At 42.4% G+C, this 72,089-nt stretch overlaps 2 protein-coding genes across 4 annotated transcripts; one reads left to right on the top strand and one right to left on the bottom strand.

Moving 5' to 3' along the window:
• The first annotated feature begins 23,910 nt into the window (after positions 1-23,910).
• On the top strand, positions 23,911-54,780 carry LOC109894715 (phospholipid-transporting ATPase IA). 3 transcript variants are annotated; one of them, XM_020488406.2, is made up of 34 exons: positions 23,911-24,252; positions 25,973-26,087; positions 26,246-26,345; positions 26,581-26,679; positions 26,917-26,962; positions 27,123-27,163; positions 30,229-30,302; positions 30,796-30,865; positions 31,006-31,133; positions 31,382-31,659; positions 32,715-32,842; positions 33,203-33,369; positions 36,343-36,415; positions 36,510-36,615; positions 38,375-38,457; positions 38,619-38,668; positions 38,782-38,851; positions 42,157-42,241; positions 42,515-42,654; positions 43,020-43,158; positions 43,296-43,360; positions 44,056-44,228; positions 44,753-44,936; positions 45,176-45,286; positions 45,579-45,653; positions 45,760-45,882; positions 46,168-46,246; positions 46,332-46,393; positions 46,617-46,673; positions 46,778-46,885; positions 47,019-47,107; positions 47,219-47,311; positions 48,370-48,449; positions 53,346-54,780. In XM_020488406.2, exons 1-34 carry the CDS (start codon positions 24,207-24,209, stop codon positions 53,447-53,449), a joined length of 3,441 nt encoding a protein of 1,146 aa, XP_020343995.1. In that variant the 5' UTR covers positions 23,911-24,206; the 3' UTR covers positions 53,450-54,780. The 3 variants fall into 3 exon arrangements, with proteins under 3 accessions (XP_020343995.1, XP_020343996.1, XP_031685095.1); XM_020488407.2 differs by lacking the exon at positions 30,229-30,302 and adding an exon at positions 29,804-29,877 and having other exon boundaries at positions 23,921-24,252; XM_031829235.1 differs by having other exon boundaries at positions 23,922-24,252; positions 26,606-26,679.
• A 6,488-nt stretch (positions 54,781-61,268) lies between these two features.
• Positions 61,269-67,640, bottom strand: LOC109894714 (GTPase IMAP family member 7). The gene is made up of 3 exons (XM_020488404.2): positions 67,499-67,640; positions 65,697-65,735; positions 61,269-63,822 (listed from the first exon to the last, which is right to left on the bottom strand). Exons 1-3 carry the CDS (start codon positions 67,524-67,526, stop codon positions 62,900-62,902), a joined length of 990 nt encoding a protein of 329 aa, XP_020343993.1. The 5' UTR covers positions 67,527-67,640; the 3' UTR covers positions 61,269-62,899.
• Between the last annotated feature and the right edge of the window lie 4,449 nt (positions 67,641-72,089).

Here is a 72,089-nt window from a genome sequence, read left to right as displayed (position 1 = left end):
TTGGGAGCAAGACATCGTGGTCCGCGACGGGGCTGGTTTTCTTTTTGTAGTCCGTAATTGACTGTAGACCCTGACACATACCTCTCGTGTTTGAGCCGTTGAATTGCGACTCTACTTTGTCTCTATACTGACGCTTAGGTTGTTTGATTGTTTGCGAAGGGAATAGCTACACTGTTAGTATTCGGTCATGTTTCCGGTCGCCTATCCCTGATTAAAATCAGTGCTTAGCGCTTTCAGTTTTGCACGAATGCTGCCATCAATCCACGGTTTCTGGTTGGGAAGGTTTTAATATTCGCAGTGGGTACAACATCACTGATGCACTTGCTAATAAACTCGCTCACCGGATCAGCATATACATCAATGTTGTTGTTCGATGCTATCCGGAACATATCCCAGTCCACATGATTGAAGCAATCTTGAAGTGTGAAATCAGATTGGTCGGGCCAACATTGAACAGACCTGAGCACAGGCATTTCCTGTTTTAGTTTCTGTCTATAGAACCCGATTGGCGCAGCGGTCTAAGACACTGCATCTCAGTAATAGAGGTGTCACTACAGACCCTGGTTCAATTCCAGGCTGTATCACAACCTGCTGTAATTGGAAGTCCCATAGGGCGGCGCACAAATGGCCCAGTGTCATTAGGGTTTGGCTGGGGTAGGCTGTCATTGTAAATAAGACTTTGTTCTTAACTGACTTCCCTAGTAAAATAAAATACATATTTTCTTAAATCTAAAATGTGCCTAAATAATCTACAAGATCAGGATATTTTGAAATCTGACAGTTGATGCTGAAATGGAGCTGGATGTGCATACATAGTATTTAGATGGCTTTCTTTCATTTATCCCAATATTCTGAAACTGTTCTCTCCATATATTCTATTGAGTCTGTCGACAAAATTCTAATTAAAGGTGCATCGTATTTAAAGGGATGACTTAAGATAAATGTTCTGAAAACCAAATTGAATGAAAACTCCATGAGAAAATTTGTTGGCCAGCAAGTGGGAGGTTTTTAGCTGTTGAGTGAAATTTATTCAGAGTTCACAAGGTACCTTGTACACCTACAGAGTGCGTTATGCAACTGAATGAGATAAGTCTGAATACCAAATACGGAGAAGTGCGTTTGAATGACGTTCGTAGAAAAGGCATACATTCCTAAATCAGGATCAGCCCCGTCTTGAATATATTGCCATACTCTGAGTTGCAGTGGCATTTATGCAGGGGATAGCCTTTCATGCCAACTGACTTGAACATTTTAAACAGGTAACCAGTATGTTGTTGGTGTTTTTCAGTAGACCTATTTTGTGTGTGTGTGTGTGTGTGTGTGTGTGTGTGTGTGTGTGTGTGTGTGTGTGTGTGTGTGTGTGTGTGTGTGTGTGTGTGTGTGTGTGTGTGTGTGTGTGTGTGTGTGTCAATCTGTGAATGCTGTCATGTTCATGTAACACTCACAACACCCATGTTAAAACTCCTTCCCTCCCTATATTCCCTCCTTCTTACTCCAACTGATAAACTCTCAGCAGTTCAGTTCAGGTACAGAAAACTCAAAGTTAATCTGTGAGGGCTACACAAGCAAAACCCCAGTTCTGCCCACTGTTCTACTGGGGACTGCTGCTTATTTCACAATCTCACTTTTCATCTCCACTTCTTGGCCGTAAGCAAAAGAACATCAGCATTGGGACGGTGGGCAGTATCAGAGCTAGCCTGGTTAAACCTGACTGAATATTTCACTCACCATTGTTTCACTGGTGAGCACAGTGTTCATTCTGTTTTAACCAGGCTACATGAGAACAGCCCACGTGATGAGGACAGATAGTTGGAGTCGTAGCTAAAAGCAAGCAGAGCGGAGATTGAATGACCGCCTTCCCCACGGAGGGGAGTAATGAACAACATCTACTTCATAGCAGTGCTGCCGTGTGCTTCCATTTCTTGAAAGTTTACCGATGGAGTGATGGAGTGATGAAAAAGAGGGCGAGCGATAGACCCTTTCCTAAAATCGTGGGGGTTGGGAAGCGCACCACTTAGAATCTTTGACTTGTGTGGGTATTGTGGGTAATGTGAGTATTTACTGTAATATAAAACTCACATTATTACTGTTTTAACAGCACTTATAATGTTCCATGGGGTTTATGTGTAAGATATGAGTGATGTACGGCAATATGCAATATGCTGAATGGTGTGTTCTGTTGGCTCCAAGTGTTTTTATGGAGAGTCACTTCTGATGGGCATATTTGACTGCATCACTTCCTTTTTTATATATATATATATATATATATATAAGAAACATTAATGTGTTGAAAATTCCACATTTTCCGCATACACACAGCTCTGACACACACACACTTACTCCACTAGACATGCCACCAGGGGTCTTTTCACAGTACTCCAAATCCAGAACAATTTCAAGAAAGTGTACAGTGTTATATAGAGCCTTTATTGCATGGAACTGGCATCTCATATTGCTCAAATGAACAGAAAACTTGGTTTCAAAAAACAGATAAAGCAACAGCTCACGCGGCACAACGCCTCTCCCTTATTGGACACAGAGAGTTTGTGTCTATGCATTGATATGTAGGCTACGTGTTTTTATTTATGTAGATCTATCCTTGAGCTGATCTTGTCTATTAATGTTCTGTACTGTGTGATGTGTCGTGTGGACCCCAGGAAGAGTAGCTGCTGCTTTCACAACAGCTACTGGGGATGCTAATAAAATGCCAAATTTCAATGTTCTTGCCTGACCATGCAATAAAAAAAGTACTTACTTAATGGTTAAGACTGTATCGACTGACTATTGCACACCTAGCTTTAAGACCAGCATTACTTAATGGTTAAGACTGTATCGACTGACTATTGCACACCTAGCTTTAAGACCAGCATTACTTAATGGTTAAGACTGTATCGACTGACTATTGCACACCTAGCTTTAAGACCAGCATTACTTAATGGTTAAGACTATATCGACTGACTATTGCACACCTAGCTTTAAGACCAGCATTACTTAATGGTTAAGACTGTATCGACTGACTATTGCACACCTAGCTTTAAGACCAGCATTACTTAATGGTTAAGACTATATCGACTGACTATTGCACACCTAGCTTTAAGACCAGCATTACTTAATGGTTAAGACTGTATCGACTGACTATTGCACACCTAGCTTTAAGACCAGCATTACTTAATGGATAGCAGTTCTTTACCAGGGCAGTGAACGAAGCCAGACACTTTTGGTTGGCCATGAACCAGACACTGAACATCTTTACAACAAAAAAACACAGGATGTCCAATGATAAGAACCCACCCTGAAATCGAGAAGAGACATTCCGATGTCAGTGAAAAACAAGCACACGAGACAACACTGCCATTCAGGGGAACAGACAATGCTTCATTCATCAACTATGGCACTCCCCTGTGTGTGTTGTTACAGGTGAGTCTAGGGCTTCTAAGCAAGCCAGGGCCAAGGCCCAGCCAGAAGCTATTTAGACATCTCTCTCCAGGTGATTGTTTATTGACACAGGAAGAAGTGAGAACGTGTAGGCTGTTCCTCCATGATACAAATTATTCCAAAGAAGAAGACCAGTCGGGGCTCCTCAGAGGTGGAAGTGGAGGACCATCCTCCTCAGAGGTGGAAGTGGAGGACCATCCTCCTCAGAGGTGGAAGTGGAGGACCATCCTCCTCAGAGGTGGAAGTGGAGGACCATCCTCCTCAGAGGTGGAAGTGGAGGACCATCCTCCTCAGAGGTGGAAGTGGAGGACCATCCTCCTCAGTGAATTTCATTTTTTTTAAATACTGATTTTAAAACATTTAATAAGTTATCCTTTTTAGATAAAACTATACTAAATATATTCACATGAAACAAAATAATTGATTAATTAAAACACTTTTTTACAATGAAAGGGGGAATAGATCAAATGTGGGCTGTTCCTGCATGTTAAAAATGATTCCAAAGAAGAAGACATCCCTCAGGTTAAACTGTTGACTCGTTTCCGACAAGGAACTGATACCTCAACATTTCCTCGCTTTATTCTTAATTTTTTTTTTACAATTGTAACCTAAACTCTGAGGCATAACGTTACTCTATACTGGATATAGAAAACGAAATAAACTTGACTTTTGTTTTGAACAAAATAGCATTTCACTTACATGTCACTACAAATCCAATACATATTCACTACATATTCACTACATATTCACTACATATTCACCAGATATTTAATACATATTTACTACATATTCACTAAATATTTATGACATGTTCACTACATATTCACAATGTCATGACGTTGCCCTCTTTGGGTACAGCAAGCCCCATCCCCCTCTCCCTGTCTCCTACACCCAGGCTGCTGTGGTCAGAGAGAGGTCGTAAATTCCTGGAGGAGATTAACTCCTCATGGCCACAGTATAGAGACAGAGTGAATTTTCACAGAAGAGAACAAAGGAATTTCTTCCACCTCACAGAACTTGAGGTCCGAACAACATTTCTGTTCTGGAGAAGGTCTAAAAGATTGGTGAAGAATCCAGCTACGAACTGGTCCATTTGTTACAATTTTGTGAAACTCATGGGAGACAATACGACCACATTACCATAACGCTGTTTATATAATAGCCTCAGATATGAGGTTTACATCTAATTGTTGTATAAGATGAATGAGTGAAGATGATACTGTTTGTAAAATTGTGTAATGTAATTTTGGACTGTTTAATGAAAAAACTCCAATTCCCTTTTGAGTTTAACTAAATCAGAGGACCGCCCATGAGCCCAGTTCGGACCAGGCGTCATGAGACAGCCTTTTTCTGCTCTCCCGAATAAAACCACTACTTTGAGAATTTCTCAACAGACCATGTTTCCCTCAATTATGAGAGGACAAAGGTTGCAGACCAGCTTACCTCGATAACGAGAGGGCCAAGGTTTGAGTAGATGGCTGAATCTTTTAACCATACCACGTGGTTAAGACAATTGATGTATGTATGACTCATAGTGAAGACTGGGTTCGTGCAGATAACCAACAATTCACAACGTTTGGAATGAGACTAACGTGAGGTAAAATAAATAATTCATTAATTCAGAAGACTAGTGATCAGATACGAAAATATCTGAAAAGTTATATTCGGAAAATTATAACTTTGTAATCTGAATATTTTCCTTGGTGCCCCGACTTCCTAGTTAATAACAGTTACATGATTAATCAGTTTAATCGCGTAATACTAATTACACAGAATCTTTGATAAAAACTAAAAGTCTTCATTTAATGACAGTAAAGACACGACAACTACATATTTACTACATGTTCACTACATGTTCACAACATGTTTACCACATTCTTAATACATATTCACTACATTCTTATGACATGTTCACTACATGTTCACTACATGTCCACTACATGTCCACTACATGTTCACTACATGTCCACTACATGTCCACTACATGTCCACTACATGTCCACTACATGTTCACTACATGTTCACTACATATTCACTACATGTTCACTACATGTCCACTACATGTTCACTACATGTCCACTACATGTTCACTACATGTCCACTACATGTCCACTACATGTTCACTACATGTCCACTACATGTTCACTACATGTCCACTACATGTTCACTACATATTCACTACATGTTCACTACATATTCACTACATATTCAGTACATGTTCACTACATGTTCACTACATATTCACTACATATTCAGTACATGTTCACTACATGTTCACTACATATTCACTACATATTCAGTACATGTTCACTACATGTTCACTACATTCTTACTACATATTTACTACATATTCAGTACATGTTCACTACATGTTCACTACATGTTCACTACATATTCACTACATATTCAGTACATGTTCACTACATGTTCAGTACATTCTTACTACATATTTACTACATATTCAGTACATGTTCACTACATGTTCACTACATATTCACTACATATTCAGTACATGTTCACTACATGTTCACTACATATTCACTACATATTCAGTACATATTCACTACATGTTCACTACATATTCACTACATATTCAGTACATGTTCACTACATGTTCACTACATATTCACTACATATTCAGTACATATTCACTACATGTTCACTACATGTTCACTACATGTTCACTACATTCTTACTACATATTTGCTACATATTTATGACATGTTCACTACATTTTTTTTAACATATTCACTAAATATTTATGCCATATTCACCACATATTTACTACATGTTCACTACATGTTCACTACATATTTATGGCATGTTCATTACATGTTCACTACATTCTTACTACATATTTACTACATATTCACTACATTCACCACATATTTATGACATGTTCACTACATGTTCACTACATATTTATGGCATGTTCACTACATGTTCACTACATTCTTACTACATATTTGCTACATATTTATGAAATATTCACCACATATTTACTACACGTTTACTACATATTCACTTGTAACTGCACTTTAAATCATCTATTCCAGAACAGAATATGGACTGTTTAATTAGTTGTTAAATTAAACAAAGCAATGGATTGAAACCTTTTACCTCTACAATTCCAATCATGTACAAATCTGTGATTATTCCAGGAAAGACGTAAGGATCCATTCACATTTAAATACTAGTCATGTAGCGGAAGCTCTTATCCAGATTGACTTAGAAAGTACAAACCAGGTTATTGGGTGATTTCAAACGTCAAGTTGTTGATACAGGTAAAGTACCTTCAATAACATATTGTCTCAACCCTGAGACTTCTATGGAGATAAACTACCACTTTAATAAGGGAGAGTTGGCGAAGCACAGCTACACTTGCCAATTGGCATCACAGTCTAGAGAACATGGGGATATGCCAACTAATCAGCTTCTTACCCTTATGGCAAAGAGGACTATGGAGATCCTACAGCAGCACCCCCTAACACACAGGCACACATACACACTTTTACATGACCATCTGCCAGGGGAACCGACTCAGATTCTCAAAGGGACAACCTTGCTGAAAAACACACACCGCATCCAGATTAAGACTCCTTTGATTTGGATGTGGGCAATTTAACAAGTGCCCCATAAACATGTTATTTTCTTGCCAGGTTGTTTCTTATTCCATGTTTTAATTACTTGGACGGTAATGGTTACTAACACATGCTACCCAGCTGCAACAGATCAGCATTAATTATTACATAAAGGTTTGCTAACCTGGGGTGTATTCATTACGTCTCGCAATGGAGACCATTTACTGTTTAAGAACTTAACAGAAGCAAACAGAGCAAACCTGTATTCGTCCAATAGAAGCTCTTGTTTTCATTGCAAAACGTTTTCGGTTTGGAGTAAACGGTTTCTGTTGCAAAACCCTTTTGGTCTAAACTAAACTAAAGACTAAACATTTTGCAACTGAATCCTAGTGAATACACCCCTGGCAACCTATACTGTAGTACATGTATTAACGCTTTTACATGGCTAAATGCTGAAAGGCATGTTTCATGTTGTAATGTCAAAATATTTCTTGTAAATTTTATCACGTAATTAAAATACAGTACGGTATTGATAAACATTATATATTGGCCTGTTATAGCTTATTCGGGATCTCAAGACCCACCATTGTGATTTTCATATGACCGTAGAACAGGTGCACCGCTCAGCATCACATCAGCCCAACATCAACAAGTTTATAAACATACCCCATATAAAAAATACCTGGGGGGGGAACAAACAAGCAATGCAAACAAACAATGCTGAGACTATGCACCTGATTACCTGAAGCTCCAAAGCTGCAGACCTACTGTGACATTTGTCTTTAAATAAACTTAAATATAATGCCTTTTTATCATTAAAAAATAAAGACGCATCTTCTGTGTATGGTCTACATCTTCAACATCTTCTGTGTATGGTCTACATCTTCAACATCTTCTGTGTATGGTCTACATCTTCAACATCTTCTGTGTATGGTCTACATCTTCAACATCTTCTGTGTATGGTCTACATCTTCAACATCTTCTGTGTATGGTCTACAGCTTCAACATCTTCTGTGTATGGTCTACAGCTTCAACATCTTCTGTGTATGGTCTACATCTTCAACATCTTCTGTGTATGGTCTACAGCTTCAACATCTTCTGTGTATGGTCTACAGCTTCAACATCTTCTGTGTATGGTCTACAGCTTCAACATCTTCTGTGTATGGTCTACAGCTTCAACATCTTCTGTGTATGGTCTACAGCTTCAACATCTTCTGTGTATGGTCTACATCTTCAACATCTTCTGTGTATGGTCTACAGCTTCAACATCTTCTGTGTATGGTCTACAGCTTCAACATCTTCTGTGTATGGTCTACAGCTTCAACATCTTCTGTGTATGGTCTACATCTTCAACATCTTCTGTGTATGGTCTACAGCTTCAACATCTTCTGTGTATGGTCTACAGCTTCAACATCTTCTGTGTATGGTCTACATCTTCAACATCTTCTGTGTATGGTCTACAGCTTCAACATCTTCTGTGTATGGTCTACATCTTCAACATCTTCTGTGTATGGTCTACAGCTTCAACATCTTCTGTGTATGGTCTACAGCTTCAACATCTTCTGTGTATGGTCTACAGCTTCAACATCTTCTGTGTATGGTCTACAGCTTCAACATCTTCTGTGTATGGTCTACATCTTCAACATCTTCTGTGTATGGTCTACAGCTTCAACATCTTCTGTGTATGGTCTACATCTTCAACATCTTCTGTGTATGCTTTGAAATGAACATAGTTGCTTATACAGGAAGTTGGACTGATAGAGGAAGGAGGACTGACACAGGAAGGTGGACTGACACAGGAAGGAGGTCTGGCACAGGAAGGAGGACTGACACAGGAAGGAGGACTGACACAGGAAGGAGGACTGACACAGGAAGGAGGACTGACACAGGAAGGAGGACTGACACAGGAAGTTGGACTGATAGAGGAAGGAGGACTGACACAGGAAGGTGGACTGACACAGGAAGGAGGACTGACACAGGAAGGTGGACTGACACAGGAAGGAGGACTGACACAGGAAGGTGGACTGACACAGGAAGGAGGACTGACACAGGAAGGAGGACTGACACAGGAAGGTGGACTGACACAGGAAGGTGGACTGACACAGGAAGGAGGACTGACACAGGAAGGTGGACTGACACAGGAAGGTGGACTGACACAGGAAGGTGGACTGACACAGGAAGGAGGTCTGACACAGGAAGGAGGACTGACACAGGAAGGAGGACTGACACAGGAAAGAGGACTGATACAGGAAATTGGACTGATACAGGAAGGTAGACTGACACAGGAAGGAGGACTGATACAGGAAGGAGGACTGTTACAGGAAGAATGACTGTTACAGGAAGGAGGACTGGAACAGGAAGGAGGACTGGTACAGGAAGGTAGACTGCAGATGGTGGTCTAAAGCTTCAACATCATGCAACAAGGTAGGCGTGGGGGGGAGAATAAGTTGACATTACATTCACCCCTTTTGATATGGTTGTGTTCGAGAGAAAACATGTTGCATTCCATTTTCTGACGGTGTCCGTGACCTATACACGACAGATGTTGGCACTAAATGCTATTGTTTTAACCTTTGGAGTGTTTATGAATCACCTATAAGCAGTACAGTGTGTGGTTCATGTCATCCAGCTCTTTATTATCCCTGGATTTCTGCCCTAGCGATATTAATAGCCATTTTAATCACAAGAGTGGCATTGCGTTTTCAAAACTGAGACATTTGATCAAGCCAACATATTACTAACAGCGTATTTCTGGTAGGGGGGTAGGGAAAAGTGCCCTAACTTAGCTTTGCATATGTTTTCATTTAATATAATGGAATGATTTTCAAAGATCAAATCAATTTCATGGTTTCCGGTCCAAGCGAAGTCCAAAAACTATAGGAGCAGTCAGCTTTACGCATATCAAGAATAATTTAGAATTTAACCTTTGGCAAACACCAGAGTAGTGATGCTTGGTGCAAAAGATGATGGAAATTGGAACACTCGTCAGAGTCTGGGTCACACTGTCTGCTGTAGTCCTCGAATGTTCCATTCTTAGAATTACCCATTCTAATATCTAGAATTACCCATTCTAATATCTAGAATTACCCATTTTAATATCTAAAATTACCCATTCTAATATCTAGATTTATTCATTCAAATAGAAAAAATTACCCATTCTAATATCTAGAATTATCCATTCATTGTTATATCTAAAAAAGGGATGTGAAACAGAGCACCAGCATGTCATAGCCGTAGGAAGTAGGGGTGCTGAGGGTGTACACCCCCTGATAAATGTGAGTCAGGCCTTTATCATTCCTGTATGAGTGGAGAAAGATACTCCTCAGCACCTCCCCACATCCTTCCGGGGGGCCATGCACCATGTGAGGTACCGATTTCGATTGGAGGTGTCCTGGTAAGAGGACTGATAATGACCAGCTTGTGACAGGGGTACAACTTACTTTACTGCCACACCGAACAGACAGGCACACACACACACACACACACACAGAGAGAGTGCCAACCAGAAGAGGAGACTAGTAGTAGTGTTAGTGGAAGCGTTGTAGTTGTTTTCTGTAGAGCAGAATAAACAGGGAATATACTGTACTACCAGTGTAATAGCAATGTAAGGCTATAGAAAGGGAATGGCAGTCTGCCGCCTCACAGCCCGTTGCAGGTGCACATGAGCAGCGTCCCAGGTCTCCTCCTTGCGCTTAAACCATTCGTCCACTGCAGGAGCTTTGATCTGGCTCTGATTCCAAGGTTCCAGTACCTGCTGATACCCCAGTACGCACTGGAAGGGGGAGAGGTTAGTGGAGGTGTGGAGGAGTGAGTTTTGGGCCATCTCTGCCCAGGGAATGAACGCTGCCCACTCCCCTGGCCGGTCATAAGCAGAAACCTACCCACATCCTGGTTTACTCTCTCCACCTGCCTGTTACTCTCAGGTGAAAACCTGAGGTGAGGCTGACTGAGACCCCCAGACATTCCATGAACGCCCGCCATACTCTGGACGTGAACTGGGGACCCCGATCAGAGACTATGTCCTCAGGCACCCCGTAGTGCTGGAAGACGTGAGTGAACAGGGCCTCCGCAGTCTGTAGGGCCGTAGGGAGACCGGGCAAAGGGAGGAGACGGCAGGACTTAGAAAACCGATCCACAATGACCAGGATCGTGGTGCTGCCCTGTGAGGGAGGAAGATCCATCAGGAAGTCCACTGACAGGTGCGACCACGGCCGTTGTGGAACGGGTAGGGGTTGTAACAGCTGTACCGTAAGTTGCCCTCCGGGCAGGTGCCTGGGAGCTTTGCACTGGGCGCCCACCGAGCAGGAGGAAACATAAACCCTCACGCCTTTGGCCAAGGTGGACCACCAGTACTTCCCACTAAGGCAACGCACCGTCCGCCCGATGCCAGGATGACCAGAGGAGGGTGACGTGTGGGCCCAATAGATCAAACGATTGCGGACAGCAGACGGAGTGTATAGACACCCAGCTGGACACTGGGGAGGAGTGGGCTCTGTGTGTAACGCCCGCTCAATGTCCGCGTCCAACTCCCACACCACCGGTGCCACCAGGAAAGAGGCCAGAAGTATGGGAGTGTGATCCATGGACCACTCCTCTGTGTCATACATCCAGGACAGTGCGTCTGCCTTAGCGATCTGGGAACCTGGTCTGTAGGACAGAGTGAAAACAAAACAGGTAAAGAACATGGCCCATCTTGCCTGGCGAGGGTTCAGTCTCCTCGCCGCCCGGATGTACTCCAGATTGCGGTGGTCAGTCCAGATGAGAAAAGGGTGTTTAGCTCCCTCAAGCCAATGTCTCCACGCCTTCAGAGCCTTGACAACAGCCAACAGCTCCCGTTCCCCTGCATCATAGTTTCGGTCCGCCGGGCTGAGCCTCTTCGAAAAGAAAGCACAGGGGCATAGCTTTGGTGGCGTGCCCAAGTGCTGAGAGAGCGCGGCTCCTATCCCAGCTTCGGACTCGTCCACCTCCACTATGAACGCCAAAGAGGGATCCGGATGAGCCAGCACGGGAGCCCAGGTAAACAGAGCCTTCAGGTTACCAAAAGCCCTGTCCGCCTCAGCCGAACACTGCAGTCGCACCGGTCCCCCCTTCAGCAGTGAGGTAATGGGAGCCGCTACCTGACCAAAACCCAGGATAAACCTCCGGTAGTAGTTGGCAAACTCTAGAAACCGCTACACTTCCTTAACCGTGGTGGGAATCAGCCAATTACGCACGGCTGAAATGCGGCCACTCTCCATCTCCACCCCTGAAGTGGAAATGCGGTACCCTAGGAAGGAGACAGACTGTTGAAAGAACAGGCATTTCTCATCCTTGACGTGCAGGTCATGCTCCAACAGTCTACCAAGCGCCCTGCGCACCAGGGACACATGCTCGGCGCATGTAGCGGAGTATATCAGAATATCGTCGATATACACCACTACACCCTGCCTGTGCAGGTCCCGGAAAATCTCTTCAACAAAGGCCTGGAAGACTGATGGAGCATTCATCAACCCGTACGGCATGACGAGGTATTCATAGTGCCTTGACTCGCACTGGCGATGAGAGGCAGCAGGTATCTGCGGGTATCTGTACCTCACAGTGACCTGATTGATACCCCGATAGTCAATACACGGGCGCAGACCTCCATCCTTCTTCTTCACAAAAAAGAAACTTGAGGAGGCAGGTGAAATGGAGGGCCGGATGTATCCCTGCCCCAGGGATTCGGAGACATATGTTTCCATAGCTACTGTCTCCTCCTGTGACAGAGGATACATGTGACTCCTGGGAAGTGCTGTGTCTACCAGGAGATTTATCGCACAATCCCCCCGTCGATGGGGTGGCAATTGAGTCGCCTTCTTCTTACAGAAGGCGAGAGCCAAATCAGCATATTCTGAGGGGATGCGCACGGTGGAGACCTGATCTTTCCACAATAGTCGCACCGATGGAAACCCCCACACACCTCCCTGAGCACTTTCGTGCCCACCCGTTGAGAGTCCTCTGTTGCCACGAAATATTGGGGTCATGACAGGCCAACCAGGGTAGGCCCAGCACCATGGGGAACACAGGAGAATCAATAAGAAAGAGACTGATTATCTCCTTGCGTAACCATGTCTAGTGGAGCGGTGGCCTCCTTAATCAGCCCTGACCCTTGTGATCGACTATCTAGGGCGTGCACAGGGACGCCACAGGTATCCACAGATATCCACAGGAACAAGGAGATCCCTAAACTATGGGCAAAAGAACGATCAATAAAATTCCCAGCAGCACCTGAATCTACGAGCGCCTTGTGCTGGGAATGCGGGGAAAACTCAGGACATGTAATAAACACATACGTGTGAGCAACAGGGGGCTCTGGGTGAGCCTGGTGCCGACTCACCTGGGGTGATGTGCCCTCTGCTGCCGACCAGCAGTGTGCCCTCTGCGGCCACAGATGGTGCAGGGAATGGCCCCTCATCTGGTCATAGCAAGCGCAGCACCTCCCAGCTCCATGGGCGTCGGAGCGGAGGTGCTGGGGATGGAACTGACAGGCCCCAATCAGGACGTCAGAGAACAGCAGGTAGTCAGCAGGTTGTCCAGCCGGATGGACAGGTCCACCAGGTATCTCGGCAAGCCAACTCCCGATGGACGTACTCGCGCAGACTGCACCGGTAGTGATCGATCAGTGCCCTGTCGTTCCCTCCCGCGCTGACAGCCAGGGTCCGGCAGTCCAATGCGAAATCCTGCACGCTCCTCGTCCCCTGCCTCAGGTGGAACAGATGTTCACACGCCGCTCGACCCTCAGGCGGGTGGTCAAAAACTGCCCAAAATCGACGGGTGAACTCTGCGTAACTGGCTTTGCCTGAGAGGTAGGAGACGAGAGCGGACAGGAGGAGCCGGGTGGACAGTCGCCAGGTATAGTTCCAAACTGGAATAGAAACCCCTGGCATCCAGCAGCCGTCCCATCATACTCCCTAGGGAGCGCGAGCCAAATCCCGCTGGAACTGGGTGAAGGAGGGGTGGACAGTGGGGTTGGCGATAGTGGGGCTGGGTGAGGCGCTGGAAATCCTCCTCCTCTCTCCCAACAATCCATCGTCTGCAGCACGCGATCCATGGCATTGCCCAGGCATTGAAACATGGTTGCGTGCTGCTGGACGCGCTTCACTATCACCAGAGAGTGGGTGTCTGCTCCTGCTGAATCCATTCGTGGGTGAGTGATTCTGTAATCGGCCTGTGTGTAGCTGGTGTGGAGGAGTCAGGTGCAGGACTGCAGATATGAGTAATGAACGTACTTTACTCAAGACTATCAAATATATACAACACAATAAACTAGTCCACAATAACGAACCGTATACATACAAACAATCACTCCCAAAAAAACATGGGGGAACAGAAGGTTAAATAATGAACAAGTAATTTGGGGATTGAAACCAGGTTTGTAAAACAAAGACAAAACAAATGTGAAATTAAAAGTGTATTGGCGATGGCTAGAAGGCCGGTGACGTCGACCGCTGCCCGAACAAGGAGAGGGACCGACTTTGGCGGAAGTTGTGACATTTATTGAACTTACAGGCAACAGATGATCTAATCATTATGGTAGGAGACTATAACACAGTGTTAAGTACCTCAATGGACCATAAAGGTAATCACTCTACAAACTATCATCACCACTTAAGGAAATCACACATTTTATGGACACATTAGAAATAGTGGATATTTGGAGACTAAAAAACCCTGACCTAGTGAGATATACATGGAGAAGACTTAATCAAGCTAGTCGTCTTGACTACTTTCTTGTTTCTTTCTCTCTTGCATCAAAGGTTAAACAAGTTTTAATAGGAGACAGAATGCGATTGGATCATCATCTAATTGGCCTTCACATACGTCTTATGGAATTTCCACGTGGATGGGGATATTGGAAATGTAATCAAAGTTTACTGGAGGACAACTTATTTCTAACTGAGACAAAATCATTTATAACTGAATTCTTCCAGTATAATATAGGTTCAGCAAATCCTCTTATTGTTTGGGATACCTTTAAATGTACCTTCAGGGGTCATTCAATTCAATATTCATCAATAATACATTTTAAAAAAGCAGTTTCTGGCTAAAGAGACAAGAGTAACAAGGGAAATCCATGAACTAATAGTACAGGTAGATAGCAATAAAAACAATACTACAGAGATACAAAATAAGTTAGAGGAAAAACAAAAAGAACTTAAGGAACTTTTTCAAGAACGATCTAATGTAATCTATTACAAAAATAAAGCAAACTGGATGGAATATGGAGAAAAATGCACAAAATTCTTCCTGAATCGCCAATACAGGAACGCTAACAAAAATAATTTGCAGAAACTCGTTACTGAAGACGGAGTCATCTATGATTCTCCGAATGATATTTTAAAAGAGGAAGCTAATTATTTTAGATTATGGTAAGGAATTATTTCCAAATAATTAAACAATGGAAAACTAACAAATGTACAGAAAGATCAGTGCGAAGGCCAAATTACAGAAGAAGAACTTGTTGAGGTGATTAAATCCTTTCAGTCTGAAAAAAACCCAGGGCTTGATGACATACCGGTAGAGGTATATCAAGTATGTTTTGCTATACTAAAAGCTTCATTGTTAGATTGTTTAAACTAATCCTATAGAGATGGTAGTCTGTCAGGTACTCAACAGGAAGGTCTGATTTCTCTATTATTAAAACAAGACTCAGATGGAAAATACAGTATAAAGACCCAGTCTATTTAAAAAAAACTGGAGGTCCCTTACACTTCAATGTTGTGATTCAGCAGGGTAGCGGCAGGGTAGCCTAGTGGTTAAAGTGTTAGACTTGTAACCAAAAGGTTGTAAGATCAAATACCTGAGCTGACGAGGAAAACTTCTGTTGTTCTGCCCCTGAACAAGGCAGTTAACCCACTGTTCCTAGGCAGTCATTGATATGAAGAATTTTTTCTTAACCTGTCTAGGACAACCAGTGAAAGTGCAGGGCGCCAAATTCAAAACAACAAAATCTCATAATAAAAATTCCTCAAGCATACAAATATTTTACACCATTTTAAACATACAATTCCTGTTAATCCAGCCACAGTGTCTGATTTCAAAAAGGATTTACAGCAAAGCACCACAAACGATTATTTTAGGTCACCACCAAGCCACAGAAAAAAACTGTCATTTCTCCAGCCAAAGAGAGGACTCACAAAAAGCACAAATAGAGATTAAATTAATCACTAACCTTTGATGATCTTCATCAGATGACACTCATAGGACTTAATGTTACACAATACATGTATGTTTTGTTTGATAAAGTTCATATTTATATAAAAAATCTGAGTTTATATTGGCGCGTTACGTTCAGTAGTTCTAAAACAAGTGGTGATTGTGCAGAGAGCCACATCAAATTACAAAAATACTCATAATAAACATTGATAAAGATACGACTATGGAACTTTAGATAAACTTCTCCTTAATGCAACCGCTGTGTCAGATTTCGAAAAAACTTTACGGAGAAAGCAAACCTATGCAATAATCTAGGTACAGCCTTAAGACAACAAAGCAGACAAAAAGATACCCGCCATATTGGGTAGTCAACATTACTCAGAAATAGCATTTTAAATATTCACTTACCTTTGATGATCTTCATCAGAATGCACTCCCAGGAATCCCAGTTCCACCATAAATGTTTGATTTGTTCGATAATGTCCATCAGTTATGTCCAAATATCTTCTTTTGTTAGGGTGTTTGGTAAACAAATCCAAAAACGCGTTCAGGTCGCGCCGAACGTCGGACGAAAAGTAAAAAAATGTCCGTTACAGCCCGTAGAAACATGCCAAACTAAGTATGGAATCAATCTTTAGGATGTTTTGAACATAAAACTTCTTTAATGTTCCAACCGGACAATTCCTTTGTCTGTACAAATGAAGCGGAACGTAGCTACCTTTCACGTGAGGGCGCCAGACTGAGGCTGTGGCACTCTGCCAGACCACTCATTCAAAGAGCCCTTATGAGCCCCTCCTTTAGAGTAGAATCCTCAAAACAGGTTCTAAATACTGTTGACATCTAGTGGAAGCCTTGGGAAGTGAAACATAACTAATATCCCACTGTATCTTCAATGGGTTGAAACCTGAGTTGAAAAACTACAAACCTCAGATTTCCCACTTCCTGGTTGGATTTTTTCTCAGGTTTTGCCTGCCATATGAGTTCTGTTTTACTCACAGACATCATTCAAACAGTTTTAGAAACTTCAGAGTGTTTTCTATCCAAATGTACTAATTATATGCATATTCTAGCTTTTCCAGCTAGGTAGCAGGCAGCTTAATTTGGGCACGTTTTTCATCCAAGCTACCCAATACTGCCCCCAACCCCAAATAAGTTTTTAACTGACTTGCCTAGTTAATTTAAGGTTTAAAAAATTCTAGTGAAATGCATAGCACTCCGGATTAAAAAGGTTTTACCAGGTATTGGTCATCCTGATCAGACAGGTTTTGTACATTGGAGACAATATACGACAACTACTAGAAATAATACAACATCATGAAACATATACGAAGCCAGGAATGGTATTTATAGGTATTTAAAGGCATTTGATTTTTTTCAATTTCGGTAATTCTCTTATAAAAAGGGGTAAAAATTATGTATAGCAACCCGAGGTGTAAAATAGTCAATAACGGCTAAATCTCAGACAGTTTTGAATTGTCAAGAGGAGTTAAACAAGGGTGTCCGAGGTCACCATATCTATTCGTTATGGCCATCGAAATGCTAGCAACTAAAATCAGATCCAATAACAACATTAGAGGATTAGAAATCCAAGGCTTAAAAACAAAGGTGTCCATGTATACCGATGACTCAAGTTTTATATTAGGGTTAAGTCCACAAGCTAGATCCCTGCAATGTCTCATTGAAGATCTAGATACCTTTTCTGTACTCTCTGGACTAAAATTATTACATAGCATTCTTGCCACCAACAAAATGTTGAATATTTCAGGCATAAAGTCATCTAAGCTCTCCAGATTTTGTTGTGAGGATACAGAATCAATAGACCATTTATTTTGGTATTGCCCTTAGGTAGCCTGTTTCTGGTCTCAGGTTCAGGTTCAGGAATGGCTGAAAATGAATAGCATTGATCTAAAATTGACCCTAGAAGTAGTACTTTTAGGAGATCTGGAGAGACCAGGTCAGTCAAATACTAAAATACTAATACTCTTAGTAAAAGTATTTATCTTCACCTCGCAATCTGTGGATTATTTTCGATTAGATAGACTGAAATAGTTTGTTAAACATCACAGCATAGTTGAAAGATATGTGTTGCGTAGAAACCTGAAGCGGGTGGCCAGCATAGATAGATGGGATGGGCTGAGGGAAACTGAGGGTTGGGATGTGGAATTGGAGACAAGTGGAAGTGGAGTTGCTGTGTGGGAGATGGTCAAATGATGGTCAAAAAGATTTTTAAAAGGTCAAAATAAAACATAATAAAAAGTCAGTTTGAATGACACTGAGTGGCAGTGTTTTTACAACTGAAGCTGGTTTGCCTGAGGCCGATGCCGTGCAGGTGTTTGTACACATGCATATACACACACTCTCATTCAAATCAACACATACAAGAACACACACATATATGTAATAGTGCCAGATATGCACACAAATATATACAGTAGGCATTACTGTCATGATTCCAGTTGTCCTTGATGTTCTTTGTTTTAAATTGATTATTATTATTATTTGTTGCATTGTTGTTGTTTACTGTTTTCTTCTGTCTTTTCCTTTTTTCTCTTTAGTTCATTCTCTTTTTTTTCTTCTTTTTATTTCACCTTCATTTAACCAGGTAGGCTAGTTGAGAACACCTTTATTTAACCAGGTAGGCTAGTTGAGAACACCTTTATTTAACCAGGTAGGCTAGTTGAGAACACCTTTATTTAACCAGGCTAGTTGAGAACAAGTTCTCATTTGCAACTGCGACCTGGCCAAGATAAAGCATAGCAGTGTGAACAGACAACACAGAGTTAAACATGGAGTAAACAATTAACAAGTCAATAACACAGTAGAAAAAAAGAGAGTCTATATACATTGTGTGCAAAAGGCATGAGGAGGTAGGCGAATAATTAAAATTTTGAAGATTAACACTGGAGTGATAAATGTTCAGATGGTCATGTACAGGTAGAGATATTGGTGTGCAAAAAAGCAGAAAAGTAAATAAATATAAACAGTATGGGGATGAGGTAGGTAAAATTGGATGGGCTATTTATAGACTATGTACAGCTGCAGCGATCGTTTAGCTGCTCAGATAGCAGATGTTTGAAGTTGGTGAGGGAGATAAAAGTCTCCAACTTGGCTCTTGGTTGTTGGTGCATTGGGGGGTTCTTGGGGGTGGGAATGGAATTGTATTTTTTATTTTTCTTCCGGGGGGGGGGGGGGGGGGGACTGTGGGAGGGGTCTCAAATGGTTGTGGGACAGCTATTGGAGAACTGTGGGGAAGGGATCTTGTAGGGTTCGGGTTCACGTTTTTTTGGCCAGGTGGTAGATTTGTCAACGTGCCCTTGAGCAGGGCATTGACCCTGGATGCTTCTGTGTGTCGCTCTGAATGGGAATCTGTTGGATGACTGGTATGATGTAGTTGTTAAGCGGTTTCACTGCAAGTATATTGTATTTTTCGGAAAATCGATAAATAAAAAATAAAAAATACACTTTATCCAGTCCTATGAAACATCAGAATAAAGACCCACACTTTATCCTATGAAACATGTTCAGTTGCTGCCCTTTGAAACCTGATAGATGTGTTGGAGCTCTGCTCTTATGCTACACAAGGTGTATATCTTTCTTTTTAGTTCCATTATCCTATTGAGGGGATACATGCACAATGTGATCAAATGCTCTACTTTCATGGTTTTGATATGTTCTATATTTTTCACCATGTTAACAGGCAATTAATAAATGTACAACCTTTTGAGTTTTGTCTATTTTCTGAAGATGCATATGATTATAGTAGACTCTATTTTGTGATATTCTTACTTTATCTGATCATAGGGCAACAGAACATAAGTACTTGCCTATACAATGTTTTACAGACATCTACCATCATTTAAGAGGTACTTAATGGTGTTCAACAGCTCGATAAATTACTTTGCAATGATCCAGTGTCACAAATAGCTTATATTGATTGTGCAGCATACCCTGGGATGGCCTTGGATGTAATATGGCTGGGCACAATGGTAAACTAATGTTAGCTAGCCATGCTGCCTCATGCTAGTTGTGTTAAAACCAGCTCTAGATTTGTTTCATTACTGGTAGCTAGCATGTTTTATCCAACAGTGATCATTGCTTTGGTGATTGATTCTATGGGTTGTCATGGATACAGCCCACTACTGATTACACAGCCAACGATGTGTGTCTCACCATGCAATAATTACTCCAATTGCATCTTCTCATTACGTATTACATACCTTTCAACATCTGTTGGAAACTGGAAAAGGGATTTTTCTCCCTTTCCATTTTACAATAAACAAAGTATTTATTGATGACAAATGTTTCTTATTGTGAAAAAAAGTTGATTGACAGAGGGAGTACTAGTAGTGGGAAAATCGATTTCTATCTATTTAAGCCTAGTACGTTTTGTTTTCGTTTTTTTTGTGTGTGTGTGAATTAACTAACCAGCTAGATATCTACTTGGGACAAGCTAGGTACAGCCAAGAAGAGGATGAAGACCATATGCATGACGTTCATTAGGAAAATTGTCTCGTGCACTCGTCCTAAACAAAGTAATCTCTATAAGCAATTAGATAAGTCAAGTCTACCAAACTTAGTGCACTCTGTTTGATATAGATTCTAGTTTTGGAAAAAGAAAACTGTATGGAGATCAAATGTTTTATTTATGAGAATAATAACAGAATCTCGGCCAAAATCCATCTAGCTCAGTCTTCTCCCACTGCCGGACACTGGGCTTCCTCTCACTACCATATTTGGCAGGGAAAGGAAACTTCAACCGGATGTCTCACATTTATACATCCAGTGCAATATCTGTCTCATATATCTGTGATATTAGCGTCATGGCAGCAACATTCATCCATGTAGCAGCATTAAGACTTATGGTTTTCCGGTTTTGCCTTCAAAATAAAAGTCTGCATTAAAAAGCTATGCGTGTGGTATGAAAAAGAAAACATTTTTGCACCTTAACATAGTTCATTATGCTGAAATTAAATTATTAAATTATAACGGCATCAGGGAAAAACCTAAACTAAAGGGAATTACTACTTTATATAAGATAAATAATATTATCTAACAAATGTATGTATAAAGCCATTTCTACATCAGCAGTTTTCACAAAGTGCTTATACAGAAACCCAGCCTAAAACCCCAAAGAGCAAGCAATACAGATGTAGAAGCACGGTGGCAAGGAAAAACTCCCTAGAAAGGCAGGAACCTAGGAAGAAACCTAGAGAGCAACCAGGCTATGAGGGGTGGCCAGTCCTTTTCTGCCTGTACCGGGTGGAGATTATAAGAGTACATGGCCATTAAGGCCAGATTGTTCTTCAAGATGTTCAAACATTCATAGATGATAATAATAATAATAATCACATTGGTTCTAGAGGGTGCAACATGTCTGCATCTCAGGAGTAAATGTCAGTTGGCTTTTCATAGCCAAGCATTTAGAAGTCGACATAGCACGTGTGGTAGAGAGAGAGAAAGTGTGAGAAAGCGTGAGAGAGGGGGAGAGAGAGGCTCAAAACAAGGTAGCACGACCAGTGAACAGGTCAGGGTTCCGTAGCTGCAGATGTAGCAGTGTGATGTTGTTCCCCTAGATTATGCACCAAGTTGCACACAAGGACCAATTCAAATAGGCCAGGTCAAGAGGGGATGTTAATAATAATAATTTAGTGTGTTTTTTTTATTACAGCTGCATAGCTAATGTTATTCTTTAGTGTACAAACACTTTTTCATATCAATATTGTACATACATGTGATTGTAAAAGTGTTGTATATTTTGGTTTGGCCCATCGCGGGTTCTGTATTTCCATACCCCCTTATTGTTCTCTTTTGCCTGACCTTCGGCATAGCAAGGTATGTTGTCCTTGGCTCCCAAATTGTTCAATATAAAACCGTGGTAATGTTACACAATGTGCTATTATGCAACCATAAGTTTGTTACAATGTGGACAATATAAAGATTGATGTTAACAAGTTTCACCAAGCTCGCTAACTAGGGTATCTATTGTAACTTATGAGTACTTGGGACAGTGTTTGAGTGAGTGTCCATGTGCTTGCGCAGGTACCTGAGAGCTATGACTGCTCCAAGGGCTAACATATTGTGTGTTGTCTCTTCGTGTGCAGGGAAAATTAAAAATAATTCAACCAGCAGACCTCCAGTTGTGACAGTGTCTTAATTCAAAAGTACCCAACGCAGAACGTACCACGCTACACAGACATAACAGCAGAAACTGGATCAGCAGCAAGACCAGGTGGATTGAGGACAGGGACAGCCAGGAGTTGTCAGGCCAGGTAGTCCTGAGGCATGCTCCTAGGGCTCAGGTCCTCCGGGAGGCGAGAGAGAGATGGAAGAATTAGAGGGAGCATACCAAAGATCACACAGGAACCAGATAAGACAGGAGAATTAGATCAGACAGGACAACTACTCTGTCTGAGAAGTAGTTGGTGAACCAGGCGAGGCAGTCATTTGAGAAACCAAGGCTCAAGTGTAGATGAAGGGTAGGAGACAGGTGAAAATAAGATTTTTTTTGCCTTGAGACAATTGAGACATGGATTGTGTATGCCATTCAGAGGAAGATTGGTCAAGACAAAAGATTTAAGTGCCTTTGAACAGGGTATGAAAGTAGGTGCCAGGCTCAACAGTTTGAGTGTGTCAAGAACTGCAACGCTGCTGAGTATTTCACGCTCAGCTGTTTCCCCGTGTGTATCAAGAAAGGTCCAGCACCCATCCAGCCAACTTAACACAACTATGGGAAGCATTGGAGTCAACATGGGTCAGCATCCCTATGGAACATTTTCGACACCTTGTAGAGTCTATGCCCGGACAAATTGAGACTGTTCTGAAGGCAAAAGGGGATGCAACTCAATTCCAGGAAGGTTTTTCCTAATGTTCTGTACACTCAGTGTAGTGTATTGTGACCAAATGAGTGGGTGGAGTAAAATGTGTTGATGGGAATATAGAACTCAGTCCCTCATGAAATAACACCATATATATATTCTATAGACCCTACTGAATCATTTCAATCCCACATTTACTTTGGCACCTAGAATAGTTTTTGCTCTATAATTGTTTTCATTGTAGCTTTATTTTACCAGTTAAGTTGACTGAGAACACATTCTCATTTACAGCAATGACCTCGGGAATAGTTACAGGGGAGAGGAGGGGGATGAATGAGCCACTTGGAAGCTGGGGATGATTAGGAGGTCATGATGGTATTAGAGCCATATTGGGAATTTAGCCAGGACACCGGGGTTAGTACCCCTACTCTTACAATAATTGCCATGGGATCTTTGGTGACCACAGAGAGTCAGAACACCCATTTAACGTCCCATCTGAAAGACATAAGCATTCCATATAAATGGAATCGCATTGTGTCAAATCGAATGGGTGGAGTAAATTATTCACTCCGTATCATTCAGTACCCCATGAAATGACACTATATATACATTTCACAGACCCTACTGAGTATTCCCTACAATACCTTTAATGTGGCACGTAGAATAGTTTTTGCTCTACACGCCAATATGTTTTCCATATACAGTGATGTGCATTGGGGACATTTATTTGACTTTGGAACATTGCAAATGTCACTTATATATGAATACATTTGAATCATTGTTAAATGTTTATACAATTATTTTGCATATACCATGAATAAACACAGGTTATTGAAAGTTTTATACTATTACGTGGGGGGGCTTTTATTTTGAACATTTGCGGGAAGTCCGTGACACGGAAGTACTTTTTGTTGTTGTTGAGCATTGTTGATAAAATGCTGATATGATAATGCATTTTCACAGAACTCTACAAAATGAAGGGAACGTGGGGAAAAAATGATTTAACGGCTCAGGTCGACTTGATATTGTATCGAATGAACTCCTACTAGCTTCATTACCTAAATTCGTAGTGGTAGTTCAGAAAGGAGTGTTTTTGGCGTAGCAGACGTTAACGTTGCTAGCTTGGCTACAGTAAACAAGCCATCTGGCGACCTGTCACTGCTGGTTGTGGTCACTGTCAGGTGCTTTTCACTGTGGTGAGATGCCTATCGAAAGAACTCTCTCGGACCTCCGTTCACGGTTGGGGGGTAGGTGTTCTTCGTCTATCATACTCCATTGATGCACTACTACTCCTAGGTACTGGCTAGCTAGTTTTAGGATATGTTCAATTTTTTTAAAATCTCAATTAACATAATGTTCACTGACTAGCTAACGTTAGTTACCGTTTCTCTAGCTAGATATGATTGTGAATTAGCTAGCTAGGTTGATAGAAAATGTTTTTTCATATCACATCATTGTGAAAAGTAGTATGCATGGTGTTTGCTAGAGAATTGAACAATATACAGCATTTCAACTTGCACTACACTTTCTGTCTAATGTCTAGCCTATTTCTGTCCTGCTTTTCCAACGCACACCTTAAGGGTCGAAGGGCAAAGGCTCCTCCACTACTGATTACACATTAATCTGAAGGATCATGCCCCTAAACCCTGCTGCTCTTCCCTGTGTTTGTCAGAGACGTAGCTAGTCACTGAACCAGTCTGATGAGGAAATGCAGTTCTGACCGTCATCAGTGCGTGTGTCTATATGGACTCTCTCAAGATATTGTATCCTGTTAATGATTTTCTGAACTGAAGCACAAAAACCCTCAGAAGTTATTGGCTGTATTTTATATGGTCATGTTGATGACCGTGATCGTCTATTCAATTCACTCCGTTGTCTCCAAATCTTGCATTCACTAAGAAAGCAAGGGCTGTACCAGCTAATGACAGAGGCCCTTGATTTCTCCCCCAATTTCCTCTTGAAGACAGTGCAGTGACAGAGTAATGCATGAGTAACAGTGGAATCAATTGTCTTTTTCATGGTTATACTGTACTGTATGAGGATTCTGTGTGGGCAAAATCGCTCTTAGTGTCTCATGAGATCACACCATGTTTATGTGGGCATGACCACTGAATTAAGCTCTTTGTTGTCTGTTGACTATTAAATAGGCCTAACTAGGTTTTGAAGGTTCCACAGCCTATGGAGTGAAAGTGTTGTTGGTCTAACTAAAGATTTGAATTAAAATGATTATGATTCAGGTTTGCATTGATGTCAATGGAAGATTTGTGTGTAGTGTAAGCTTCTGTAGCTCCTGCAGATAGTCAGGATTAGGCCCAATGATTTATATATATACACTAGATGACTAATGGGGGTGCTGTTTTGATGCCACCGTGCCTCCATCTTGGCACTCCCCCAAAATGCATTCATTAATGTCTACATTAGTTTTTGCCACATTCTTCTATTGCAAACACCTTAATGCATACTTTTAAATTATATTATATGAGCTAAACATAAAAAATTAAACTTTTTTCTGAGATGACTAATGTTACTGTCCCTGCTACAACAACAAAAATAGTTAAATACTGTACATGTGATTTTTGTCCTTCAAAAGTTTAATTGAAATACAGTATAATTCTATTTATTCCTATGGCAGACTGCTCCTACTAGGGAGGGCCAATATGGCCGACCGTGCGTTCAAATCCTCTCAACGGCCAATACATAGCAAAATGCAATCTAGGGCTTATATACATCATTGATTGTGTCTAAATGAGTTTACACTCTGTAGGAGTGCGAGAAGATGCAATGTTTTCTTAGACACTCTAATCTATTTAGCCTATAGGCCAGTGCCATACAGGGCGGCGATGGTCTTGCAACATGGTTGAATGTGCAGGAGAAAGTAATTGCACACAGAAACCTGGTATGTTAAAAGCCTATCAGTTGTTGTAAAGCCTGATGGGGCAAGATGTCTTTCTTACCGTTATCCCATAGGATATGAGAAGATTGAGGAAGCTACATCGAGGACCTCTATAGCTGACCTTGAGGATGCCAGACTTATATTCATCAATCAGCCTCATCTCACTAAGTTCTGCACCAATCACGTCAGGTAGCCCGAGTGTTTACATTTTATAAGTAAACTAATTTGTAGGCCTGTGTTATTAGTTTGTAATGACCATTTTGCCCAGTCAATTCTGAGTAAACACCTGATAATTTCTCTACCGTGCTGCTGAATATTGTTGTGGGTTTCTCTCTCGCCTTTTCCAGCACAGCCAAATACAATGCACTTACCTTCCTGCCTCGATTCCTATACGCTCAGTTCAGGAGGGCTGCTAACTCATTCTTCCTGTTCATTGCACTACTGCAGGTGGGTCTAAATAATTACACAGTGTATATTGCACATTTCAGCACTGTTTAGCAGACAGAAATGCTCACCTATCAGACACACATCGTGGTTGTTAAATGGATAGTTCACTTTTTTTATTTTTAGGTTTTACCTTATTAAACGACTTAATTGAAAATCGGTTTTGTAAAAAATTGTTTTTTAAAATGGTTAACTATCGCTTTAACACACAGACTAACTGTCTCCATTCTCCTGGTAGCAAATTCCGGATGTTTCTCCCACAGGACGATGGACTACCCTGGTTCCTTTGATCCTCATCCTGTTGGTGGCCGCCCTGAAGGAGATCGTTGAGGATCTGGTGAGGACCATAGAACTAGAATGACATTAAATATATATATCTGTTTCTATAGAGAGGACATCCGTTATGTGTTCTCTGAAAACGTGCCCAAGTGCATGGGCATGTCTGAAAGTCGTTCTTGTACTCGCTGACCGTGTGGTTTCTGATTCCATAAAAAGGTCCTTTGGATGAAGGATGCTTGACATACAAAAAACATTGGACAGAGATGATTTCACTTCTGAATGTTCTTCCCAACAGAAACGTCACAAAGCAGATAGGGTGGTCAACAGGAAGGAGGCCCAAGGTAAGAAACTGTTGAAATTATTGATCTATTACTGCTTTTCAAACAGGTGTAGGTTATTAGACAGATTTTAGTATCAGGATTTGCTAACATAGTTTTCTCTCTGTGTCCCCCCCCTCTCTTCTTCCTGTTTCCCTATTTCTGCCTTCTCTCTCTTTGTCAGTTCTGAGAAATGGAGCATGGGAGATTGTTCACTGGGAGAAGGTATGTCACTCAATATCAGGCCAGAGTCAGGTATTTTCTGCTTACGTTCCTCTGCCTTCAGATGGGCTAAACCCTAATTGTTGTTTGATGTCTAGTGATTCAATGGTTAAGTTGAGCAACAGTCTGTCACTGAATAGGGTGCACATTTTAAGTTGTCATATTTTACATTGCCTAGTAGTTTATTCTTCATTAGGGGGAGAGACTTAGGATTTAGACCTAGCTAATGATTTAAACACATGTAAACTCAGGGGAAAAAAGAAACGTCCTCTCACTGTCAACTGCGTTTATTTTCAGCAAACATAACATGTGTAAATATTTGTGTGAACATAACATGATTTAAGAACTGAGACCTAAACTGAACAAGTTCCACAGACATGTGTCTAGCAGAAATGGAATAATGTGTCCCTGAACAAAGGGGGGGTCACCAGCTGCATTAAGTACTGCAGTGCATTGCCTCCTCATGGACTGCATCAGATTTGCCAGTTCTTGCTGTGAGATGTTACCCCACTCTTCCACCAAGGCACCTGCAAGTTCCCAGACATTTCTGGTGGGAGTGGCCCTGGCCCTCACCCTCTGATCCAACAGGTCCCAGATGTGCTCAACGGGATTGAGATCCAGGCTCTTCGTTGGCCATGGCAGAACACTGACATTCCTGTCATGCAGGAAATCACGCACAGAATGAGCAGTATGGCTGGTGGCATTGTCATGCTGGAGGGTCATGTCAGGATGCGCCTGCAGGAAGGGTACCACATGAGGGAGGAGGATGTCTTCCCTGTAACGCACAGCGTTGTCATGCTGGAGGGTCATGTCAGGATGCGCCTGCAGGAAGGGTACCACATGAAGGAGGAGGATGTCTTCCCTGTAACGCACAGCGTTGTCATGCTGGAGGGTCATGTCAGGATGCGCCTACAGGAAGGGTAACACATGAGGGAGGAGGATGTCTTCCCTGTAACGCACAGCGTTGTCATGCTGGAGGGTCATGTCAGGATGCGCCTGCAGGAAGGGTACCACATGAGGGAGGAGGATGTCTTCCCTGTAACGCACAGCGCTGTCATGCTGGAGGGTCATGTCAGGGTGCGCCTGCAGGAAGGGTACCACATGAGGGAGGAGGATGTCAGGATGCGCCTGCAGGAAGGGTACCACATGAGGGAGGAGGATGTCTTCCCGGTAACGCACAGCGTTGTCATGCTGGAGGGTCATGTCAGGATGAGCCTGCAGGAAGGGTACCACATGAGGGAGGAGGATGTCAGGATGCGCCTGCAGGAAGGGTACCACATAAGGGAGGAGGATGTCTTCCCGGTAACGCACAGCGTTGTCATGCTGGAGGGTCATGTCAGGATGCGCCTACAGGAAGGGTAACACATGAGGGAGGAGGATGTCTTCCCTGTAACGCACAGCGTTGTCATGCTGGAGGGTCATGTCAGGATGCGCCTGCAGGAAGGGTACCACATGAGGGAGGAGGATGTCTTCCCTGTAATGTACAGCGTTGTCATGCTGGAGGGTCATGTCAGGATGCGCCTGCAGGAAGGGTAACACATGAGGGAGGAGGATGTCTTCCCTGTAACGCACAGCGTTGTCATGCTGGAGGGTCATGTCAGGATGAGCCTGCAGGAAGGGTACCACATGAGGGAGGAGGATGTCTTCCCGGTAATGCACAGCGTTGACATTGCCTGCAATGACAACAAGCTCAGTCCGATGATGCTGTGACACTCCGGCCCAGACCATGAGGGACCCTCTACCTCCAAATCGATCCCGCCCCAGAGTACAGGCCTCGGTGTAACGCTCATTCCTTTGACGATAACGCGAATCCGACCATCACCCCTGGTGAGACAAAACCGCGACTCGTCAGTGAAGAGCACTTTATGCCAGTCCTGTCTGGTCCAGCGACGGTGGGTTTATGCCCATAGGCGACATTGTTGCCTGTGATGTTTGGTGAGGACCTGCCTTACTACAGGCCTACAAGCCCTCAGTCCATCCTCTCTCAGCCTATTGTGGACAGTCTAAGCACTGATGGTGGATTGTGCGTTCCTGGTGTAACTCTGGCAGATGTTGTTTCCATCCTGTACCTGTCCCGCAGGTGTGATGTTCGGATGTACCGATCCTGTGCAGGTGTTGTTACACGTGGTCTGCCACTGCGAGGACGATCAGCTGTCCCGTCTGTCCCAGCTGTCCTGTCCCATCTCCCTGTAGCGCTGTCTTAGGCGTCTCACAGTATGGACATTGCAATTTATTTCCCTGGCCACCTCTGCAGTCCTCATGCCTCCTTGCAGCATGCCTAAGGCACATTCACGCAGATGAGCAGGGACCCTGGGCATCTTTCCTTTGGTGTTTTTCAGAGTCAGTATAAAGGCCTCTTTAGTGTCCTAAGTTTTCATAACTGTGACCTTAATTGCATACCGTCTGTAAGCTGTTAGTGTCTTAATGACCTTTCCACAGGTGCATGTTCATTAATTGTTTATGTTTCATTGAACAAGCATAGGAAACAGTGTTTAAACCCTTTACAATGAAGATCTGTGAAGTTATTTGAATTGTTAGGAATCATCTTTGAACGACAGGGTCCTGAAAAGGGGACGTTTCATTTTTTGCTGAGTGTGTGTTTATCTACATAATGTCTAGTAACTGCTGTAGTGTTCTTTGCAGGTAGAGGTGGGAGATGTAGTCACATTAAATGGGAGAGAATACATCCCTGCAGACTCTATCGTGCTGTCCTCCAGGTAGTGCTAGAATCACAGACGGTAGATTGGTAGTTTGTTGTGGTTATGCCTCTCTGCTTTAGGCTTCAGTAACCTCTGTTCCCTTCTAGCTTCAGTAGGTCACACTATCTGTGTTAGTTGTTCTGATATCTTGTTTTGAAGTAGTCTCACTCTTTCTTTCCCTTCCTCTCCCCTTCCTGACATTCCCTGTGTTCTGTCTGTCAATGTGTCTCTGTGTGCCCATGTCTCTGTCCGCACCCCCCCACCCCGACCGTTCCCTGTGTTGTCTGTCTGCCTGTGTGCCCATGTCTCTGTCCCCACCCCCTACCGTTGCCTGGTTGCTCCTGGAACGTTCTTTTGCGGGTAACTTAGGTGACGGTCGGGGACGTAGTCAGAGCCAGTGACGGGGACCACCTCCCGGCAGACCTCGTCCTGCTGGCTTCCAGGTCGGGGTCTTGTAGTCTACTGGCATTGGGGCTGAAATCAAACCCTTTGTACAGTGTTGCACCTATCACCTTTTTACTAGTCCACGTGGTTGTAAAGGACACAGGAGGAAGAAATGATCCTACTTAATTATTTGAACATGCTAAATGCCAAATGCCCCGTGTCATACTTGAATCCTGCGGAGCTGGACTGCTCCCCTTGTTGGCACGATCTCTGTTTGTACCAGGCATCTCTTCCTCTTTACGTTACTGTCTAAAATCAAAGGACTAGCTAGGTTATTGTACTGATAACAAACCTAGTTATTAGACCACAGAGCACACTCATCTTGGAGTTTAGTGCTTTACTGTCTCCCTGTTGCTATGGCTACTGTAGCATTGTTGTTCTCTCCCTGGATCTATTTTCTTACCCATCTCTGTCCCTATTGTTAGATAACTTCTGTGAACACCATTCTAGATGCATTCTAGATTGTTTTGACGGCCACTTTCTTTTCACCAGCGAGCCACATGCTATGTGCTACATCGAGACTTCGAATTTAGACGGGGAGACCAACCTAAAGATACGACAGGTGAAGGTTCTTAATTCATCCACACACACAGACGCATACACAGACACACCAAACATACCACTTATTACGTTACATTGTGGCCCAGATAAGAGGAGTCAGCTCGTCAACTCAACCCCTGCACCTCTTCCTTCCCCAACCAGGGTCTTCAGGTCACAGCGCATGACAAGGATGCTGATAGTCTGTCGCGGCTGAGCGGGTGCATGGAGTGTGAAAGCCCCAATCGCCACCTCTACGACTTTGTAGGCGTCATCCGATTAGAGGGTCATAGGTGAGAGAGATCTACCTGTCTATCAATCAATTATATATATATATATATATATCTGTGTAGGTCCTAGACAGTAACCCAGCCTAGACCTCCATAGAGCATTCAACAGCACAGTGCCAAGGAAAGGTTCTGTCTCGGTATTCTTTCATACAGTCCTTTCAGGAAGTTTCCACCCTCTGACACAGCTTAGTGTGAATCACTACTTCCTAGGGTTGCAATAAATCTGATATCCACCGACTCGTTCTCTCCAGTCCCGTCCCTTTAGGTCCGGAGCAGATCCTTCTCCGTGGAGCCCGGCTCCGGAACACCCAGTGGGTGAACGGCATGGTGGTGTACACAGGGCACGACACCAAGCTGATGCAGAACAGCACGCGGCCTCCCCTCAAGCTGTCCAGCGTGGAGCACATCACCAACACCCTGATCCTGGCGCTGTTCGGCTGCCTGCTGGCCATCTCCCTGGTCTGCTCGGCCGGACAGACACTCTGGAAGACCCAGTATGGGGACTTCGCCTGGTACATGGACCTCAACTGTGAGTCACCTTACTTTATGTTAAGTTACTTTATGTTCAGTTATGTTTTATTACTTTACGTTAAATTCTACTTTGCTTTATTCTACTTTGCTTTATTCTACTTTGCGTTATTCTACTTTGCGTTATTCTACTTTGCGTTATTCTACTTTGCGTTATTCTACTTTGCGCTATTCTACTTTGCGCTATTCTACTTTGCGCTATTCTACTTTGCGCTATTCTACTTTGCGCTATTCTACTTAACGCTATTCTACTTAACGCTATTCTACTTTGCGCTATTCTACTTTGCGCTATTCTACTTTGCGCTATTCTACTTAACGCTATTCTACTTTGCGCTATTCTACTTTGCACTATTCTACTTAACGCTATTCTACTTAACGCTATTCTACTTAACGCTATTCTACGTTACTTTATTCTATTAGTACAACGTGATGTAGGATGGATATGATCATGGAGGCACTTTCTATCAGACTGATATATTATTGGATAATACCAATGAATTATTACCAATTATTGGATAATACCAATACCAACTGTAACATGTGTATGATCCCAATTTAGTACCCAGCAAATGTCTGATATTTAATAATTGACATGAACCATTACCCTCTCAGTAAATGTAATGACGTGTTGTTTTTTTTTCTTTACCACTGTAGTCTTAGCATCTCCAGGTAACAACCTTTCTCTGAGGCCTGTAGAAATGTTTTTGGTTGTATCCCCCAGACTAGTGACTTAGACCCCGTTGTTCATTACAATAGAGCTTTGTTTAGAAGTAAGAGCTTGTTAAAATAGAGCTTAGTAAGAGCTGTAGATTACTTTATGTGAATTCCATGGCCCATGGTAAACAATGTGTCCACCTAGCTAGTTATGTTTTAAAGGCATACTGTAGCAAAACCAAAAAATGAGTGTTCAGATTATAACTCTTTTTTTTTACTCTGTTTTGCACCGTTTTATCCCTAGTGAACCAGGTCTAAAGAAAGGGTTTGTGGTAGGACCTGGATTCAAATTAGATTAAAGGTAATTTCTCTGTGTAACTTGCTCTAACTCCTTCCTACCAGATGGTGGCGCTGCCAACTTTGGCCTCAACTTCCTCACCTTCATCATCCTCTTCAACAACCTCATCCCCATCAGTCTACTGGTCACCCTGGAGGTCATCAAGTTCATCCAGGCGTACTTCATCAACTGGGTGGGAAAATCACTGCACTACACAGCCTCTTACTTCATCAACTGGGAGGGAAAATCACTGCACCACACAGCCTCTTACTTGGTATCTCAGAGTCGCGGTCAATTTCAATTTAATTCTGGTAGTGAACACTCTAAGTAGACCTACCACAGGAGTAAATGTATCTACTTCAAAAGCTTGGTGAGAAGTTTTGGCAAATATGGAATTTGATCTAGTACACGTGAGTGAGCATACAAATTGATGTCCGTACTATGGTAGATTTGGGACATTCAATTTATGCAATGACTTTCTCCACATCTTGTTTGTACTGCAAAGCCTATTGGGGATGTGAATGTGTTTGTGTGTGTGTGTGTGTGTGTTCAGGACATGGATATGCATTATGAGCCTACGGATACCTCTGCCATGGCACGGACGTCCAACCTAAACGAGGAACTGGGTCAGGTCAAATACATCTTCTCTGACAAAACAGGCACCCTCACCTGCAACGTGATGCAGTTTAAAAAGTGCTCCATCGCAGGTGTCGCCTACGGGTGAGAAGGACTTGCGTTAATCCAAACATTTTATAGAATTAGCATGAATAAAACTATGTACTTTGCTGGATAGGTACAGTGGAAGTCAGAAGTGTATATACACCTTAGCCAAATGCATTTAAACTCAGCTTTTTACCATTTCTGACATTTAAACCTAGTAAAAAATAACCTGTTTTAGGTCAGTTAGGATCAGCACTTAATTTTAAGAGTGTGAAATGTCAGAATAATAGTAGAGTGATTTATTTCAGCTTTTATTTATTTTATCACATACACTCAAGTTTACATACACTCAATTAGTATTTGGTAATATTGCCTTGAAAATTTTTTTACTTGCTCAAACGTTTTGGGTAGCCTTCCACAAGCTTCCCACAATAAGTTGGGTGAATTTTGGCCCATTCCTCCTGACAGAGCTGGTGTAACTGAGTCAGGTTTGTAGGCCTCCTTGCTTGCACACACTTTTTCAGTTCTGCCCACAATTGTCCTATGGGATTGAGGTCAGGGCTTTGTGATGGCCACTTCAATACCTTGACTTTGTTGTCCTTAAGCCATTTTGCCACAACTTTAGAAGAATGCTTGGGGTCATTGTCCATTTGGAAAACCCATTTGCGACCAAGCTTTAACTTCCTGACTGATGTCTTGAGATGTTGCTTCAATATATCCACATACTTTTCCTTCCTCATTATGCCATCTATTTGGTGAAGTGCACCAGTCCGTCCTGCAGCAAAGCACCCCCACAACATGATGCTGCCACCGACGTGCTTCACGGTTGGGATGGTGTTCTTCGGCTTGCAAGCCTCCCCCTTTTTCCTCCAAACATAACGATGGTCATTATGACCAAACAGTTCTTTTTGTTTCATCAGACCAGAGGACATTTCTCCAAAAAGTACGATCTTTGTCCACATGTGTAGTTGCAAACCGTAGCCTGGCTTTTTTATGGCGGTTTTAGAGCAGTTGCTTCTTCCTTGCTGAGCGGCCTTTCAGGTTATGTCGATATAGGACCTGTTTTACTGTTTTACTGTTCTTCACAAGGTCCTTTGCTGTGGTCCTGGGATTGATTTGCACTTTTCGCACCAAGGTACGTTCATCTCTAGGAGACAGAATGCGTCTCCTTCCTGAGAGGTATGACGGCTGCGTGGTCCCATGGTGTTTTATACTTGCGTACTATTGTTTGTACAGTTGAACGTGGTACCTTCAGGCTTTTGGAAATGGCTCCCAAGGATGAAGCAGACTTGTGGAGGTCTACAGTTTATTTTCTGAGGTCATGGCTGTTTCTTTTGATTTTCCTATGATGTCAAGCAAAGAGGCACTGAGTTTGAAGGTAGGCCTTGAAATACATCCACAGGTACACCTCCAATTGACTCAAATGATGTCAATTAGCCTATCAGAAGCTTCTAAAGCCATGACATCTTTTTCTGGAATTTTCCAAGCTGTTTATAGGCACAGTCAACTTAGTGTATGTAAACTTCTGACCCACTAGAATTGTGATACAGTGAATTATAAGTGAAATAATCTGTCTGTAAACAATTGTTGGAATAATGATGTGTCATACACAAAGTAGATGTCCTAACAGATTTTTCCAAAACTTGTTTGTTAACAAGAAATGTGTGGAGTGGATGAAAAACAAGTTTTAATCACTCCAACCTAAGTGTATGTAAACTTCTGACTTCAACTGTCTTCTCGTTGTCTTTTATTGTAGTGCTTGTCCACACAGTTATGTGGTGTAGGACAGATCTTTATTCTCATCTCAATTGTAAACATATATATTTTTTTATTTTTTTTATTTAACCAGGTAGGCTAGTTGAGAACACCTTTATTTAACCAGGTAGGCTAGTTGAGAACACCTTTATTTAACCAGGTAGGCTAGTTGAGAACACCTTTATTTAACCAGGTAGGCTAGTTGAGAACACCTTTATTTAACCAGGTAGGCTAGTTGAGAACACCTTTATTTAACCAGGTAGGCTAGTTGAGAACACCTTTATTTAACCAGGTAGGCTAGTTGAGAACACCTTTATTTAACCAGGTAGGCTAGTTGAGAACAAGTTCTCATTTGCAACTGCGACCTGGCCAAGATAAAGCATAGCAGTGTGAACAGACAACACAGAGTTACACATGGAGTAAACAATTAACAAGTCAATAACACAGTAGAAAAAAAGGGGAGTCTATATACATTGTGTGCAAAAGGCATGAGGAGGTAGGTGAATAATTACAATTTTGCAGATTAACACTGGAGTGATAAATGATCAGATGGTCATGTACAGGTAGAGATATTGGTGTGCAAAAAAGCAGAAAAGTAAATAAATATAAACAGTATGGGGATGAGGTAGGTAAAATTGGGTGGGCTATTTACCGATAGACTATGTACAGCTGCAGCGATCGGTTAGCTGCTCAGATAGCAGATGTTTGAAGTTGGTGAAGGAGATAAAAGTCTCCAACTTCGGCGATTTTTGCAATTCGTTCCAGTCACAGGCAGCAGAGAACTGGAACGAAAGGCGGCCAAATGAGGTGTTGGCTTTAGGGATGATCAGTGAGATACACCTGCTGGAGCGCGTGCTACGGGTGGGTGTTGCCATCGTGACCAGTGAACTGAGATAAGGCGGAGCTTTACCTAGCATGGACTTGTAGATGACCTGGAGCCAGTGGGTCTGGCGACGAATATGTAGCGAGGGCCAGCCGACTAGAGCATACAGGTCGCAGTGGTGGGTGGTATAAGGTGCTTTAGTAGCAAAACGGATGGCACTGTGATAAACTGCATCCAGTTTGCTGAGTAGAGTGTTGGAAGCTATTTTGTAGATGACATCGCCAAAGTCGAGGATCGGTAGGATAGTCAGTTTTACTAGGGTAAGTTTGGCGGCATGCGTGAAGGAGGCTTTGTTGCGGAATAGAAAGCCGACTCTAGATTTGATTTAAAATTGTAGATAAACCAAACATGTCAGTATGTAATATTATTTTGTTGTTGTTGTTGTTGTCTGAAAGGCACAACACAGACAGTCTTGAGGAAGAGGGCTTTGGCGATCCGACCTTACCGGAGAATCTCCACAATGATCACGTGAGTACATAACATTAGACGATGTACTAGCTGTCAGTATCAACGTGTTTTTTATTCTCTTTTTTTTGTGTATTAATTGTGTTTGTGCGCCCAGCCCACAGCTACTATTATCCAAGACTTTCTGACCATGATGGCTGTGTGTCACACTGCTGTTCCTGAGAAGACTGAGGACACTATAGTCTATCAGGCCTCTTCCCCAGGTAGCTCTCAAATGCATTGGATTACACCTCTTGTACTACATTACACCTCTTCTTCCTCTTCTACAGTATTATAGCAGAAGAGGTGTATTACACACCTTTTACTATATAACACCTCTTCTACCTCTACTATATTACAACTCTTCTACTATATTGTCAATCAATCAAATGTATTTATGAAGCCCTTTTTACATCAGCCAATGTCACAAAGTGCTGTACAGAAACCTAGCCTAAAACCCCAAACAGCAAGCAATGCAGATGTAGAAGCACGGTGGCTAGGAAAAACTCCCTAGAAAGGCTGAGGGGTTGCCAGTCCTCTTATCTGGCTGTTCCGGGTGGAGATTATAGCAGAACATGGCCAAGATGTTCAAACGTTCATAGATCACCAGGTAGGTCAGATAATCAAAATCACTGTGGTTGTAGATGGTGCAACGGGTCAGCACCTCAGGCGAAAATGTCAGTTGGCTTTTCATAACCGATCATTCAGAGTTAGAGACAGCAGGTACGGTAGAGAGAGTCCAAAACAGCAGATCCGGGAGCGCGTCCAGTGAACAGGTCAGGGTTCCATAGCCACAGGCAGAACAGTTGAGACTGGGGACAGCAAGGAGTCATCAGGCCAGGTAGTCCTCAGGTCCTCTGAGAGAAGAGAGGGAGAAGAAGAGAAAGAGAGAGAATTAGAGAGAGCATACTTAAATTCACACAGGATACCGGATACGACAGGAGAGACACTCCAGATATTACAGACTGACCGTAGCCCCCCGACATATAAACTACTGCAGCATAAATACTGGAGGCTGAGACAGGAGGGGTTGGGAGACACTCTGGCCCTGTCCGATGATACCCCCAGACAGGTCCAAACAGTCAGGATATAACCCCACCCACTTTGCCAAAGCACTACTATATTACACCCCTTGTACTATATTACACCCCTTGTACTATATTACACCCCTTGTACTATATTACACCCCTTGTACTATATTACACCCCTTGTACTATATTACACCTCTTCTACTATATTACACCTCGTCTACTATATTACACCCCTTGTACTATATTACACCCCTTGTACTATATTACACCCCTTGTACTATATACACCCCTTGTACTATATTACACCCCTTGTACTATATTACACCCCTTGTACTATATTACACCCCTTGTACTATATTACACCCCTTGTACTATATTACACCCCTTGTACTATATTACACCCCTTGTACTATATTACACCCCTTGTACTATATTACACCCCTTGTACTATATTACACCCCTTGTACTATATTACACCCCTTGTACTATATTACACCCCTTGTACTATATTACACCCCTTGTACTATATTACATCTCGTCTACTATATTACACCCCTTGTACTATATTACACCCCTTGTACTATATTACACCCCTTGTACTATATTACACCCCTTGTACTATATTACACCCCTTGTACTATATTACACCCCTTGTACTATATTACACCCCTTGTACTATATTACACCTCTTTTACTATATTACACCTCGTCTACTATTACACCCCGTCTACTATATTACACCCCTTGTGCTATATTACACCTCTTGTACTATATTACACCTCTTGTACTATATTACACCCCTTCTACTATATTATATCTCTTTTAATTGCCTTTATGACGTTGTACAGTGTAATCTTTGATTCTAGAATGATTCTACAGCTTCACTCCTGAATTAGAAAATCCCCAACAGTCTCAAGTTGACTTTATTACGATGTTCCTTTCCCCTGTCTAGATGAAGCGGCCCTGGTGAGAGCAGCCAGCAGCCTGGGCTTTGTGTTCTCTGGACGAACCCCAGACTCAGTCATCATACACGCTGTAAGTGGAACCCATTTATTATGTGATGCAGAATTAGAGTTAAACAATGTTTGTTTTGAATCAGAGCCATATATTTAGATTAATAGTTTGGATTTCTAGCTGCTATTTATGCTATAAATTACTGTATAGGAACACATGCCATTGTTTGTCTTTGTTTACAGCTGGGAACAGAGCAAAGGTTTGAGTTGCTGAATGTCCTCGAATTTACAAGGTAGTTTTTGTATGCATTTGATGAGTCGTTGTAGATGTGTCCTGTCTATTGTTGGACTGATTGTTTGTCTCTTGGTTCTCATTTGAAAACCCTGATCTTGACTCTTTCTTTAGCGATCGCAAAAGGATGTCGGTCATCATGCGTACACCGTCCGGGCGGATCCGACTTTACTGCAAAGGAGCGGTTAGTATGGAGGGCCAAGACTACACACATTTTAGATTTTTTTATGTGTTCCTCAAATGAACATAAAGCAAATGCAGAGTTTGCTTTTTACACATTCTTTGAAGGGCGATTGTACTTCCTGATTTGGCCTCATTTTAGATTTGGTTAATTAAGAAATGCTAGCTGCCATGACTGAATTCAAACGTTAGTTTGTTTCGGGGTGTGGTTTGATGTGGGTGTCTCTTGTGTGTCTTCGGAGGTGGGAAGAGTTAGCCAACGCCAAATAACCCTGTTTCTAAAAAGGGAAGCCAGCCCTATAGCAGCTTCTTCCCTTACCCTGGTTCTTTGGACACTTACAGTCAACTACTGTCTGCTCCCTCTGCACTGTCAATAAGACTTACAAGACCTCACCACTTCAGCCTACGGCGCTGTCGGAGATGCAACAATGGCAGGACTTGTGTACGTGGTCGTCCTCTTGTCTGTGACAGGTGTTCTGGTTACAAAACGATGTGAGGAGTTTCTATTGCCTTGAAGGGGTCATCGGTGGATCTGCCCGGTTGGAGCTAATCCCAGTTGGAGCTGAGTCACAGAAAAAGTCTGGTGTAATCAATGGGTGAAGGGTCTGAAACCCGGATCGACGGTATGCAGGTCATGTGGAGTTACCGTGGGACTTGGAGTTGATACCATAAGTCACCTGTAGTGTTCACCCTGACCCCAACAATGACACGTACACAGCTGTGAACATAATGTCCAGGTCCCTTGAGTACGACACGCTGGCAAGTGTGAGGGACTACGCTATTGTCACGTACACGTCTCCTCAGAGAGACACTCAACCCCCACTGTATGCGAACATGCAGAGGAGAGAATAACCACAGGAGAATAACCTCCTCTTGATCCTCTTCAGCCCTGGTCCTGTCGTGATCCTCTTCAGCCCTGGTCCTGTCGTGATCCTCTTCAGCCCTGGTCCTGTGATGATCCTCTTCAGTCCTGGTCCTGTGGTGATCCTCTTCAGTCCTGGTTCTGTGATGATCCACTTCAGTCCTGGTCCTGTGGTGATCCTCTTCAGTCCTGGTTCTGTGATGATCCACTTCAGTCCTGGTCCTGTGGTAATCCACTTCAGTCCGGGTTCTGTGGTGATCCTCTTCAGTCCTGGTCCTGTGGTGATCCTCTTCAGTCCTGGTCCTGTGGTGATCCTCTTCAGTCCTGGTCCTGTGATGATCCTCTTCAGTCCGGGTCCTGTGGTAATCCTCTTCAGTCCGGAGGACTGCGAACATGTCTGAATCCTGAAGAGGATTACCACAGGACCCGGACTGAAGAGGATCATCACAGGACCAGGACTGAAGAGGATCACCACAGAACCCGGACTGAAGTGGATCACCACAGGACCAGGACTGAAGAGGATCACCACAGGACCAGGACTGAAGAGGATCATCACAGGACCAGGGCTGAAGAGGATCACGACAGGACCAGGGCTGAAGAGGATCACGACAGGACCAGGGCTGAAGAGGATCACGACAGGACCAGGGCTGAAGAGGATCACGACAGGACCAGGGCTGAAGAGGATCACGACAGGACCAGGGCTGAAGAGGATCACGACAGGACCAGGGCTGAAGAGGATCACGACAGGACCAGGGCTGAAGAGGATCACGACAGGACCAGGGCTGAAGAGGATCACGACAGGACCAGGGCTGAAGAGGATCACGACAGGACCAGGGCTGAAGAGGATCACGACAGGACCAGGACTAAAGAGGATCACGACAGGACCCGGACTGAAGAGGATCACCACAGGACCCGGACTGAAGAGGATCACCACAGGACCCGGACTGAAGAGGATCACCACAGGACCAGGACTGAAGGGTCTTGGCACAGAGAGTCACTGCAACAAACCAAAGCTAGTCCTAACATTTATCTACTCCTGCTATCGTAACGACCTATCTGGACATTTTATTTGAACCTTTTATTGAATATTGAATTTGAATTCTCTTCTCTTGAAATTCTCATTATCTATGTTGATGAATACAGTATATTGGATTATGTAGCCTACACTATTTATGTCTATAGTAGTTTATGTCCTAATGTTGGGATTTGCTATTTCCGCATTCTTTTATTACAATATATTTTTCTCAGCTGCTAAAATGAATTATATTAGTTAAAGCCTTTTTTAATGTTTTTTGCTTCTGGAACAAATTGCTCTTGATATACACTCAGAGGCCAGTTTATTAGGTACACAACCCTGTTCACAAATGATTCGCTCCTACAGACATTGAGTCGTGGCCGTGGCTTGCTATATAAAGCAGGCATTGAGGCATTCAGTTACTGTTTGATTGAACATTAGAATGGGAAAGACGAGTGACCTAACCCACATTGAGTGTGGAATGATTGTCGGTGTACGGTATGCCGGTTCCAGTATCTCAGAAACAGACGGCCTCCTGGGCTTTTCACACACGACAGTGTCTAAGGGTTTACTGAGAATGGACAAACAAAAACATCCAGTCAGCGGCAGTCCTGTGGGTGAAAACAGCTCGTTGATGAGAGGTGGAAGGAGAAGGACAAGAGTCATGCAAGTTAACAGGCGTCCCACAAACAGGCAAATAACGGCGCAGTATAACTGGTGTGCAGAACGGCATCTCGAAACGCACAACTCGTCGGTCCTCGTCACCGATGGGCCAAATGCAGCAGACGACCACAGCGGGTTCCACTTCTATCAGCTAGAAACAGGGCTCCAGTGGGCACGCGATCACCCTCACTGGACAATTGCAGAGTGGAAAAACATTGCCTGGTCTGATGAATCTCGGTTCCTGTTGTCATGCTGATGGCAGAGTCGGGATTTAGCGTCGGCAGCATGAGTCCATGGCTCCATCCTGCCTGGTGTCAACGGTACAGGCTGGTGGTTGTGGTGTAATGGCTCGGGAGCAACGGTTCAACTCCACAGCGTATCTGAACATAGAATTCAGGCTGTTCTGGAGACAAAGGTGTGTCTGACCCGGTACATAATAAACTGGTCACTGAGTGTAAATTATATATTTTGTTGCTTTCAGATACAATGCATTTGAAGGAAATAATTGTTTTGATCTTTGCCATATTCTTCTTTCTCATGATAGTCACACTTGTTTTCTTATTCTATTACAAACTATTAATGAGGACCTTTTGGAAAAGTTCAGTGTAAATTAAATGATGTTGTAAATTAGCTCAAAGTTAAATGTTCGAAAGTTTGCAGCAGTGCAATGTCCATTTGTGGCAACAACAAAAAAAAACAGTTATGATATCTTGCACATTCAAAGAATTAGCCACGTTTGTTGCAACAATCTGGGTGTGTTTTCTGACAGGACTCTGTCATCTACGAGAGACTGGCGGACAGCTCCAAGTACAAAGACATCACTCTCAACCACCTGGAGCAGTTTGCCACAGAGGGTGAGCCACAGTTCCACTGTTCTCACGCATTCCAATGGCATTGTTATAGAGTAGGACTAGCTAGCCAATGAACCTCTTCACATGCAAGTATAGTGTTGTTATTTCATGTTTTTGTAATGATCTGATAGGTTTAACCTATATGGTAATAGCTCCACCTTGCCCTCTGATTGGCTGGGCTGAATTTATCATACGTATCCAATTCTCTCAGATCTGTACTGTACAGGAGCATTGTATCATCTCTGTCTGTCTCTCGCTCTGTGTGTGTTTTGTCAGGACTAAGGACGTTGTGTTATGCTGTGACCAACATCTCAGATGAGTCATATGAGCAGTGGGCTGAGTTGTACCAGAGAGCCGCCACCTCCCTTACCAACCGAGCTCTGAAAATGGAGGAGAGTTATGAGCTCATCGAGAGGGTAACCAATAGAAGAACCCGTCTTTACAATAAAATAAAGACACACCGTAGACCTACAACAGTTTTTTTTCTCCTAAAGGTCCCTGTGCCTTCTGTCTGTCAGAAAATACTATCATAAAGTGACAGAGTTTCCCGTAAGACGATACAAAATGCATTCTTTCAAGAGTTTTCATGATGTAGCTACGATGTGTCATTGGTATAGGCTGCCTCCATATCTTTACGTGCTTGATTTAAGCATGACGGAAAGCAGGGTGGGAAGAATGTGTACTTTTTGCTGCTGCTCCACCGGTTCCATTGGACCAGGTAAGCTATATCAAGTGCACCTCAAGTATTTGAAATGTATTTCACTTGTATTTTTTTTCCCAGAACCTGCAGTTGCTTGGTGCCACGGCCATAGAGGACAAGCTACAAGACAAAGTCCCCGAAACCATAGAGACTCTGCTCAGAGCTGGCATCAAGATCTGGATCCTCACCGGAGACAAGCAGGAGACTGCCATCAATATAGGTGAAGAGGCAGACCGACTGACTGACTGGCACACACACACACACACAACTCCACCTGCCAATACACACTAAAAGTGCTCAGACCCACTATAAATCAGTACCGTCAAATTAAATCCTTCTTACCCTCTGCCTATCAAGGTCACTCGTGTAGGCTGCTGAGGAAGAACATGGGGCTGTTGGTCGTGAACGAGGAGACACTAGAAGTAAGTGTCAATCCCAATCTCGCCCTCCTGTTGTCAACAACAGAAAACAAACCACAGCAACTGGATATGAGGCCTTTTCTGTTCTGAGCATGTCGTTCATAAATGTACTATTATGACGCTAGCAACACCACGGCCGAGAATTCCATTCTCAGAGGAACCACATGGACAAAAAAATCTATGTACTGTAAGTTGCTTTGTATAAAGGCATCTGCATCACAGTGCTAGCTGTGCCACCAGAGATTCTGGGTTCGAGCCCAGGCTCTGTCGCAGCTGACTGTGACCGGGAGGCCCATGGGGCGGCGCTCAATTGGCCCAGCGTCGTTCGGGTTAGGGAGGATTTGGCCGGCAGGGAAATCCTTGTCTCATTACGCACTAGTGACTCCTGTGGCGGTCCTGGCGCAGTGCATGCTGACCAGGTCGCCAGGTGTATGGTGTTTCCTCCGACACATTGGTGTGGCTGGCTTCCAGGTTGGACGTGCATTGTGTCAAGAAGCAGTGTGGCTTGGTTGGGTTGTGTTTCGGAGGACGCATGGCTCTCGACCTTCGCTTCTCCCGAGTCCGCACGGGAGTTGCAGCGATGAGACAAGACAGTAACTATTACCAATTGGATACCACCAAATTGGGGAGAAAAAGGGGAGAAAAAAAGTAAAGGCATCTGCTAAATGGCATTCATTCAGTAACTTACTATATCCTAGGGGACGCGAGCGGCTTTGAGTCATCACTGTGGCATGCTGGGAGAGGCGCTCCACAGGGAGAACGACGTTGCCTTGGTGATGGATGGCGAGACGCTGAAGTACGCCCTCAGCTTCGAGGTGCGCCAGTACTTCCTGGATCTGGCCCTATCCTGCAAGGCCGTCATCTGCTGCAGGTAGCCAATCACAGCATAGGAGCCCTCCATTCAGACTGTTGCTAAAGATGGAGAGAAGCCCTCCTGTCGGTGTTCACTCCAGCCCTGTTCCTGGAGAACCATCCTCCTGTCGTTGTATTCACTCCAACACTCCTGTTCACTCCAACTCCAGTTGGAACTAACCTGATTCAGCTAATTATTAGAATCAGGTGCACTAGTTTAGGGTTGGATTGAAAATCTACAGGACTGTAGCTCTCCATGCACAGGGTTGGAGTTAAAACCTACAGGACGGTATCTCTCCAGGAACAGGGTTGGAGTGAAAACCTACAGGACAGTAGCTCTCCAGGAACAGGGTTGGAGTGAAAACCTACAGGACGGTATCTCTCCAGGAACAGGGTTGGAGTGAAAACCTACAGGACAGTAGCTCTCCAGGAACAGGGTTGGAGTGAAAACCTACAGGACGGTATCTCTCCAGGAACAGGTTTGGAGAGCCCTGCTATAAACAATCATATTCAGTGATGATTCAATATCACGTGTGTGCCCAGGGTGTCTCCACTGCAGAAGTCGGAGGTGGTGGACCTGGTCAAGAGGCAGGTGAAGGTGATCACCCTGGCCGTCGGTGACGGTGCCAACGACGTGGGCATGATCCAGACGGCTCATGTTGGCGTGGGCATCTCTGGCAACGAGGGCCTGCAGGCTGCCAACTCCTCCGACTACTCTATCGCCCAGGTAACCCCTCTATCACCTTAACACATCATTACTTCTGGATGTAGTTGAGGACTGGTTTTTAGGGGGAAATAATATAATTTATGGCATTATTTAACAAGGGCAAATCGACTATATGATATTGTGGATATCACCTAACCCTAATATGTGGCATCTGGTCTCTGTCTCGCTCCGTCTGTCTCGCTATTCTGTCTATGTCTCTATCTTTATGTCTCTCTCTGTTTCATTCCCTGTCTTTTCAGTTTAAGTACCTGAGGAATCTTCTTCTAGTCCATGGGGCGTGGAACTACAACCGAGTGTCCAAATGCATCCTGTACTGTTTCTACAAGAACATAGTGTTGTACATCATAGAGGTAGGGCTGCTTCGGTAGGGCTGCTTCGGTAGGGCTGCTTCGGTAGGGCTGCTTCGGTAGGGCTGCTTCAATAGAACCCGCACAATTCAGGTAAATTTCACTAAAGGTCCAGAGTTTCCAGAAGTCCCGGTTGGAAGGAATAAGCAGGAAATTCTCTAACCCGTTTTTTTTTCTTCTAATGTCTCATTGGGATTTTGTTAAAGTTCCCATAATTCTGCAACCCTTTGAGCTCAACATGGATGTCAGTGTGTAATAGAGAACCTCAGTCACTCATTCATCTTGTTTTTTTTAGATCTGGTTTGCGATCGTGAACGGGTTCTCTGGTCAGATTCTATTTGAACGTTGGTGCATTGGTCTATACAATGTGGTAAGTGTGTGTACACTCCTTATTCAAGCCTTACATGGAGTTCTGCTTGATTTACCCCCTGGTAAAATACGACTGTATCACCTTTTAGTCTGTGTGTGTGTGATAGATCTTCACAGCCATGCCTCCTCTGGCCCTGGGTATATTTGAGCGCTGCTGCAAGCAAGAGAACATGCTAAAATACCCAGAACTCTACAAGACCTCCCAGAACGCACTGGGTTTCAACACCAAGGTACAACCTCCACCCATTAACCCCGGTCATTATTGCCTTGTGAAAAGGAGACGAGGGGCCTTTCTCATTTATCAATCGTGAGCAGCACGAATTTGGGCGTTTAACATTTGCATAATATTTTTTTTTTCTTCACATTTCAACATTTTGGGCATTTTACCAAGTTTTCAAAGATAAACGAATAATGCATGCACAATCAAAATGTTTATAGCATTAGGGACTTAAGGTCCATTTGGAAGTTGGAACTAGGCCCTCTTGGTTCATTTGTTTCCCCCTGTCCCACTGCAGGTGTTCTGGGCTCACTGTCTCAACGGCCTCCTCCATTCTGTCATCCTCTTCTGGCTACCCCTGCTGATCTTCCAACACGGTGTGTGTTTCTGTCCCGTCTGTCCAGCTGTCTCGGTCCGTTCTAGTATTAAACAGTCCTGCATGTTTGGTTTCTTTTATTCCAGATACTGTGTCTTGGAACGGGAAGACTCCAGACTATCTTCTCTTAGGAAATATGGTTTACACGGTAGGTTGACTGCATGCCCAAAAGAAAGGTCTGGTTTGTTTTTGGATAGCCTTCCCAGCTTTCAATGAAATATCTGAAAACACTTTGGTAAAATTGTTTCTGAATTTAGTATACACACAGTAGCAAGACTTCGATAGAGAAGACACGACACCTCTGATTTTCTATATCCTCATGAAATGTTGCCTGGTAAAGTGACTTGTTTTCTCTCTTCTCCGTCCTCCAGTTTGTGGTGATAACCGTTTGTCTCAAAGCTGGACTGGAGACTTCATCATGGACACTGGTGGGTTCAGTAGGCTTCCCATTTCTGTCATTCAGAATATGACGATGAGAAACAATTGCAAAGTGTGATGTTTTTCCTGACCTGCTCTGTTGCTCCCTCTGTAGTTCAGTCACATAGCCATCTGGGGCAGTGTGTTCCTGTGGGTGTTGTTCTTCTGGCTCTACTCCACCTTGTGGCCAGTTATAGCTATTGCACCAGACATGTCTGGTCAGGTAAAGTACGGATCACTCTATGTTCAACCCTATGCATTTGTTGGACAAATATGTTGCACAATAAGCAACACAGAAGCAAACTTACTATTCACGTGTCGAAAGTTTTATGTATGTGTGTGTGTGTGTGTTGCAGGCAGAGATGCTGTTCACCTCAGGAGTGTTCTGGATGAGTCTCCTCTTCATCCCCGTCACCTCACTGCTGTTTGACGTGGCGTTCAGAGTGTGAGTCCAGACCTTAATACGTACTGTACTAGCTTCACAGGAACAACTACTCTTTACACATCCCTTTCATTCTATAATATAATTTACATCTCTCTCTTCTCTCTCGCTCAGGGTAAAGAGGTCTTTCTGGAAGAACCTGGTTGATGAGGTGCAGGAGCTGGAGGCTAAGGCTCAGGACCCTGGAGTAGTTGTTCATGGGAAAAGGTATTTTTATACCATCTAACTATATTGAGAAAATAAAATTTAAAAAATGTCACATGCGCCGAATACAACAAGTGTAGACCTTACAGTGAAATACTGAATTCAACAGGTGTAAACTTTACAGTGAAATGCTTACTTACAAGCCCTTAACCAACAATGCAGTTTTATGAAGAAAAAAAAAGTAGCAGATAAGATAATAACATAATTAAAGAGCAGCATTATATACCAATAGCGGGGCTGTATACAGGGGGTACCGGTACAGAGTCAATGTGGAGGCTATATACAGGGGGTACCGGTACAGAGTCAATGTGGAGGCTATATACAGGGGGTACCGGTACAGAGTCAATGTGGAGGCTATATACAGGGGGTACCGGTACAGAGTCAATGTGGAGGCTATATACAGGGGGTACCGGTACAGAGTCAATGTGGAGGCTATATACAGGGGGTACCGGTACAGAGTCAATGTGGAGGCTATATACAGGGCGTACCGGTACAGAGTCAATGTGGAGGCTATATACAGGGGGTACCGGTACAGAGTCAATGTGGAGGCTATATACAGGGCGTACCGGTACAGAGTCAATGTGGAGGCTATATACAGGGCGTACCGGTACAGAGTCAATGTGGAGGCTATATACAGGGGGTACCGGTACAGAGTCAATGTGGAGGCTATATACAGGGGGTACCGGTACAGAGTCAATGTGGAGGCTATATACAGGGGGTACCGGTACAGAGTCAATGTGGAGGCTATATACAGGGGGTACCGGTACAGAGTCAATGTGGAGGCTATATACAGGGGGTACCGGTACAGAGTCAATGTGGAGGCTATATACAGGGGGTACCGGTACAGAGTCAATGTGGAGGCTATATACAGGGGGTACCGGTACAGAGTCAATGTGGAGGCTATATACAGGGGGTACCGGTACAGAGTCAATGTGGAGGCTATATACAGGGGGTACCGGTACAGAGTCAATGTGTGCATGCTTTTTGTTTGTCTGATGTACTATTCTCTCTCTGTGTGTGTGTGTGTGTGTGTGTGTGTGTGTGTGTGTGTGTGTGTGTAGCTTGTCAGAGAGAGCTCAGCTCCTGAAGAACAGCATATCGTCGGCATACAGCACAGAGTCCGTCCCTCAGAACATGCTACGTAAGTCACACGCTTTACAGAATGTGGTGCTTCACACTTGTCCTCTTCCTTCTGTAGTACAGTAACACATCACCATCTATGACAGTGTCTAAACCCAGAAGGCACAACATCACAAAATGTCCGGAAACGCTTGCGAAACAGACCAAACAGACCAGGCCGGGGTTTGAGAGGTCAATCAGAGAAGTGTAAAATTCATCCTAAAGGCACAACCTAGATTGGAGCCAATGTCTTAAGTAGTTGAACATGTTATTACTCCAACCTCAAGAAGGTGGCAAACTGACATGTTTTTCTTTTAGTCAAAAAACAACTATATATTGAAGGAGTGCCTTTTGATATTGATGGCCTGCACATGGGATAGATAGAAGACCGTTAGACTCGATGACGTGCTTCTACGCATGAGCTTTCCTAGCCAACGTCACCATGACATCGCCTACAAGTGTGATCGGGGATTTCTATTGGAGAATCCGTTTGTCTAACTTCATACTGTACCGTCTTTGACAACACTCTGACTACATTTCCCACAATGCCATTTGTCCCTCCCTCACTGCCTCCATACACATGCAGGCATGGAGGGGGTGAGATTGTCGTTGTCACTCGAGGTGTGAAGGTTAGTGAGCCCCTCACAAGGTTGGATCTGTGTAAAGTAGGTAAACTTCCCTGGAGTCATAGAGCTTTGACAGTGGTTAGAATCGTCCCTGTAGTTTGAATAGATGGACCTGTGGGCTAGAAGAATAGAAATTGTTCTTAATATGAAAAGAAACTATTGTGTAGGATATGTATTGTGTTAGGATATACACTATACAGTGGCTTGTGAAAGTATTCACCCCCTTGGCATTTTTCCTATTTTGTTGCCTTACAACCTGGAATTAAAATAGATTTTGGGGGGGTTTGTATCATTTGATTTACACAACATACCTACCACTTTGAAGTTACAAAATATGTTTTATTGTGAAACAGACAAAAAAAATCAACTTGAGCGTGCATAACTATTCACCCCTCCAAAGTCAATACTTTGTAGAGCCAACTTTTGCAGCAATTACAGCTGCAAGTCTCTTGGGGAATGTCTCTATAAGCTTGGCACATCTAGCCACTGGGAGTTTTGCCCATTCTTCAAGGCAAACCTGCTCCAGCTCCTTCAAGTTGGATGGGTTCTGCTGATGTACAGCAATCTTTAAGTCATACCACAGATTCTCAATTGGATTGAGGTCTGGGCTTTGACTAGGCCATTTCAAGACATTTTAAATGTTTCCCCTTAAACCACTCAAGTGTTGCTTTAGCAGTATGCTTAGGGTCATTGTCCTGCTGGAAGGTGAACCTCCGTCCCAGTCTCAAATCTCTGGAAGACTGAAACAGGTTTCCCTCAAGAATTTCCCTGTATATAGCGCCATCCATCATTCCTTCAAATCTGACCAGTTTACCAGTCCATGCCGATGTAAAAACATCCCTACAGGTTGATGCTGCTACCAGCATGCTTCACTGTGGGGATGGAGTTCTCGGGGTGATGAGAGTTGTTGGGTTTGCACCAGACATAGTGTTTTGCTTTATTGCCAAGAAGCTCAATTTTAGTCTCATCTGACCAGAGTACCTTCTTCCATATGTGTGAGGAGTCTCCCACAGGCCAAACATCTTTGCTTATTTTTTTCTGTACCACTTTTCCATTTGAATGTTTTTGTATTCTTTGAAACAAGTTTTTAAAAAATCACTTCACCACTTTGGACTATTTTGTGTATGTCCATTACATGAAATCCAAATAAAAATCCATTTAAATTGCAGGTTGTAATGCAAATCTTTTTTGGGGGGGAAATGCCAAGGCGGGTGAATACTTTTGCAAGGCATTTTTCTTTGACAAAAGTATGTGGACACCCCTTCAAATTAGTGGATTCGGGTATTTCAGCCACACCCATTGCTGACAGATGTATAAAATCGAGCACACCGCCATCTCCATAGACAAACATTGGCAGTAGAATGGACATACTGAAGAGGTCAGTGACTTTCAACATGGCACCTTCATAGGATACCACCTTTCCAACAAGTCAGTTAGGCCACACAAGACGCGAAGAGTTAGGCCACACAAGCTCACAGAACGGGATCACCGAGTGCTGAAGCGCGTAGCACGTAAAAATCGTCTCGGTTGCAACATTCACTACCGAATTCCAAACTGCCTCTGGATGCAATTTCAGCACAAGAACTGTTCGTCGGGAGCTTCATGAAATGGGTTTCCATGGCCAAGCAGCCACACACAGCCTGAGATCATCATGCGTAATGCCAAGTGTCGGCTAGAATGGTGTAAAGCTCTCCGCCATTGGACTCTGGGGCAGTTCTCTGGAGTGATAAATCACGATTTACCATCTGGCAGTCTGACGGACAAATCTGGGTTTGGTGGATGCCAAGAGAACGCTACCTACCCTAATGCATAGTACCAACTGTAAAGTTTGATGGAGGAGGAATAATGGTCTGGGGCTGTTTTTCAAGGTTCAGGCTAGGCCCCTTAGTTCCAGTGAAGGGAAATCTTAACTCTAGAGCATACAATGACATTCTATACGATTATGTGCTTACAACTTTGTGGCAACAGTTTCGGGAAGGCTCTTTCCTGTTTCAGTATGACAATGTCCCCATGCACAAAGCGAGGTCCATACAGAAATGCTTTGTTGAGATCGGTGTGGAAGAACTGGCCTGCACAGAGCCCTGACCTCAACCCCATCTGAACACTTTTGGGATTAATTGAAACGGCAACTGCGAGCTAGGCCTAATCGCTCGACCTCACTAATGCTCTTGTGGCTGAATGGAAGCAAGTCCCTGCAGCAATGTTCCAAAGTCTAGAAGAGCGGATGCTGTTATAGCAGCAAAGGGGGGACCAACTCCTTATTCATGCACATGATTTTGGAATGTTCGACAAGCAGGTGTCCACATACCTTTGGTCATGTAGTGTACAGTGCATTCAGAAAGTATTCAGACTCCTTGACTTTTTCCCCATTTGTTACGTTATAGCCTTATTCTAAAATGGATTTAAATTGTTGTTTTTTTCCCCTCATTACACACATTACCCCATATTGACAAAGCAAAAACAGGTTTCTAGAAATGTTTGCTAATCTATTAAAAATAAAAACTGAAATATTACATTTACATAAGTATTCAGACCCTTTACTCAGTACTTTGTTGAAGCACCTTTGGCAGCGATTACAGCCTCCAGTCTTCTTGGGTATAACGCTACAAGCTTGGCACACCTGTATTTGGGGAGTTTCTCCCATTCTTCTCTGCAGATCCTCTCAAGCTCTTTCAAGTTTGATTGGATATTTTCAGGTCTCTCCAGAGATGTTAGATTGGGTTCAAGTCCGGGCTCTGGCTGGGCCTTTCAAGGACATTCAGAGACTTGTCCCAAAGCTACCACTGCGTTGTCCTGTTGGAAGGTGAGAACCTTTGACCCAGACTGAGGTCCTGAGCACTCTAGAACAGGTTTTCATCAAGGTTCTCTCTGTACTTTGCTCCGTTCATCTTTCCCTCGATCCTGACTAGTCTCCCAGTCGCTGCCGCTGAAAGACCACCCCACATCATTATGCGGCGTTCACCATACTTCACTGTAGGGATGGTGCCAGGTTTCCTACAGACGTGACGCTTGGCGTTCAGGCCAAAGAGTTCAATCTTAGTTTCTTCAGACCAGAAAATCTTGTTTCTGATGGTCTGAGAGTCCTTTAGGTGCCTTTTGTCAAATTCCAAGCGGGCTGTCATGTACCTTTTACTGAGGAGTGTCTTCCGTCTACTGTAAAGGTTTGATTGGTGGGGTGCTGCATAGGTGGTTGTCCTTCTGGAAGGTTCACCCATCTACACAGAGGAACTCTGGAGCTCTGTCAGAGTGACCATCGGGTTCTTAATCCGTGACCAAGGCCCTTCTCCCCCGATTGCTCAGTTTGGCTGGGCAGCCAGCTCTAGTAAGAGTCTTGGTGGTTCCAAACTTCTTCCATTTAAGAATGATGGAGACCAGTGTGTTCTTGGGGACTTTCAACGCTGCAGATGTTTTTTGGTACCCTTTCCCAGATCTGTTGCTCGACAAAATCCTGTCTCGGAGCTCTACTGACAATTCCTTCAACCTCATGGCTTGGTTTATGGTCTGACAGGCACTGTCAACTGTGGGACCTTATATAGACAGGTGTGTGCCTTTCCAAATCATGTCATATCAATTACATTTACCACAGGTGGACTGCAATCAAGTTGTAGAAATATCTCAAGGATGATCAATGGAAACAGGATGAACCTGAGCTCAATTTCAAGTCTCAATAGCAAAAACTGTTTTTGCTTTTTCATTATTGTGTGTAGATTGATGAGGAAAACAATTTAATTTAATCAATTTTAGAATAAGGCTGTAACAAAATGTGGAAAAAGTCAAGGTGTCTGAATACTTTCTGAAGGCACTGTGTAGGTAGCTGCTGGATCCCTCCCCAGTCTGACTCATCCATCACATCCTGTGTTAGACATTTACCTTCACCTAATATTGAGTTATTAGATCTATATGTCTAATTTAGCTGTGGGTTGTTGTTCTAACTGTCCTGGATTTCTGATAATGTAGTGTGTGATAATGTACTATGTGCAGTAGTGCTTCGCGTGTAGCCTGGTTTTTGTAGAGGGGAAGGGAACAAAGTTTGCTACAGGATTTGTGTGTGTTCGAGTTTACTGCACCTGTGGTGAATTGTGGGTAAATTGTGACAGACTTACTGATCTACAAATAATAATGAGTAGTTATTTATTGTAGACCAGTCAGTAGGCTGTCGGCTGAACAAGACCTTTGAGATGGGTGGGGTTATACATCCTTATTTCAAAACTCTCACTAGGTAATCAGCGTGAGATTTTGTAATGGCGTCGAAGATTTTTATATATACGTATCATGTGCTTGTTTTCCCTTAGACGGCTATGCCTTCTCTCAGGAGGAAAACGGAGCGGTGTCACAGTCTGACGTGATCCGGTCGTACGACACCACCAAGCAGAGGCCTGCTCAGCCCCAGTGGTGAAGCCTCTCCCCTCCCCCTCAGCGATGCCCTCCTATCACATGCTGCACTCAGCCATCCCCATTGGAGGAGGTTGACAGGAAGTCACCTCACGAAGTGTGGCCGGTCAACTTCCACCAGAAAGTCTGGAGTGAAGACCCCGTCCAGAAACAACCCCCAAAACCCATAACCTCCTGAGGAACTTCTGTTGATCTGAGAAGACTGGAAAGGTGTCAGCAATATGGGGCAAATTCCCCTCGAGGGGCAGTGGTATGTATGTCATATTGGTTATACCTGAACTATCTTTCAGATCTACTGAAGTGCAGAGGAGGTAGGAGGTGGAGCTAAGGGCTGTTTCTGGAATGCACTGAAGAGAGAAAAAAAATAACATTGCAAGATGACATTTACAGAAAGTGTTTTCACTGTTGGTTTGTCCCCAAGCACTGACTTTTTAATGTGTCTTTGTCCTGAAGACTTGACCTGTTTTTATATTTGTATGTGGAAGAGTTCCCATTCTAAGCAACGGGTGGCCTTGGAAGAGGGAACGTCTCATATTTTATTTTTTGGTGTGGCATAAGACCAAACTCGAACAAGATGTACGTGCCACATAAAGAGCAGTGTTGGACCAAAATGATCCACGAATCATCCCTAAACCTGACATTTGTAAGAGAATGGGAAACCCTGTGATGTTGCTTGCCAAAGAGTAATGTGTGTAACCAATGGGGGTTTGAATGTAGTCTATGATGATTGAATGCCATTTGCATTCAATCATTTGCACTCCAGAATGATACCGCGAGTAAGCACTACGGGTTAAGACTTGATGATGGGCTTCTCATTTTAAGATTCTATCTCTGAAAGATTCCTTGCATTCCATGTTTCTCTCTAGTCAATCCATCCCAACAGTGCCTTTCAGAGAGTTTCTCTCATGCAGTAGTGTAATGCTATAGCGTGTGTGTGTGCATGTGTTTCTTCGTCTTCTGCATGGTTTAAAATCCGTCCATGGCTCTTTTTCACTGCAATGCAAATGTTCTCTCACTGACGGGGAAAAAGCAGAATGGGTTAAGTTGTTCATTTGAATTGTATCTATGTTGTGTGAGGGATGAATGTTTCAGACTATTTCTGGGGAAACAGAAATATCACTCAAACTTCATGTCCGTAAAAGCTGGAATATACCTTGGGTTTTGTTCAGAGAAAAAAAAAAATATTAATGTCTTATGTTCCTTGAGTCAAAAAGAAGAATTCATAATTTAACAAGTTTACTTTCTCTATAACTTATTTAATATTTTCATTCTCAGATGCATTAAAGGGACTACTGAATAAAACCACTGCAACACTCAAATGCAACCTTTCTTCTAGTCTGTGCACTCAGAGATTTCTTTGCTCACACTTTTCACAGATATTTTTAAACACTATAACAATAACGATGAGTATACAAGTGTACCTCACTCACATATCTGTATAAGCAGTGTGTGCTTATTGAATTGGAGGTATGCTGAGCTTGTACAGGATGTGGCAATGTCCAATCACATGTTTAGCCCAGAACCTGTACCAGAGTAGTTTAGTTTCACTTTTGTAGTGTGAACATTCATTGTTTCGTTCAATGCTTGTACAGACTTGAGAAAAACAAACAATGTAAATTGTCCCCCACGCATGGCCCAGCGGCCCCCTTGGGCCAATCAGTGTAATTTTGTAAATGGCGGATCTCTACTGCAAGACCCATTCACCCAAGTTGAATCAAAATCAGGCCAGTAGTGTCTGATATATCACGTGGGTTAGCTAGACTCATATCCCTGAGCAGGTGTGCCATTTTCTTTTCTGAGTCAAATAGATCAAGAGATATAAACATGTGCCCATTATAGCGCCCCCATTTGGTCGATATGATTGTTCTTGCATATGTTGAGGCTTGGCAGTGTTTGTAACATGTGTACCAAATTGTTACAATACCAATATCTGACTGATTTATGTGCCAGACCACGCCCACATGAATGTTTATTGGTTAATAGTCTGCAAAATATTGCATTGAAAGACCTACAGTGAGGGGGGAAAGTATTTGATTTGTACGTTTTCCCACTGACAAAGAAATGATCCGTCTATAATTTTAATGGTAGGTTTATTTGAAAAGTGAGAGACAGAACAACAACAAAATCCAGAAAAAGACATGTCAAAAATGTTATAAATTGATTTGCATTTTAATGAGGGAAATAAGTATTTGACCCCCTCTCAATCAGAAAGATTTCTGGCTCCCAGGTGTCTTTTATACAGGTAACGAGCTGAGATTAGGAGCACACTCTTAAAGGGAGTGCTCCTAATCTCAGCTCGTTACCTGTATAAAAGACACCTGTCCACAGAAGCAATCAATCAATCAGATTCCAAACTCTCCACCATGGCCAAGACCAAAGAGCTCTCTAAGGATGTCAGGGACAAGATTGTAGACCTACACAAGGCTGGAATGGGCTACAAGACCATCGCCAAGCAGCTTGGTGAGAAGGTGACAACAGTTGGGGAGATTATTCGCAAATGGAAGAAACACAAAATAACTGTCAATCTCCCTCGGCCTGGGACTCCATGCAAGATCTCACCTCGTGGAGTTGCAATGATCATGAGAACGGTGAGGAATCAGTCCAGAACTACACGGGAGGATCTTGTCAATGATCTCAAGGCAGCTGGGACCATAGTGTCGTGTCTCTGGCTATGCCGGATTAAGTGATATTACATGCTATTCTATACAATAATTTCTCCGTAATTAATATTACCTGATTGAGCTAATCATGTAAATGTAATTAACTAGAGAGTCGGGCCACCACAAACTAATATTTATAGAGCTGTTATCTTCCGAATAAACTCTTAAAGACCTAGTAATATTTTACATCAATAGCAGTCAATATTAATCGTCACCTTAATTCAGTCTCATCTGAAAGTTGTAAATTCTTGTTTATCTTTACGAACCCTGGGTAACAAGTTGAATCAGCAATACAATATTGAGTTTAATTATTTATTTACTAAATACCTAACTAATCACACAGAATTACACCTACACATAATTAGTCATAACTTGATTACAAATTACGTCATAAAGGAAAACGTCCCTAGCGGGCGAAACAGATGACAGCTTGTTACACAAAAGAAAAGGGGCTGGATTTGAGTGAAAGAGCGGGAAGACTGAGTAACAAAGGAAGAAGCTGTGCTATCATAAATACAGTATCTTATGCATTCTAAATTACTGGCCATTTGGAAAAGGAAAATGCAATAAATATTTACTCTGAACTTCAGTAGGTTGGTGGTAGATGGAAGGCCGTGTTGCCAAACCGAGTCCTTTGTCCTTTGAAGAATGTCTCTGGTGGTCAATTGGATACGTTGTAGTAACGTCATTGTGTGATAGACGGGATACTCTGTCTGTTCCTTCCTCACCCTTGTTTGCAGCTGCTGTTGCAAACTCAACGGCTAGGAGGTATCACTTCTGTAGTGAATAAGAGTTCAAAGTTCATACCATTCGCAACCAAAGCTCACGCTGACGTTGGCTTTGTTCTGTAGTTATTATCTGAACCATTCTGACATCGGACCGTTGTCCTCACATCCTCGAACAGGAGTTTATATTGTCGTCAAGGCTTTATATAGGAAGGGAGAGGAGGACGTGTTTGAAAAGTTTTATAACCCATGTCCCTTCACAGGGGACACTGATTGAGAAGAGCCCTAACCTTATGAAAACCCAAATCTCACATTTTAGAAGCTAAAATCACATTTCATCCCGAATCATTTCATATTCAAACATTTAAATTGAACAACAATTCCATGTGAATCCGATAACTCTGATGTGTAGACTTTCCACTGTAGAGTTTATGTCATCTTATCATTGATGAGAAGTCCTCAGATGACAACCGAACTGACATCATATTCATTAAGTACCACCGCATATGTTCAATTGGTCGGATTACCAGAATATAGTTCATTTTCCCCCACCTTCTGATGTTCCCAGGTTTGCAAATGAAACATCAGTAGGGTAGAGCGAAGAAAAAGGGGGGAAGAGGTATTTATGACTGTCATAAACCTACCCCCAGGCTAACGTCATGACAATAGCCACCAAGAAAACAATTGATAACACACTACACCGTGAAGGAATGAAATCCTGCAGCGCCCGCAAGGTCCCCCTGCTCAAGAAAGTTTGAAGTTTGCCAATGAACATCTGAATGATTCAGAGGACAACTGGGTGAAAGTGTTGTGGTCAGATGAGACCAAAATGGAGATCTTTGGCATCAACTCAACTAGCCGTGTTTGGAGGAGGAGGAGTGCTGCCTATGACCCCAAGAATACCATTCCCACTGTCAAACATGGAGGTGGAAACATTATGCTTTGGGGGTGTTTTTCTGCTAAGGGGACAGCACAACTTCACCACATCAAAGGGACGGACGGGGCCATGTACCGTCAAACCTTGGGTGAGAACCTCCTTCCCTCAGCCAGGGCATTGAAAATGGGTCGTAGATGGGTATTCCAGCATGACAATGACCCAAAACACACGGCCAAGGCAACAAAGGAGTGGCTCAAGAAGAAGCACATTAAGGTCCTGGAGTGGCATAGCCAGTCTCCAGACCTTAATCCCATAGAAACTCTGTGGAGGGAGCTGAAGGTTTGAGTTGCCAAATGTCAGCCTCAAAACCTTAATGACTTGGAGAATATCTGCAAAGAGGAGTGGGACAAAGTCCCTCCTGAGATGTGTGCAAACCTGGTGGCCAACTACAAGAAACGTCTGACCTCTGTGATTGCCAACAAGGATTTTGCCACCAAGTACTAAGTCATGTTTTGCAGAGGGGTCAAATAGTTATTTCCCTCATTAAAATGCAAATCAATTTATAATATTTTTGACTTGTTTTTCTGGATTTTTGTTGTTATTCTGCCTCTCACTGTTCAAATAAACCTACCATTAAAATTATAGACTGATCATTTCTTTGTCAGTGTGCAAATGTAAAAAATCCGCAGGGGATCAAATACTTTTTTCCCTCACTGTATGTCCATAGATGCCACATATCAAGTTTTGTGCAGATCGGCCATACGGTGCCAGATGAGTAGCATTTTAACCTTTTGAGACTAGGGGGCACTATTTTTATTTTTGGAAAAATAACGTTCCCAAAGTAAACCGCTTATTTCTCAGGACCAGAATATGCTAGAATATGCATATAATTGACAGCTTAGGATAGAAAACACTCTAAAGTTTCCAAAACTGTCAAAATATTGTCTGTGAGTATAACAGAACTGATATTGCAGGCGAAACCCTGAGGAAAATCCAATCAGGAAGTGCCTCTTATTTTGAAACCGTTGTGTTCCTATGCACCCCTATTGGCCATTGAAAGGGATATCAACGAGACTCCTTTTTCTACGTATTCCCTAAGGTGTCTATAGCATTTTGACGTCTTTTCAGGCCTTTATTTTGAAGAATGAGCGTAAACGACTACATTGTGTAAGTGGCCAGCTGGGGGCTCTGAGTGATTCTTTTTCATTTTTCCTCTCGCTCCTACTGAAAAGCCAATTGTCCTGATTGATTCTGAAAAATGTTTGCCATGTTTCTGTCGATATTATGGACAAAATTTGGAGAAGAAAATGTGGCTTTGTCGTGACCGCTATTTCCGGTGGATTTCTCAACATAACGTGACCAACAAACGGGGGTATTTTGGGTATAAAAATAATCTTTATGGAACAAAAGGAACATTTGCTGTCTAACTGGGAGTCTCGTCAGTGAAAACATCCGAAGATCATCAAAGGTAAACGGTTAATTTGATTGCTTTTCTGATTTTCGTGACCAAGCTTCCTGCTGCTAGCTGGACATAATGCTATGCTAGGCTATCGATAAACTTACACAAACGCTTGTCTTGCTTTGGCTGTAAAGCATCATTTCTAAATCTGAGATGACAGGGTGATTAACAAAAGGCTAAGCTGTGTTTCACTATATTTCACTTGTGATTTTATGAATATGAATATTTTCTAGTAATTTTTTTGGACCGGATCCGGGATGGGTAGTTCCAAGAGGTTTTAAGTGTTTTAAACAAAATTCAAAATGCCGTAAAATCCACCACATATCAAGTTTTGTGCAGATCAGCCATACGGTGCCAGAAGAGTAGCATTTTTAGTGTTTTAAACAAAATTATAAATGCCGGAAAATCCGTCATGGGTCCCTGAGGAAAATGTATTCCTTTGTGAGGAGAGTGACCTACAGTATGTACTAAATTTCATGACTTAATGTCAAACGGGGTGAGGGGTGTGACTTTTCAAAGTTCGTATTTTCAACCTCTTGTTATAGCGCCACCATCTGGTCAATTTTATAAATGCTGGATATCTATGTGAAGACGTATCATTCACATAAGTTTTGTCAAAATTGGGCCAGTACTGTTTGAAATATTGCGTGTGACTAACGTGTGAATGTACGAACGGATGGAGACCGATCCACAGTCCCCTCCCTAATTTTATTGTTGTGGACAATGAAGCGGCCTTCTCAAAACATAAATACATTCATCAATACGGAAAAAATGGAAATACAACTATCGAAAGGTGCAGAATTATGGGTGATTACTCTTCTTTTATGCATATTTCACCAAACAATTTGATACACATCAAATAGTATTCCTGATAAGCATATTGTGTGCAGGATTCATTCACTGTTTTCATCACAATCCAACTACATGTACTCAGTTGAGAGGCTTGTCTGCTCATAGGTTTGTGTTCCACTGAAGCAGAAACACAATCCACATAACAGATAAGAAAAGGTAATACAGTGGTGGAACACAACTGGTATGAATGTCTAGGCCTCAACCCAAACCAAAGCTCTGCCATGTTGGAGATAATGACTTCATTCTCTGCATTGTCTGCAATGTTGTAAAACAATTCTTAGAAATTAGACAGTCCCCTTTGCTAGATCTTTCTCTGTATTGTATCTGTTTCAGACCTACTACGGAAAAAGACATGAATCATTTTGTGCAGTCGTATTTACTGACTGCTGGAAACAGTGAACACATTTGCAATCTTTTTTTCTTATGATGAAAACGTGTTGGTATTCTATGAAGAGAACGCTTTACAGTACATTTTGTATTTATTGATGACAATTGTATTTTAAAGTTTTGCAAAAGGTGGTTTAAGATATACAGCCCAGGTACAAAAGCAAGACATTCTGAAAATGTGATTTAAAACATTAGAACATTGTTGTTCTGCCATAGGTACGTTTACCGACAGTCCATAAAAATGCCTCTACGCCATTTAGAAAAGTTGTGAATTGTAAAGTTTTGAAAAACAATCAGCATCCTTTTTTTCTCCTTTGTTATGCTTCGACAGACAATACAATGATGCTCAGATGGGGTTTCTAGTTGTTTTTCTTCCTCACAACATTATAGCCTCCTGTCATGGCAGTGAGAGCTAAGCTACCCACATCTGTCCTTGAACCTTCCATGGTGAACACTTCATCCTGGCTACAGTTATATCAAGGCTACACCTGGGGACAGATACCTGGGGACAGACACCTGGGGACAGACACCTGGGGACAGACACCTGGGGACAGACACCTGGGGACAGATACCTGGGGACAGATACCTGGGGACAGATACCTGGGGACAGACACCTGGGGACAGACACCTGGGGACAGACACCTGGGGACAGACACCTGGGGACAGACACCTGGGGACAGAATAGAACTGTCACCGATGTTGACATTTTGACCTGTACAGGGACCTATCCTGACCCCTGAAAGCCCCTCATTAACTTAACTTAAGACAGGACTGTTCACTACAAGATGTTCTGTTGTTTTATTCTTCCTTAGAGAGGTACAGTGCAAGTAGCAGGATTTTTACACAGGAGACAACAGAGACAGTTTCACTTTCACTTTTTATTTGTTTTAAACAATGTGCAACTAGATATATAAAACCTATATAAAACACATTCCACTGGAAACTCAGCTAAAGTCACAAACATTTCATAATTCCCTTTTGTTAACAAAAACAATTATGAATTCCTGTTTTTACTAACATGAGTGACGCAGCGGTCTAAGGCACTGCATCTCAGTGCAACAGGTGTCACTACAGTCTCTGGTTGGAATCCAGACTATATCACATCCGTCCGTGAATCGGAGTCCCAAAGGGCGGCGCACAATTGGGCCAGCGTCGTCCGGGTTTGGCCGGGCTAGGCCGTCATTGTAAATAAGAATTTGTTCATTAACTGACTTGCCTAGTTTATTGAACCTTTATTCAACATGTACACACAGGGATCTTTATTTGTTCATTAACTGACTTGCCTAGTTTATTGAACCCTTATTCAACATGTACACACAGGGATGTTTATTTGTTCATTAACTGACTTGCCTAGTTTATTGAACCTTTATTCAACATGTACACACAGGGATGTTTATTTGTTCATTAACTGACTTGCCTAGTTTATTGAACCTTTATTCAACATGTACACACAGGGGTGTTTATTTGGGAACTTCATTGCTATTTAAGCTTCTACACCCAAAATATTTTCATTATTATTTTATGAAAATGAAGGCACTGTTAAAGGACTACAGAATAATTGAACAAAGTGGTAAACAAAAGTAAGTTTCCAAAGCTGTAACAACTAAAACATTGGTAAGTGTTTCCCTGGATTTTTTTGTAGCAATGGTGGCAAGGTCGCAGAGGGACCTAAAAAACGTTTTGTAGAACGAAGGTCCGTTCTGGGGACTTTTCAAAAGGATTCTACTCCAAAATGAATAAAAATGCAATTATGCTGTCACCATCTAAAATATAAATACCCCCTCCAGAAATGATCCAATAACATATTGGTTCATATTTGCAAGCAGGGGTGCTATTTATCAATAACAAGTTTTACCTGTAGCTGATGATTTAGTGGCTATATCATTAGCTAGATCACAAAGTATAAACCTTATCTTATTGCTACTTAGCAATGTATTGATGAATTGAATGTCCCCCCCAAAAAAAACATTCCACTGGCACTCATTCAAGTTACATATAGCATCGGAATCCCCTATGCATTCATCGCCATTGGCGAGCTCTAAAACAGATCATCCCAGCTGTTGCTAAAAACTCTGGTTTTAATAGGGTGCAGTCCGCACATTTTCTGGAGTTCAGAAATAAAATGTAGATGCACTAGAAAGCTGTGATCCTCCTCTTTTTAATAGTAGTCATCAAAGCTGAATGTTGTGCAATGACTGGGGCATGCACGTTTCTTTCCTTGTGGCACTCTCAATTTGAAAACGCCTCAAGATAAATATTATTTTCTCACATAGAATGCGACAAGTTGACCAATTGAATAGGTAAACTATTCCACAATGGGGTTGTCTGATTTTGCAGTTGATTACTTGTGTTGTTGGAAAAATGTATGTGGACCAAAGAAATTCATTATAATAAAAAAAAATGGAAAAACCAAAGCTGCAAGGGCACAGCTCCGCCTGGCTCTCATTAGGTTCATAGGTGCCAGGTTTCAGATGTGTCTGGAACAGGCCCAATTTTACACTGAGGCAAGTGTGCCAGCTCCACTTCTTTGTGTCTTGAAAATCATAGCTATTATGACACATGCTATTATGACACCTGCTACTCCTACAATAATTAATGTTATTCCAATAGCATTTCCCACGGTTCCCCCGACAGTAGCTACTAAATACACCCCTCCTATGAATAACAGAATAGCACCAAGAAATATCACAAAGAACATCTTCTTTCTCCTCCCCTTCTCTACTCCCTCCTGTCTTATTCTTTGCTCTATGATTCGTTCCTGCTCCTGCCTCTGCTTTTCTTCCTCCGCTTTCCTCTTCTCCTCCTCCTCTTTGATCTTTTTCTGAGCCTTCTCATACATGTCATTGGTGTAGTAATTTCCTCCATTGTTCTCCACCATGTCTTTGATCTTCTCCAGAAGCTCTGTAACCTGAGTGGGGTCTTTGTCGTTGTTATTGAACGAGTGATACCTGCCCCCGCAGGTGTTGAGAAGTTTCTGTACCTCCTTGGACTTTCTCAGAACGTTGACCACTTCTTGACCATTCAGCTGATCTTTACAGGTGAACAGCAAGAGGGTGTGCAATGAAGCGTCCTCTCCAAAGTTCTCCTGGATCCACTTCACGGTGTTCCTCTCCTCCTCTGTGAACCTCCCCCCCAGCCTGATCACCAGCAGGAATGCGTGGGGTCCCGGAACAGACAAGTTGACACACTCCCCTACTGTCTTTTTCACTTCTTCATCTGTCTTCACTGTGTCGAAGATGCCAGGAGTGTCAACAATATGCACCCGCATCCCACAAACCTCTCCAATTGTTTTGTAACACTTGTCTGTCACAGAATTAAGAGAGGCGTTCACTTCAAACACCTTTTTCCCCAGGATGGTGTTTCCGGTTGCACTCTTCCCTGCTCCAGTCTTACCCACCAGAACAATCCTAAACAAATCTAAAAAGACAGGACTGTTCACTACAAGATGTTCTGTTGTTTTATTCTTCCTTAGAGAGGTACAGTGCATTCGGGAAAGTATTCAGACCCCTTGACCTTTTCCACATTTTGTTATGTTACAGCATTTTAATTACTTTTTTTTCCCTCATCAATCTACACACCGTAATGACAAAGCAAAAACTCTTTTTTTTTTTGCCAATGTATTTTCAAATAAACTGAAACATCACATTTACATAAGTATTCAGACCCTTTACGCAGTACTTTGTTGAAGCACCTTTGCTAGCAATTAAAGCCCTAGAGTCTTCTTGGGAATGACGCTACAAGCTTGGCACACCTGTATTTGGGGAGTTTCTCCCATTCTTCTCTGCAGATCATCTCAAGCTCTGTCAGGTTGGATGGGGTGTGTTGCTGCACAGCTATTTTCAGGTCCCTACACAGATCTTCAATTGGTTTCAAGTCCGGGCTCTGGCTGGGCCACTCAAGGATATTAAGATACTTTTCCCGAAGCCATTCCTGCGTTGTCTTGGGGGAGTGCTTAGGGTCATTGTCCTGTTGGAAGGTGAACCTTCGCCCCAGTCTGAGGTCCTTAGAGGTCTGGAGTAGGTTTTCATCAAGATTCTATCTGTACTTTGCTCCATTCATCATTCCCTTGATCCTGACTGGTCTCGCAGTCCCTGCCGTTGAAAAACAACCCCACAGCATGATGCTGCCACCAATATTTATGTATTTTTTTATTTCACCTTTATTTAACCAGGTAGGCCAGTTGAGAACACCTTTATTTAACCAGGTAGGCCAGTTGAGAACACCTTTATTTAACCAGGTAGGCCAGTTGAGAACAAGTCCTCATTTACAACTGAGACCTGGCCAAGATAAAGCAAAGCAGTGCGACATAAACAACAACACAGAGTTCCACATAAACAAATGTACAGTCAATAACACAAAAGAAAAGAAAGATATGCTTAACCGTGGTGATGGTGCCAGGTTTCCTCTACACGCTTGGCATTCAGGCCAGAAAGTTCAATCTTGGTTTCATCAGACCAGAGAATCTTGTTTCTTATGGTCTAAGAGTCCTTTAGGTGCCTTTTGGCAAACTCCAAGTGGGCCGTCATGTGCCTTTTACTGAGGAGTGGCTTCCATCTGGCCACTCTGCCATAGAGGCCTGATTGGTGGAGTGCTGCAGAGATGGTTGTACTTCTTTCTGGAAGATTCTCCATCTCCACAGAGGAACTCTGAACCTCTGTCAGAGTGACCATCAGGTTCTTGGTCACCTCCCTGACCAAGGTCCTTCTCCCCTGATTGCTCAGTTTGGCCGGGCAGCCAGCTCTAGGAAGAGTCTTGGTGGTTCCAAACTTCCACTGAGGCACCTGTGTTCTTTGGGACCTTCAATAATGCATAATTCCTTCGACCTTATGGCTTGGTTTTTGCTCTGACATAGACTGTCAACTGTGGGACCTTATACAGACAGGTGTGTGCTTTTCCAAATCATGTCCAATCAATTGCATTTACCACAGGTGGATTCCAAGTTGTAGAAACATCTCAAGGATGATCAATGGAAACAGGATGCAACTGAGCTCATTTTTGCGTCTCATAGCAAAGGGTCTGAATACTTATGTAAATTAGTTATTTACGTTTTTTATTTTAATACATTTGCAAAAGAAATCTAAACCTGTTTTCACTTTGTCATTATGGGGTATTGTGTGCAGATTGATAATTGATTTTAGGATCAGACCAACGTAACAAAATGTGGAAGAAGTCCAGGCGTCTGAATATGAATGTAGATTGAGTATAGATCTGAATCGGCTCAGTTGATGGAAATGGGAAATATCAAAGTCCTTATAATCTGGGGTGGTATTTTTGGAGATTACTTAACTCACCAGTAGAGGAGGTCTTGTCTTGGGCTACCAAGGGAACAACTGAATGGTGTAAGACAAAATAATACACAGTGAGACATTTTTTTAATAATGGCAATAGGAAAAGAAAAGAATAACTCATTATATCCAGCAATCATTTTAAGTGGACCACAAAAAAATATCAAATACTTAGGATGCTTAATTAAGTGACAACAAACAACACATATATAAAGGTAACGTTATCCTATTACTAAACAATATGAAAGCAGATCTAATTCTATGGAACAATTTTCACATAAAGTATATCTTACAAGTAGAATAAACCGTCAGAATGGCATGGCTCCCAATGTTTTTACATGTATTCTCTGCAATACCAATTACCCTACCTGGGATATTCTTTAAAAACTATACTCAGTCATAACAGAGGTTATATGGGCAAATAAAACTCATAGAATAAAAAAAAACGGAAATGGTGGTTTTAATTTTGCAGGTTTGGAATTGTATCATCTCGCCACCCAGGGCTTTTACTTGCAACATATCGTTAAACGCACTAAAGAGGAACAGCGGGTACATATTTTCATGCATCTGTTTTCAAAGGATAAACCTAAGAACATGACCAACTTCATAGTTAATAACGCTAAAACAATATGGGATAAAATGAAACGTATTCTACAAGAACCAATATCACTCCCTGAAAACACAACTCTATGGAACAGCCCTTGGATAGCTATTCAGAATTCATAGATAAATTGGCCCGCGTGGAAATTAAAGGAATGGATACCATAAATGGCTTGGTAAAAGGAAATGCATTTATTTCCAAAACAGAATTAAGAAGCCATTTTGAATTGACCAATGTAGATATGTTCAAATACATGCAATTTAAAAGTGTAATATCAAGATATACTTTATGTGAAAATGGTCTTTTGGACATCAGAGCAATCTTGAGGGAATCCTATTTGAGCCAGAAAGGGATGCTCATATGATAAGTAAACTGTACAACTACCAAGACATAAAAAAATATCTGATATTGGCACAAATTGGGAGGGAATGCTGAAAATAACGAACGAGATTACAGCAAACGAAAACGTTGCTTAATCCACTATAAAACGAATGTATAGAACGTATTATAAAAGAGACAAAATTCACAAGTTCTACAGCACAACGGACGAGTCGTGTCTTAAGTGTAAAACTAACAACGACTGAATAAGTATTACAATGCAAATATAATTTTAATGTGTCTGTCTGCATATTTCCAGACATAGCGTATGAGGGTGCAGTGAAATACCCGATGTATTGGACGATACTTTTCTCGTCAATCATTTTGAAAACAACAACAACGTATACTTAAAAACTGAAAATCAACTAATCTTCCATCGTTAACACAATGGAAAGGTCAATGCTTTGTTATCTAAACGTTGAAAGTGCGTTGGCAAGGGGAAATATTTTCTGGTGGCACAGTTTGAGGCCATGTTCCGGAGTCTGATACGGGCGCTGGATATGGGGATGTGAGCAGGTGATGTAGTTGATTTTTGTGTGCGTCTGTACGTTGTCGTTTGTATGTGTATGTTTTGTATTGTAAAAAAAAAAAAATGAATAAAATCTTACTAAAATTTTAAATACATGTCACATGCAATACGTGCAATAATCAGATGCGTTGAACAGGTCCTGGCTTGACTTCAGGCTCTGTTTAATGTTCAATATAAGAGATCAAATTTAAACTACTCAATTCAGTACATTTGGAAGCATGACAACATTGAATCAGTTTAACACGGATAATATTGCTAAATGTAAATATTTATACTGTACACTTGCTGTTCAATACTCACTCTCGTCCTCAGCCATTCTTTCAGTCATTCTTTATCTCCGATATTCTACACACACCAAGGCAATAATATTCTACACACACCGAGGCTATACACCGAGGCTATACGTGACTATACCTCACTCCTTCCTCTACAGATATACAGTATGATATCAGAACTGTCATGTGACGTTGTTGTGGCCAACCCCATGTTTCAATGCAGGTGCAGAGGGACAAATATAAACCCTGTACAAAGCAGAGGTTTGACTTTCAGTTTTGCGAACACTTGATGTTAACAAGGTCTATTTCATAGTCCTTTACATTTTAGTAATATTTTTTTTTTACAGCAATCAACATGATCAACATTGTCATCATCTGTCTTCCTCCTCGTTTTTTTACAGACACATCAACACCGATCTTTCTTGCGTCTCTCACCTTTATGTCAGGTGATATCATTCAACTCTATACATGACATAAAAGCAACAACAGGAAATGTAAAAAAACAACACATACAGTGGCTTCAGAAAATATTCAAACCCCTTGGCTTTTTCCACATACACAAAATACACATTAATGTCGAAGTTGAATTATTTTGAGTAAATTTTGACAAATTAATTAAAAATGAAAAGCTGAAATGTCTTGAGTCAATAAGTATTCAACCCCTATGTTATGGCAAGCCTAAATAAGTGAAACTGTGCTTAACAAGTCACACAAGTACAGTTGAAGTTGGAAGTTTACATACACTTTAGCCAAATACATTTAAACAACATTTATCACAATTCCGGATATTTAATCCGAGTAAAAATGCCCTGTTTTAGGTCTGTTAGGATTACCACTTTATTTTAAGAATGTGAAATGTCAGAATAATAGTAGATAATTATTTAATTCAGATTTGATTTCTTTCATCACATTCCCAGTGGGTCAGAAGTTTACATACACGCAATTAGCATTTGGCAGCATTGCCTTTAAATTGTTTAACTTGGGTCAAATGTTTCAGGTAGCCTTCCACAAGCTTCACATAATAAGTTGGGTGAATTTTGGCCCATTCCTCCTGACAGAGCTGGCATAACTGAGTCAGGTTTGTAGGCCTCCTTGCTCGCACATGCTTTTTCAGTTCTGCCCACAAATTTTCTATGGGATTGAGGTCAGGGCTTTGTGATGGCCACTCCAATACCAAGCCATTTTGCCACAACTTTGGTTGGGGTCATTGTCCATTTGGAAGACCCTTTTGCGACCAAGCTTTAACTTCCTGACTGATGTCTTGAGATGTTGCTTCAATATATCCACATAATTTAACTTCTTCATGATACCATTTATTTTGTGTCAGTTGCATCAGTTGCTCCTGCAGCAAAGCATCCCTACAACATGATCCTGCCACCCCCAATAATTTTGCACGCCCAATTTTTCAGTTTTTGATATGTTAAAAAAGTTTGAAATATCCAATAAATGTCGTTCCACTTCATGATTGTGTCCCACTTGTTGTTGATTCTTCACAAAAAAATACAGTTTTATATCTTTATGTTTGAAGCCTGAAATGTGGCAAAAGGTCGCAAAGTTCAAGGGGGCCGAATACTTTCACAAGGCACTGTATATATACAGTGCATTTGGAAGGTATTTAGACCACTTGACTTCTCCCACATTTTGTTGCGTTACAGCCATATTCTCAAATGGATTAAATCATTTCCCCCCTCATCAATCTACAGACAATACCACATAATAACAAAGTAGAAACAGGTTTTTAGAAATATTTGCAAATGTATACAAATAAAAAATGAACTTAAATACCTTATTTACATAAGTATTCAGACCCTTTGCTATGCAACTCGAAATTGAGCTCAGGTGCATTCTGTTTCCATTGATCATCCTTGAGATGTTTCTACAACTTGATTGGAGTCCACCTGTGGTAAATTCAATTGATTGAAATGATTTGGAAAGGCACACACCTGTCTATATAAGGTCCCACAGTTGACATTGCAGTTGACATTCAGAGCAAAAACCAAGCCATGAGTTTGAAGGAATTGTCTGTTGAGCTCCGAGACAGAATTATGTCGAGGCACAGATCTGGGGAAGGGTACCAAAAAATTTCTGCAGCATTGAAAGTCCCCCAAAACACAGTGGCCTCCATCATTCTTAAATGGAAGAAGTTTGGAACTACCAAGACTCTTCCTAGAGCTGGCCGCCTGGCCAAACTGAGCAATCGGGGGAGAGGGCTTTGGCCGGGGAGTTGATCAAGAACCCGATGGATACTCTGACAGAGTTCCATTGTGGAGATGGGAGAACCTTCCAAAAAGACAACAATCTCTGCAGCACTCCACCAATCAGGCCTTTACGGTAGAGTGGCCAGACGGAAGCCACTCCTGAGTAAAAGGCACATGACAGCCCACTTGGAGTTTGCCAAATACAAAAAAAACATCACAAGTACCACTCTTCATATTTTCAAACATGGTGGTGGCTGCATCATCTTATGGATGTGCTTGTCAGTGGCAAGGGAGTTTTTTTAGGATCAAAATAAACTTTTTTTCTTTTTCTTCCTAGAGGAAAACCTGGTTCAGTCTTCTTTCCAACAGATACTGGGAAACAAATGCACCTTTCAGCATGACAATAACCTAAAACACAAGGCCAAATCTACACTGGAGTTGCTTGCTAAGACGACATTGAATGTTCCTGAGTGGCCTTGATACAGTTTTGACCTAAATTGGCCTAAAAATCTATGGCAAGACTTGAAAATGGCGGCTGTCTAGCAATGATCAACAAACAACTTGACAGAGCTTGAGGAATTGTAGGTGTGCAAAGCTCTTAGACTTATCCAGAAAGACTCACAGCTGTAACATGTATTTCTGTATTTCACTTTCAATAAATTTGCAACAATTTCTTAAAATATGTTTTCACTTTGTCTTTACGGTTTATTGTGTGTAGATGGGTGAGAAAAAAACAATCAATATAATCCATTTTGAATTCAGGCTGTAACAACAAAATGTGGGAAAAAATCAAGGGGTATGAATCCTTTCTGAAAGGCACTATGTATTCTGAGTGGAGGACATGGTTGGAGTCCCTGGAGATTTTTGATGCTAGTCTGTTCACGCTCTTGATGTAATTTACTGTTGAAGCATTGTTATAATTAGTATTATTATTATTAGTAGTAGTATTATTATTGGTATTATTATTGGTATTATTATAATTAGTATTATTAGTAGTAGTAGTATTATTGGTATTATTATCATTAGTATTATTAGTAGTATTATTATTATTGGTATTATTATCATTATTATAATTATTATTAGTAGTAGTGGTATTATTATTGGTATTATTATAATTATTATTAGTAGTATTATTATCAGTATTATTATTGGTATTATTATAATTAGTATGATTATTATTAGTAGTAGTATCATTATTGGTATTACTACCTAAACTATTGACCTTTTCTGCACTAACTTTTTTGACTCCTCACATACGCTGCTACTACTGTTTATTATGTGTCACTTTATTCCTAGTTGTACATATCTACCTCAATTACCTCGTACCTCAGCACAATAACGGGTACTGGTACCCCATGTAAAAGCCAAGTTATCATTACTCTGTGTATTTAATATTACTTTTATTATAATGTGTTTTATTTTTCTATTATTTCTATATTTTCTGTCTCTCTGCATCGTTGGGAAGGGCCCATAAGTAAGAATTTCACTGTTTAGTCTTCACCAGTTTTTTTTTTTTTACGAAGCATGTGAGAAAAAAATTGCTTGTTTTGATTTTGAAGGGAAGGTGACCACAAAAATGTGTGGGTAAAGTAGAGATAAAGAAACACATGTGCAGAACGTGATTTGAATCTTCAGTTCTGGGGAAAAGGCTTCAAGGGATGTAGGGGTGTAGGGATGTAGGGATGTAGGGATGTAGGGGTGTAGAGATGTAGGGATGTAGGGGTGTAGGGATGTAGAGATGTAGAGATGTAGGGATGTAGGGACTGGGGTGTAGGGATGTAGGGATGTAGGGATGTAGGGGTGTAGGGATGTAGGGATTGAGGGATGTAGGGTTGTAGGGGTGTAGGAGTGTAGGGATGTAGGAACTGGGATGTAGGGGTGTAGGGGTGTAGGGTTGTAGGGATGTAGGAACTGGGATGTAGGGGTGTAGGGATGTAGGGATGTAGGGACTGGGTTGTAGGGGTGTAGGGGTGTAGGGACTGGGATATAGGGAGGTAGGGATGTAGGGGTGTAGGGATGTAGGGACTGGGATATAGGGGTGTAGGGATGTAGGGACTGGGATGTAGGGGTGTAGGGATGTAGGGGTGTAGGGACTGGGATGTAGGGATGTAGGGATGTAGGGACTGGGGTGTAGGGGTGTAGGGATGTAGGGATGTAGGGATGTAGAGATGTAGGGACTGGGGTGTAGGGATGTAGAGATGTATGGATGTAGAGATGTAGAGATGTAGGGATGTAGGGACTGGGGTGTAGGGATGTAGGGATGTAGGGGTGTAGGGATGTAGGGATTGAGGGATGTAGGTTTGTAGGGACTGGGATGTAGGGATGTAGGGGTGTAGGGATGTAGGGATGTAGGAGTGTAGGGGTGTAGGGATGTAGGGATGTAGGAGTGTAGGGGTGTAGGGATGTAGGAACTGGGAT

Source organism: Oncorhynchus kisutch, linkage group LG7, assembly GCF_002021735.2.
Source record: "Oncorhynchus kisutch isolate 150728-3 linkage group LG7, Okis_V2, whole genome shotgun sequence".
Taxonomy (NCBI): domain Eukaryota; kingdom Metazoa; phylum Chordata; class Actinopteri; order Salmoniformes; family Salmonidae; genus Oncorhynchus; species Oncorhynchus kisutch.
The sequence above is the reverse complement of the archived record's forward strand: the minus strand, read 5'-3'. Positions and strand labels throughout refer to the sequence as shown.

Bases quoted from the DNA above. Each gene is read 5' to 3' on its own strand.
- LOC109894715 (XM_020488406.2), top strand. From the start codon at position 24,207: ATGCCTATCGAAAGAACTCTCTCGGACCTCCGTTCACGGTTGGGGG. The intron at 36,416-36,509 runs GTGAGTACATAA...TTGTGCGCCCAG, and splicing joins AGAATCTCCACAATGATCAC to CCCACAGCTACTATTATCCA. The intron at 46,886-47,018 runs GTAAAGTACGGA...TGTGTGTTGCAG, and splicing joins CACCAGACATGTCTGGTCAG to GCAGAGATGCTGTTCACCTC.
- LOC109894714 (XM_020488404.2), bottom strand. From the start codon at position 67,526: ATGACTGAAAGAATGGCTGAGGACGAGA. The intron at 65,736-67,498 runs GTGAGTATTGAA...TACACCATTCAG, and splicing joins AAGAATGGCTGAGGACGAGA to TTGTTCCCTTGGTAGCCCAA. The intron at 63,823-65,696 runs GTGAGTTAAGTA...CTGTCTTTTTAG, and splicing joins AGACAAGACCTCCTCTACTG to ATTTGTTTAGGATTGTTCTG.